Source organism: the organism of the source record quoted next, unplaced genomic scaffold (assembly GCF_019419815.1).
Source record: "Pyrus x bretschneideri cultivar Hongxiangsu unplaced genomic scaffold, Pyrus_bretschneideri_v1 Contig31, whole genome shotgun sequence".
Taxonomy (NCBI): Eukaryota; Viridiplantae; Streptophyta; class Magnoliopsida; order Rosales; family Rosaceae; genus Pyrus; species Pyrus x bretschneideri.
In genome coordinates, this window is record NW_025999624.1 from 1,895,903 (window position 1) to 1,967,991 (window position 72,089).

Sequence of the window (72,089 nt, forward strand, 5' to 3'; positions counted from 1 at the left end):
GATCTTCATTAATTTTACTAACTTTGAAGATTAGTAGAATAAATTTCTCAGGAAATAAATATTAAAAAGAGGAAAGGAAATATTACTGTACAACACCTCAAATTCTTTAATTTCTTCACACGAAATTTCGACAAACTAAATAAAGAAATATCTCAGAAAAAGGATACTCAAGAAACGATGAACGCATCCATGACCGCCTTTTATTAGTTAATGTAGAGAAATGCAAAAATAAACATATTTTGGGAATGATGAAATACTTTTCGAAGCTTTAACAATAGTTGTTAATATTCTATAATTTTCAATGGTGTTAGAAACAAAACAAAACAAAAAAAAGAAAAATCATAGAGAGTTTGGAAAATTGAGATTAGGTAACAATGGAGATCCATGGAAAGCAAAACAAGGGTGTTTAATTATGGAAGGAAAGAGAAATTAAAAAATAAAATAAAAATAAAAAAAAGGAAGGAAGGTGGTGCTTACTTAGAAAATCTCCCAAGCTGAATGTTTTGGCGTCAGCCCATTTCTGATAGTTAACAGCTGCGTACCAACCGGAAGAGTCCCCCACTGTGTAATTCTTGTAACCTTCAACAACTGATATTCCTGAAAACGAAAACACAAGAAGAAGAAGAAGAAAACAAAAGCTGCTGCTGCTGGACTTTCTTTGTAGGAATATTAATAACTCCATTATCCTTATTGGAGTTTGTGACAACTAACAGAGAGAGAACCCAACTGATGGATTGATTGGAAGATTGGAAGCCAAGTGATAACTGACGATCGAGAGAGAGAGAGAGAGAGAGAGAGGCTAAGGTTATATTGAAGAATAAAGGGTATCGTTTGTATGTAGTGTTTGTAATGCTGCCAGCTAGCTACGGCCAGCAGCTGCTGCGTATAATTGTACGTATATGACCTTAACCTTTCTTGGAACTACCAAAAGGTCTCACTCTCTTGTCTTTCTGTCGGTTCCAAATTCCAATCTCAAGTCTCAAGTAATGTATAGTGCGATCTTGTTTTTGTTTATTTGGATTCCAAGTGAAAAATTATTGCATAATTAACATATAATTATATTTGACTTGTATTTGTGTGGTTTTCAAAAGGATCCTTCTCGGATCATTTTCTTGGGCTCTGGAGAATCTCATGATCATGATCGTTTATCGAATATCGTGCGATCAATTTTCGTTAAGTACTATTTAAAATGATTTTTGACCATACAATGTACGATAAACGGTCATAATCATGGGATCCCCAGATCTTCAGGAAAAGGATGCTCGCCAGATCCTTTTCCTTTACTGAATCATGATAAAACTAGGGGTGTGCTATCCACACATCCGTTTTTACTTCTCACACCCCTTTTGTTAATTTATATCTTTTGATTTTTTTCAACTCATCCAATCTGACAATCGAAAATTAAAAAGGTGTGTAAGAAATAAAAAATAATGTGTGTATAACATATTGCTAAAATGATCGACAGTTATTGTTGAGTTCATGTAGTAAAATACAAGTTGAAAGACTATGATGTATTGACAAAAAGTAACTCATTTTTTTCCCTCAAATTGTATATAATCGTGCGTGATTAAATAATAATGAGTTTTTATCACAGATGGTTTTTGAAATTGAAATCAATCAATGTAATCCCTGAAAATAGGTGTCGCAAATCAATGTGGTCGTTCCGTCACAATTCTGTCAAAAATTCTATTATGTACTAATGTGGCACATAAATGGGTTCCAAAAATCCTTTTTCTTTTTATCACAGACAGTCCTTGAAATTGACTCACACATGGTCCCTAAAATTGACCCACACCATCAAAATGATCCCTAAAATTGAAAATCAGTCAATGTAATTCCTGAAAATAGATATCTCAAATCAATGTGGTCATTCCATCGTAATTATGTCAAAAAAATTTGTTATGTGCTGATGTGGAACATAAATGGGTCCACAAGTCTAACTAAATAAAAAATAAATTAGAAATATGTCTAACAATTTAATAATTAATTAAAAAAGTTGTCAACCCGGAAACTCAATCCTGCAATCACCTCCGATCCCAACCCACACTCTTCTACCTCCATCTATGGTAGCCTTTGTCGTCTTTTCTCTAGAAAAGGAAAAAGAAGAAATAAAAATAAAAATCTTAAGACGCTCATTTCCACACCCTTCATCGAATTGGACCCAGATCGAGACTACCTTTGGTGACAACTTGGATTGGTGACGACTTTTGTGACTCTACGGTCAATATTTGGGTGATCGACAACCTCACAACCTTAACCTTGGAGAGCTTGTTAGGCGCTCCCTCGGTGATCTTGGTGATGCAGAGAATGGCGAGCTCTTCCTTAAGATAATCTCATTGTGCAAAGAAATTTTTTGACAACTTTTTTAATTAATTATTAAACCCACATCAGCACATGATAGAATTTTTTACTGAATTGTAAAAGGATGACACATCTATTTGTAACACCTATTTTTAAGGACTACTTTGATTGATTTTCAAGTTCAGGGACCATCTTGATGGTGTGAGTTAATTTCAGGGACTATTTGTGATAAAAACTCTTATATCTTGTGGGTTCCATTTATGTGCCAAGTCAGCACGTAACAAAACTTTTGACGGAATTGTGATAGAATGACCACATTAATTTGCGACACCTATTTTCAATGACTAGATTGATTCATTTTTAATTTCAGAGACCATCTGGATGGTATATGTCAATTTCAAAGACCATTTGTGACATAAACCCTAAATGAAAATGCAAATTTTGTAGTTTGATTGCTTGCATTATTTTAAAAAAAATAGCTCATGTATATCTGGTCTCGATTCGAATTTATATACTACTATGATTAGCTAGTGACTCTTATTTTTCTTTTCCATTAAACAATTAACAAAGTACTATTGGTAATCATATCTAACTTAAATATTTAAGAGTATTTAGTCTTTTAAAATGCGAATATGTCTTTAATCTGTTGTCCATACTTGAATTTTACAGTTGTTAGTCCATATCATATGTCATCGATAATAAATAAATAAATAAATGAAATTGAAAGAGTGGGTGGGAGGAGGCTAGAATGGTTAAGTTCAGAGTGGAGATGTCGACAATGAGTAACTTTTAATATTTGATGGATCTAAATAGGTGGAGGGTGGAAGGGTTGGGCTGGTGTAGATTATAGGTGGACAGGTTTTCGATCGTGCAGGTCCGAATTGTGGAAACAAATGGGTTGAGTTCAAGATAGGGTTAAAAAATTACTCTCAAATAGGTATAGGGTAGAAGGTAAACACTTGAGGTTAGATTATTTTGGAGACTGTTGGGACCTGAAATCTTGGATTGGGCCGAGTTGGTTAACAACCTGGAAAGGACACTGTGAGTCTCAAACCAATGGTGAAGTGGTCAGTCCAGTAATGAGATGTTTATGGTTCTATCAAGTCCTAGGTGAATTGGGATTGCTTAAAAAATAAACATTGGATTATGGCTCAGTCGAGTCCTAAACAAAGTAGGATTGTTGGAGGATCAAGATAGGTTTTGATAAGGTTTGATTAAATTGCTTAATGATCAAAACGTATGTCTAGATAAATGAATGAATTAATCACATAAGATTACTAGGTTCATAACCTTAGTTCAGGTCGAAGATGGCGGGACTCAGTGGTGATAGAGTTTGGGTGGAAGAATGATTTGTGAAGATAATTCTAAGTGTTTTTATATAATGTTGAAGAATTGCAATACTATATGGATTCTGCAACTTGGCACTCTTGGGCATCAAGTAATTTGTCCCTATAAAATACAAGGGGATTTGCAATGTAGAACACAACACAAAAATCAACACTCTACGGGAAACAATTTCACACCCTTTTGTGAAAACTAACCGTTAGCTTAAATTCTGACTGAATAGACGAGTTTGGGTTGGCAATAGACGGACGAAGACTGACTGGATAAAAAAAGGTTTTCCAAAAGCAACCATATTATTGGACATGTATGCCACATCGGCACACTAATAGAAAACTTAATGGATTTTATGGTAGGGATTAAAGTGATGTGCGGTAGTCAATTTCAGGGACCACATTGATCAATTTTGAGATTAAGGGAAAAAATGATGAGTTTAGACTTGAAATTTGCTTTAGACTTGAAAATTTAGGATGGAAAATAGTTTTCCCTTGTTTGGCAAACATTCAGCAAGAGAAAAGGCAAATTCTACAAGGAAAAAATGTGGAAATTGGGGATGAAGTTTCCTGAATTTAATTTCTGTGTAAATAGGTGTAATTTCACAGTTCCAACTATGACAAGAATCACAAATTTTGGGGGTGTAGTCAAATTAGGATTTGATAAAATTTGATAGGATTTTAATAGACTTTAAAATCAAAGTGTAGTCAATTAGGATTTTAAAAGACTTTGAAATCATTGTCTAGTCAAATTAGGATTTGAGAGGATTTTAAAAATACATTCAAATCCATAGGTAGTTAACTGAGATTTTAATGGATATTTTTAGAGTGATTATAATCTAGGTGTATTAAAAAAATCAAAGATTTGACAGAGTTGTGAATTTTGTTAGATTTGTGAGCACAAATATATATAAGCAAGACAAAACAGAATCCCACCTCACCCCTAAGATATCATTTCAACCTCTAACCTTCTCTCTTCCTCCATAATTATTTTTTTATTCCCAATTCTCTCTTTTTTTTTACGAAATGAAACCTCCGGAGTTTCAAGCAAAGTTTTAATAAAATAAGGACATTTGTCGAAACTGGGTTCCTAACCTCATTTATCAAAACAAAGTGTTCTCTATGGCTATCAAATTTTCCTTGACCTCTCTTCCTCTGTTAGGAAGATAAGGACTAGACCATGACTTGCCTTCATACGTGGCAAATTCATAATGTGTAAAAAATTACATAGTTTCACAAGCGATGAAACAAACTTAATTACAACTTCAGCATACATGAAAATAATTAAACATCCAAATATTCCTAGATCAGAGCATTTGTAAAGCAAGAGAAAGGATTTCATTCCGTGAAGTATTTGCATATTTAGCCTGATTAAATATCTCAAAGAAATTCATTTTATGTTGAATTGGTGTGTCTCTATTGGTTTGGTGATGTTTAGAAATCGTAAGAAATCCAAAAAAAAAAAGGAAAAAAATCTTACAAATTCATAGAAATCTGTAATAGAATCCATATTAATCTAACAAAATTCATATTGTTGTAGGCATAATTTATTGAACAATTATGGAGGCCAGTGATAGGGGATGCGGCAGCATAGAGAGAGATGTATAATTGTGAGGTGTGTGTTATCTCACCCATTATGCCTTTATTTATAGTAGTAGAGAAGGTAAATTCCTTACCCCAATGAGATTACAACTCTAATAAGATAATATCTAGTCTAAGAGATAATGTAGAATCCCACAAGGATATCTTAGATATGTTAGGATTTACACAATCACATTCCAAAGCTAATAGGACTGCAACACATATAGAATTGTAGAGTCTATTAAAATCCTTTGAAATTTTCACTTAGAAGAATCTATAAAAATCCTCTTAAATCCAAATTGACTACACCCCTACGTGGGCAAATCTCGCGCATGCCAAATTTCATGATCAGGGCGCCACATTTCATAATAAAACATGATAAGGGTTTAGGATTGCATCGTTCGCTCTGTTAACTCTCCAATCTTCGACGAGATTTTTGGCTCATGCATCATCTTCTTGATTTGTTCTAGGCCAACACCTCTATTCTCTTGTTTCCTAAATTATTTTAGCTTTTCGCGTGAGATGCATCATGATAATCATAGATCATAAATCTGACCGGGATATGGATGATAAGTGAACCAAATTTTATTGTACTACAATCAAGGTTGAAAAAGTGTCATGATTAGTTTATTTATACTTCTACTAATACGGGTAGCCATGATATGTTGATAGGTGTCACTTATCATTTATGAAATTAGATTAATTCATTAATTAATTTCTCTGACCACTTTAGTTAGAACCTAATAGGTCAAACACCTATGATAAGTTCTAGTAACGTCATACGGATGATGATAAGATATAATTAATTGTTAATTATATTGGATTAATTATATGGGTCTATAGCTTTATTTAATTAAAGGGGTCAAAGTCACAAGTCCAAGAAGGCAAGTGAAAGTGGGCTTGATGCAAGTCACAAGGCCTTAGGCACCAAACCCTAAAGAGGTGTAGCTAAAGGTGTCTATGAATATACCTTGTGTTTCTCTCATATGTACTAATGCAATCACTTTTGTCCCTCAGAGAAAAGAGAGAACATTTTTAGGCCGAAAACACCTATTTGTCACCCAAACCCTATAATTCCAAGTTAGAGATATTGCTATCACATTTAAATCAAGCACTCCATCATCTGCTAGTAGTTTTATCATTGTGGTTGCTCTTAAAGTCTTAACACTTCAAGGGTTTTGTCACATCCCGGCCTCGGACGGATCACTCCCCAAGCCCGCTCCACCACTGTAGCACGATATTGTCCACTTTGGGCTTATCATTCCCTCATGGTTTTGTTTTTGGGAACTCACGAGCAACTTCCCAGTGGGTCACCCATTATGGGATTGCTCTAGCCCCATTCTCGCTTAACTTCGGAGTTCCTACGGAACCCGAAGCCAATAAGCTCCCAAAAGGCCTCGTGCTAGGTAAGGATGAGAATATACATATAAGGATCACTCCCCTGGGCGATGTGGGATGTCATAATCCACCCCTCTTAGGGGCCCGACGTCCTCGTCGGCACACTCGCGACCAGGGTTAGGCTCTGATACCAAATTGTCACATCCCGGCCCGGGACGGATCACTTCCCAAGCCCGCTCCACCACCGTAGCACGATATTGTCCGCTTTGGGCTTACCATTCCCTCACGGTTTTGTTTTTGGGAACTCACGAGCAACTTCCCAGTGGGTCACCTATCATGGGATTGCTTTAGCCTCATTCTCGCTTAACTTCGAAGTTCCTACCAAACCCGAAGCCAGTGAGCTCCCAAAAGGCCTTGTGCTAGGTAAGGATGAGAATATACATATAAGAATCACTCCCCTGGGCGATGTGGGATGTCACAGGTTTCACGTGATCAATCATGAAGAGGAAGATCGAAAGAACGAGGATGATCCTATAAAGCAGCACATGCTTGGCTAAGATTCATGTAACTAAATCTCTTTTCATTTGTTCTTTGTTAATTATCAATTACAACCATCCATATACATAATTGGGACAATATATTATGTGTTATTTACTACTTTCTGCCGCGTATTAATTTTTTTTTCAATTACATTTGTCCACTGCTCTAAAAATCCCCGCCTAGGCGCTAGGTGGTTGGTTACCGTCTTGATTAATGCCTAGGCGTTTGAAAATTAAGAAAGGGCACCTAGAGTTGCTGAGGTGCCCGCCTAAACCGCCTAGCCCGTCTAGACCCGCCAAGGTTGCGACTCACTTAGACAGAAAATAGATAACTTTCACTTTCCATTTTATTTTTTTCAATAAATTGTAAGAGACTTGTTGAATGCTTAAATGAATACACATTGTATGTATGTTCCCCATGTTTTAATTATGTTCCAATACTTCATAATATATATGTCATTCTATTTTGTAGTTTAGAATGAAATTATATATATATATATTAAGTATGAACACACTTATTTACACAAAATATAATAGATTTACTTAAATCCGCCTAGGTGGGCAGGCCCCAGCTCGCCGCCTGACTAGCGCCTAGCATCTTTTAGAACCTTGCATTTGTCCCTTTAATATGCTCGAAAACCCCAACAATTCGATTCTAATTTCCCTCTTAATTTGTTATTGTGTTTAAGGATTATTTCTTGTTATGTTAATATAGTTTTGATTTGTGGCTTAATGTCTCAATTAAAATATATTTTTTTATGTTAGGAGCAATGAACAGATCCCAAAGAAAATAAGTATGTGAACAAAAATGCGAACAAAAGCTAAAGAGAAAGAAAGAGAACCCCCAGAAATTCAAAATGAAAGGAGAAGAAAATGATTATTTTAGATGGAAAATAGATATGAAACGTGCTTTGGCTGACATACTTCGCTAAGAACGAAGATCGGGAAACAAAGGAAATAATGTTTATAATAACCTGAAAATTAAAAATATAGGAATATATGGAGTAAATCGAGACTAAATAGATTTATGGTTATGAAAATTTGTTTACGTCGAAAAATTTATTGATAAGTGGAAAAGGTGAAAATGCCCCTAGTTGACTAAATGTAATTTTACAAGGATGTATTTTATCCTCATATATTTTATCTTATTTCTTGATATAATTGGATAAAGCTCAACCCTATGAAAGCGTGGGCGAAAACTATTTGTGAATCAAAGTTGAAACGAAGAAATTGGAGCCTTTGAAAAGAAAAAAGGAAAAAAAAAAGTCTAAAAGATGCCAGATGGTAGCATGAGAGAGGAGAAAAATGAGAGATGCAGGAGAGAAGAAGGGGGAGGGGGACCAATCGGGAGAAGAAGGAAAACGAGAGGAAATGAGGGGAAAGGAGGGAGAAGGGGATGAGGGAACCGAATGCCCTTTGACCCGTCGACCCGACCTGACCCGGCCATATCTTCCGATTCCGATCACCGTTGGCGACGGGACCGATGCCAAAATGATCCTTACTTTGAACTCAGTCGTTTTCTCTCCTATTTCCACCCTAAAAACTGATGAACATGGATTGATTTTAAGAGAAACGGCATAATGGGTGCGACGAGTTTAGCTTCGATTCGTCAAAATCTGAAGCTAACTCCGACCATCACCAGCACCAATAGTCTCACCTCAATGTCAGGAGCAAAGCCCAAGCAATGGTTGGGGCGTTGGAGTTTGTTTTGAGGTCGAATCGTGAACACTTATATCTAGGGTTTCCAGCAGTCCAAGGCTGATTTCATGTGTTTCCTAGCCGAATTGGACTTCAGCCCAGGTATAAAAATTATTCTTCTCATTGAACTCTACTTACTTGTAAAATTTAGTAATTTTTAAAGTTAGTCGGAAAATTTGGTTTCCGTTTGTCGGAAACCGCCACCTGCGGCAGGCACATGGCCAGTGGACTAACACTGCCTTTTTGTGTAAATTTTGATATTTTAAATTCGTAATTGGTACCCATTTGAGGTGATTTGTCTGTGAAAGCTAATGTTGAATATTTCCAATACTATAATATTTTCGGAAATGGATAAAAGAATGAATGGTGAACTACGAAAGACTTGATCCCGCATCAAGGGTACGTAGGTAGTCTAACAGGGTTAGATGCAGCCTTAAATAATTGAGATTAATCTTTTGTTGGGAATTTGATTGAAGAAGAGAAATTTTGGTGAATTATTTGAAAATTTAATCTTATGTGTTGGTCATGTGTTGGCCGATATCTAAGGGTGGCACAAGCCATCCTATCATTTTAGTATGTTGCTGATGAGGTATATTCCCACCACGGCTATTCATAATTTTGATAAAAGACAAAACAAGATTCAGAGAGATGAGATTGCATAATTGTGCTTGATAGGAGCATATTTATGTGACTTTGTTATCTTATTTCTTTGTATGTACTTAGTTAATTTCCATTTATTGTAGTAATTTAAGCTATTTTCGTATTATTGAAGGTCCGGTTGGTAAAGATGATAATAAATGGCAAAATGGAGCAATTTAGAGCAGTTTTGGATTTGGATTGGATAACATATGTGGATAGCATATGGGTTGGACATTTTTGGTGTTTAAATGATGTTAGACATGCGTTAAAATTTGGAGAAATTAAAGTTGAGGCTTGGAAGGCAATGAATTATACAAGAAAGAGGAATCTTAGTTGGAGAGGAACCTTATCTTATCTTATCTTATCTTATCTTATATTATCCTACATTATCTTATCTTATCTCCAGCTGCAAAGAGGAATCCTAATCACATTCAAACATTTTCTACCTGATTCTTAGAGTCCTAAAATAACTTAAAACACCTAATCCTTTTTCTACTTGGATTCAGCTGTTCTCCCCCTATAAATATGAAATTCCTGCAGCGATTTAGGGTGTGTCGCGCCTACCATTCATCCATTGAAGTTGCTGGAGTTTTCAAAGTTCTCTCTCTTTGTTTTAAGTTTCAATGTTTATTTTAGATTGCTTTTCAGTTGTGATGAACATGTGTGGCTAAGTTTCTTTTTAGCTAGAGGTGAATTCGAAGCCACGATCATATGTTTTATATAAATTGATTACATCCAGTTATTATTTCATAAAACATGAATGCAATTTGCTTATTTGCTTTATAGAAAACTGATTCTTGTATGTTTATTAAGGGTGCACACTTAGTTTGCATGCAGAGATTTGATGCTAGAATATAAGGGAATTTCACCTAATCGTTATGAATGTACATTTGCAAGTAGTAAAAGTCACTAGTCATGATTGAGTTAAGTAAATTCTTGGCATGACTATCATGCTTTTCATAGTTACGAATGCTTTGTCAATGCTTATGATTTTCATAGAGCTTAATGATCTTTGAGATGTATCTTTATCATGCTTTTCATAGTTAGGGAACTCGAGAAGAATAATTTGGTTGTGTAGTTGAGTCCAATTCAATGAACTTAGGAAAATCTGAGAATTAATTAGTGCTGTTCACGATTAATTTGGGGTATTGTCATTCGTGGTTTATAGAAAGAATAACTGGAAATCGATTTGTATGCATATGATTCATGTGTGGAGAAGAATCTTTTAGCTATCCTTTCATTCATATTTCATTCACAACTTAATTTACTTATTGCCATTTATTTTTTTTTAGTTAAATTCGTCCAAAATCCCCCTCAGTCATTGTTTTGATGTTAGTTTAACTTACTTTTCAGTTTTATAAGTTTAGTTTGTGTTGATTAGCATCCCTTCTAATCCCCAGAATATAACGATCCCTACTTACTCGTACTACGATTGCATAATTTATAGGGTTTAATTTGTGTGTTAGTTTCTACCACATCAGTGTTGACGGACATGTCTACTCGAAAGCCCAGACATCCTAATGATATCACAATCAACACATTAATAGAGCAGAAGAAAATCCCAAGTATGCATAGATACCAATATGACATAAATAGCTTGAAGAGAGGCAATTTGTTCATTGAATTTCCAACAAAGAGTATCAACCACAACATTTACCTAACCAGGATGAATCATTAAAGCCTTCAAACTCACTGCCATCGTCGAGGAAGAGAAAAGACGAGTGCGTTCGTATATCGATGTTCCAACTCCTAAAAACTTTGTTCACAATCTTCATCCCACATAAAATTCACTCTTTTTTAGGTCAACTTTGTGAGAGGTAAGGCAATATCTAAGAGATCCTGCATAAAATATCGGTAATAACTAGTTGGACTGAGAAAACTCATTATTCTGAAATGTTCTTGGGTTGCTCCCAAGCTACAACTGTTGAAATCTCCCAAGAAAACTGATCTGGTCCTGCCAAAATTGACACTTACTCAATTTCGCATACAACTGGTGCTTCTTTAACTTCTCCAACATGAACCTCAGATGTTTCGCATGCTCAGCCTCACCCATACAAAGTTTGTCAAGATCAACGACCTTATGGTTGCGAGCAATCTCCATGTAGGTCCGACTTTCCCTTTCTACACTAGTCTTAGCTAGTGAAGCTGTGCAATACCAGGTGTCTGCCAGTACGTGGTCATTCCAATATCTAGGACACTAGGATCGGGACAACACTAGGTTGCGCCAATGAAGAAACATAGAACAAATTTTTGCAATGGTACCTTAACTTTAACTCAATTGGAGCAATGGTCCCTCAACTAAAAATCCATTATCATTGGTCCCTCAACTCATCAAAACGTGCACCTATAATCCCTCAACTAAAAGTCAATTACCATTGGTCCCTCAACTTTAATCCAACTAGAGAAATGGTCCCTCAACTTTAACCCAATTGGATCAATGGTCCCTCAATTTTAACCTATTTGTAGCAATGGTCCTTCCAACATAACTCATTTTGGCAAAATTCTAACGAAGTTGACGAAAATGACTATGGCTACACATTTTGATGAGTTAAGGGACCAATGGTAATGAAATTTTTTTTAGGGACCATTGCTCCAATTTGATTAAAGTTGAGGGACCATTACTACAATTTACTTAGAAACATATCACACCGACACTAACCTTGGCTAGTGGAGCTGTTTGACATTGGTTTCGCCACTAAAGTTGGGAGTATCTGGTATATGAATTAGATTTTCCTTTGAGAATGAGTTCGCCATGTTTTCTTCATTAAAGCAATCCAGTCTTGTACTGGTTTGCCTTTGAGAATGAGTCTTCTTATACTATCATATCACTAATAAGTGCACTGATATATGCTATACGAATTAGATATAGCATTTGTGTCGTGTTTTCCATTTTCGTGACATGCTCGATATTCTAACGAGTCGTGTCGTGTAACACCCGTTAAAACGAACAAGTATGACCCGACCGAACTCGACTTGTTAATATTGCCAGGTAGTATGACCCAACCCATTATTCGTTAAACAAAATATATTTTAAATCAATAAATAATCAAATAAAAAAATAATATTAAAAATGTAAGTGTGATCAAAGAATTTAACAGTATGGAGTTAATTTCACATAAGTGAGATTAACTCCTATGGTATTGTTGTAGTAAGGTTTTTTAATAGTTCTTAATTAATGTAGAAGTATGAAAAATAAAAGAAATATATACAAACTCTCGTAATGACTGATGCGAGATTTATACGCGCACAAATTAAACCCTCTTTTTGACAATTGTAGTATAAGTATAAGTAGGGATCGTTCTTAACCGGGGATTAGGAGGGATTGTTAATCACTTGGATTTTTGACTCAAAAACGTAAAAACAATATAAAGCACTAAACTAAATTGATTTCTAACTAATTTGACAATAAAGTAAAGGGGGGATTGTGTTTGGACAATATTAAATTAAATGGAAAAATTGTAATTAAAGGCAAAACGTAAATATGAATGAGATGAAAATATGGATGATGGAATAGCCAAGGGGTTCATCTCCACACATGTTATACTTGCATACAAAATTGATTCTCAGTTGGTCTTTCGATAAATTATGAAACTCGACACTCCAAGTTAATTAGGTCCGCTTAAATTAACCTTCAAATTTCCCTAGAATCATTGAATTGGATGAATATGCATCGCAAACAAATTATTCCTAACAAGTTCTCTATATGAACAGCATGATAAAGATACAAGTTAGAATCATTACGTTCTTTGGAAATTATAAGCATCGACAAAGCATTTGTAACTATGAAAAGCATGATACTCTTGCCAGGAATTCAATTAACGCAATTGTTTATAAGCAACCTCCACTACTTGTGAATATAAGTTCATAACTATTAGGTGAAATTCACTTATATTCTAGCATCATATTCATGCATGAAAATTAAGCGTGCACTCTCAATCAACATACATAAATAAGTTATCGATCAAGCAGTTAAACAAATTGAATCCACAACTTATGAAATTCCAACCAAATATAATCAATTCATATTGCAAGTATAACCATGGTTTCGAATCACCCCCTAGCTAACTAGGGGGATTTAGCCTCTCATGTTCACAAAAAGAGAATTACAAATGAATTTAAACATAAAGCACAAAGGATTGATTACACCTAGAACGCCCAACGAATCCACGTGAATTGGTGCGCGTCGAAGCTCCTCTTTCCTCTTCTCCTTCTGTGGCAGATTGGTTAAATGGATGATTTGGATGTTGTTTTGGGTTGGGGACGGATTTTAGGGAGGTTGGTGGTGCACAAGGTGGTGGGATGATTTGCGGGTTTAGGGATGGATCTATGGTGATAAGGTGGTGCGGCAAGGGTGTGTGGAGGTGTGTAGAGGTGTGGAATGGAAGGAGAATGGATGGTAGGCTGCGGATATGGGAGAAAATTGGGAGATAATACACGGCTTATTGTGAAAATATGTGGAAGATCAGAATTATGGAATATGGTTAGAATGGCAGCGTCCTTGGATGGTAAGGCTACGGGAATGGTTTATGCACGGATGATGGGGGGAATATGGTTTATTAGTCTAGCCTCTTGAAATGCACGGTTTAGGGTAAATATATGGGATAATGGGAAGTGGATGATTATAAATGGAATAATGGGCTAGTGCGGATGGTGGGATGGTGGGTATAATAATTAGAGTGGTGGGTGATGGTGCTACGGATGAAATAATAGGTTGAATGTGCTGCAAAGAATAATGGTTTAATGGATAATTAGTGGGATATGGCACGGCAATATGGAAGGAAAATGGGAAGTGGTGGATTTAAAAATGGGAAGTGGACGGTTTGTGAATGGGATATAGTGGTGTAGGTGGAATGGTGGGGGGATATTAGATTAGAAAAAAGGCATGGTGGAGGTAATGCACGGATTGGTATAGGATAATGGGAAGTGGTGGTTAGGTGATAATGGGTGGAAGGTTTAAAGTGGATGTAGTTTAAATGGGAAATGGTTTGCACGGGTTTTGGGATTTAAATTAGGTTATGGTGGTGGAATTAATGGGGTTAGTGGAATGTACATTTTGAATGGAAAATGGGATATTAGCTTATGGTGGCTACGGCACTTTGTGAATTAGGTTATGGTGGTGGTAAATGTATGAATGAATCAGAGGAATATATGTATGTAGGGCTACGGTTTGTGAATAAATAATTGGAGAGAAAGATCCACCAGTTTTAAGAATGAATGGGGAATAAAGAAAATGGTAGATGGTGACTGAAAAATAATGGAATGAATGGTGGGATGCACGGCTTAGGAGGAAGATTGTGTGATGCATTGTTTTGGACGTCCATTCCTCGTGCTCTATTTGCATACACCACATTCCAGCTCAGTTTTGCTCCAAAAGCTCCAAATTGCATCATTTTATGTAATATGTCCTTTAAACCTGAAAACACATGAAAGTAGCTTAAAATACTACTTTAACGAAGAAAACATAACAAAAATGCATAAGAACTAGCTAACTAAGGCGCATAAATATGCTCCTATCAAATTCCCCCACACTTAGCTTTTGCTAGTCCTCTAGCAAAACAAACAAAAGAAAGAAAACAAAACGAAACAAACTAACCAAAACCAAAAACTAAACCTTCCAACGTTCGCCTCAGGGATTTCCAATGAAACATGACATGTCAAAATTCATTACTCACATGGCTTTTAGTCTTCCTTTCCCTCAAGCACATACTTAATCATAGTCACCATTCACTAGTTCGCATTTAATCAATTAAAACATATTTTGAATGTAGTAACATGCCTTAGAGAATTCCCTCAATTCCTCACTCGTTATGCACTCAATTTTCACTCAAATTTTCTGACTACACACCCTACACTAGTTATATGTGAGAAGATTGATGTAAACATGAAAGACTAATACTCACATACGTTATACAAAGAAAGCAATTTCGGGAGTAATTAAACGTGTATGGATATGATCTCATGAATGGGATGCTACTACTTAGATGCGAGAACCAGTGACACCATATGCTCATACCAAATTCAAACTCCACATTTGAAATGCACAACACTCAAGATAGAAGTCAAGGGTTGTAACGGGGCTTGGGGTTTTGGCTAACAAGGGAAGGTAAGGAATAACAAACGTTCTTTAAGCAATAATAAGTAAAGTAATTAAGACCTAGAATTCCCTTAGAATGCAGAAATCAACTTTTAAACAAATAGGGGAGATTCAAACAACTCTTAGGGCCTAATTCATTGTTTTGGGCCCTTACTTCAACAACCAATACTTTTCAACTATTTTCAACTCTTTTTCCATTTTTTTCTTTTCTTTTTTTTTTTTTTTTTTTTTTTTTTTTTTTTTTTTTTTTTTTTTTTTCTTACCGTGCCTATGGCACAAAAACTCACATGAATACACTTTCCCCCACACTTATTTTCTGCACACATTAATCAAAGGGAATTCATTCATGCTTACTATGCTTCAAGAACAAGGGTACGGATGGTCCTAATCTAGGCTAGGTGAAGATAATGTGGGTTAACAAAGAAAGTAGGCTACACAAGGCTCAACGGGGTTAAATCCTATAAAACAAATGAAAAGGGAAATATGGCAATTTGGCTATGGTGGTCACTACACAACTTCATCTTGAATACGTGTTATGCAAATCAATGACATGCTTTGAATGAAATGGGCATGAGTTCTAGCATTTGGAACTAAGTGATGAAACGCCTTCTAAGTAGCAACCAAGCAAAGAATAATGAGATCATGCAACGACTTTAGAAAACAAAGAATGCACAGATTTTAACTCTCCAAATAAACGTTTAAGCTCAAGTCTCACAGGGATGTAGTGTTAGTTTGAGCTCATTCCTTCAAGCATGTTATAAAAACTAATTTTTTTTCTTTGTGATTGCATGTGAATTCGTAAACTATAACGACAACCAAGCATAAACCAAAGAGTATATCAAACGTCCTTCCATGTTTGTAACTTTCTTTAACCATCATGCAATTAAAAACCAAATCCTCATCATTGCGTTGGAAGGTGACCTACGACACAAACACACAAAAACAACTTTAAAACAACTCTTTTTGGGTTTTTCAAAACAATTTTTCAAATTTTTATGGGATTTTCGGATTTTTAAGTCAACACACATTAAAACAGTTTAAAAACATTTTAAAACAGCAAGGAACAACACTTGAAGTTATGGGTGATAAAATCCAACAAATTTGCATCAACATACTTAGTTACCCCCCCACACTTAAATCAAACATTGTCCTCAATGTTTTAAGCTTAAAACACACCAAACAAAAGAAAACATATAAAACAACAACTAAACATACTAAACATGGCAGAATGTATCTATCAAAGAGAAGAGTTTTAGAGATGCAAATCTGGTTATGGAGTGTAAATTCCATCTTCTCCTTGGTGATTGCAGTGAGGCTCCATCTTGAGTGATTCCACAGGCTTACTCTTGAAATGTGCTGCTCCCATCGTTGATTTTCCTTTGTGCTACTCGTGAACTGGGTAGCAGGCTTCCTTTGGTCTCCCCCGAAGGTCTGAGCTTCCTCCTTTTATCTGTTTCTTTGTTCAATCTCTCCAATTCGTATTGAAGAGGGTTAGAGGATAGCTCAGCAAAGCTAGGTAAGCAACCAGGGAATAGAGTCCAGATAGACTCCAAGTGCCGGCTGATTGCTTCTTTCACTTTGCCATGCAAGTAATATCAAGGACAAAGGAAAAGACAGGGAAAGAGCATGATATGATATACCTTTGCTTTTGCCCTTGATGATATGAGATACCTTTGCTTTTGAAGAAGCGGTGAATGAATCAGCACATGTATTTGTGGTGCTGTTTCCTCCTGGGTCATCAGTACTCCAGGCATCTGGTATCATCTTTGGGGAAGAAGAAAGAATGGAGTATTTTGAAAGGCTTTGCTGGGAGTGCACCCTCAGAGGTGAGAAAGAGTTGGGCATTTTCTTCAGTTCTGTCTTGCCAAAAAAAAATGAAGGTCGACATATATAGGGAATTCAATAGCAAGTGGTGATACTGTTCTTTTACCGTTGTCGACAAACATTTTGATCCCGCAAATCCGGCTTTTTGGAATAGTGACGACTCTTCGATCTTTGAAGACGCCTCTTCGATAAAGCTGCACGCGTTTTCTGAAAAGCAGATAAAGCGTCGCCGAACTTTGCGCTTGTCGGCTAAAGACGTGTAGTTGCGATGATGGCCTCCACGTGTTGAACGCGATTTCTGAAAAGCCGAGGCTTTTCGAATTGGTGGACGCGTTGCCTTGGCTTTTTATAGAGCTATCGATCACCGCCAACTTACACACTCTAAAGATTTTCCATTCTTGAAACTCGTCTCCGGCCCTTTTTGAAAATCTACTCCGTCCACCCCTTTTCTTTTAACTTCGTGAACAATGGCTAGCTCATCCAACCCATCGAACCTTTGCTTAGATTTGAGTCTAAGCAGTGATCCGGTCGCGTCTCGTCAGGGTAAGGTATGGTGCCCGTCTTTCTTATCTTCCCATGGCCCTCTTACAGATGAGGACTCTGTGATGACGGATCCCACAACGGCTACGATAGTGGCTCGGAACCTCCTCACTCCCAAAGACAGTCAGCTGCTTTCAGGACGGTCCGATGAGTTGGCCGTTCAAGAGTCCCTGGCTCTCAGCGTTCAGTGCGCTGGTTCTGTGTCAAACATGGGCCAACGCCTCATTGCTCGCTCCCGTCAGGTTGAATCTTTGATGGCGGAGGTGGAGAACCTGAAACAAGAGATCAAACAACTTAAGTATGAGAATAGAACTTTGCATGTGCTTGCCAATAACTATTCGTCGGGCATGAAGAGGAAGCTTGATGAGATGCAAGAATCTCAAGGTCGGATGCAAAGTGACCGTCAACGGCTTGCGTCTTTCTTCCAGGGGCACCTTTTTCCTGGGTCATCCAGCGTTCCGCCAAGTATTGGGGCCTGGAATGCTCTATCTCCGATACCTATCGCTCCCATGCCTCTCGCTCCGATGCCTTCCGCTTCTATGCCTTCCGCTTCTAGAGTTTTGCCTCGTAGTGGGTCTTCACGCAAACAAAAACAAAAACAACCTTTGTGAAGCTCTATTTGTTAGATACATTTGTAATTTCTCGAAAATTAATGAAAAAACTTTGTTTTATTCACTGTATTGGGTTGCCTCCCAAGTAGCGCTTTCTTTTACGTCTTGCAGCCGGACGAAGAACTTCTTTTCTCACTTAGGACCCCCGGCATGGAATTTATCGTTGAATGGGGGGTGATACTTGAGATGATCCGGTAATGGTTCAAATTCTAAAGTGGGCGCCTGGATCATTAACAACATATTAGTATAAAAGAAAATTGAAATTCGGGGAGGCGGCTTACCTGTATGCTCCAATAAGAACTTAAGTACATCCTCCACGAAATGCTTCTCAAAACATTCAAGAATTGGATCTTTGTATGGAGTGGAATAGAGATCTGTCCTAAGATCCATGTAAACTCTTTCACCAAATTGGATTTGAGTAGGTGGCTTACATATGGGCTGCAATATTGGCTCTAAAGTCGCAGCACATTCAACAAATGCACAAGGGTTGTTTTCATTCAGATTGGACATTTTGAAGGTTGTGGCTGTGTGATCCACTCCAATTTCCTCCTTGATGAATTCAAGATGCTCCTCAACCACTTTTTCCTCGTGAATTGTTGGAAAGGTGTCCAAGATGTCTTTCTTCCCCTCATCTTTCATGGATTGTATGAACCTGCCAGGGAAGGGTGCATTTGGGGGAACAAAGTTAGAAATAATTAAATTTGGAACAACCTTACTTGAATGGGGTGGTGTAGGAATATTGGGAGGTTGCGGCAAGGGTTGTTCTTCCCTTGCCGTGCCTTGTGCATCCTCCTCCTCTTCGAGCAGTAGCAATTCATCCATGGGCTCATCTTCAACCATTTGTTCTTGAATTTGTTCCATGCATTCTGCATTCTGCCTAAATTGACTGTTCCACTCAGCCAACTTTTTTGCTTGATAGAAATCCTCAATTGGTCGCCAAAATGCGTCTTGTTGAAATGGTTGAGCTTCCCTGCCCTGCTCCACAGAATTCAGTTGTTGAATAACTTCCTTATAATAATTTGATATACCTGAATTTGGATGTGAAGATTGAGGGGAAGGCTGTGGTGGTGCATATGAATCCTCATATGGTTGCCAATATGTTTCTTGGTGAGTCTCCTTAGCTTGATTTTGTGAACCCTGCACCAAAGAGTTTAATTCATTAAGAATTTGATTATAATCTATTGACGAACCTGAGTTTGATTGAGCATATTGCATATAAGGTTGTGGCGGCTGCATAGGTCTTAAACAGAACTCCTCATATGGCTGCCAATATGCTTCATGTTGAACTTGTTGAGCTTCCCACCACATAGAGTTTGAATGATCACTCCAATCGCTTTGTGGATATTGATTGGCTTGGTATCCTTGCCTATAAGACGCACTAAATGTAGGGACATTTTGTATTGTGGTCCTTTCAGCAATCTGCGACAATTGAGAAGTAAGATTTGCCAATTGAGCTTGAATGCTAGCAAAATCCATGTCTTACTTCTCAAGCACCTAAAATCAAAGAAAAAGAACTAAAGCAAATATCAAAAGTAACATCAAACAAAGAAAATAAAACTAAGTTAGAAACTAAAACGAAAACAAACTAAACCAAAATAAAAGAACCAAGGGATTAACAAAGTTGCTAATCCCCGGCAACGGCGCCAAAATTTGATGCGAGATTTATACGCGCACAAATTAAACCCTCTTTTTGACAATTGTAGTATAAGTATAAGTAGGGATCGTTCTTAACCGGGGATTAGGAGGGATTGTTAATCACTTGGATTTTTGACTCAAAAACGTAAAAACAATATAAAGCACTAAACTAAATTGATTTCTAACTAATTTGACAATAAAGTAAAGGGGGGATTGTGTTTGGACAATATTAAATTAAATGGAAAAATTGTAATTAAAGGCAAAACGTAAATATGAATGAGATGAAAATATGGATGATGGAATAGCCAAGGGGTTCATCTCCACACATGTTATACTTGCATACAAAATTGATTCTCAGTTGGTCTTTCGATAAATTATGAAACTCGACACTCCAAGTTAATTAGGTCCGCTTAAATTAACCTTCAAATTTCCCTAGAATCATTGAATTGGATGAATATGCATCGCAAACAAATTATTCCTAACAAGTTCTCTATATGAACAGCATGATAAAGATACAAGTTAGAATCATTACGTTCTTTGGAAATTATAAGCATCGACAAAGCATTTGTAACTATGAAAAGCATGATACTCTTGCCAGGAATTCAATTAACGCAATTGTTTATAAGCAACCTCCACTACTTGTGAATATAAGTTCATAACTATTAGGTGAAATTCACTTATATTCTAGCATCATATTCATGCATGAAAATTAAGCGTGCACTCTCAATCAACATACATAAATAAGTTATCGATCAAGCAGTTAAACAAATTGAATCCACAACTTATGAAATTCCAACCAAATATAATCAATTCATATTGCAAGTATAACCATGGTTTCGAATCACCCCCTAGCTAACTAGGGGGATTTAGCCTCTCATGTTCACAAAAAGAGAATTACAAATGAATTTAAACATAAAGCACAAAGGATTGATTACACCTAGAACGCCCAACGAATCCACGTGAATTGGTGCGCGTCGAAGCTCCTCTTTCCTCTTCTCCTTCTGTGGCAGATTGGTTAAATGGATGATTTGGATGTTGTTTTGGGTTGGGGACGGATTTTAGGGAGGTTGGTGGTGCACAAGGTGGTGGGATGATTTGCGGGTTTAGGGATGGATCTATGGTGATAAGGTGGTGCGGCAAGGGTGTGTGGAGGTGTGTAGAGGTGTGGAATGGAAGGAGAATGGATGGTAGGCTGCGGATATGGGAGAAAATTGGGAGATAATACACGGCTTATTGTGAAAATATGTGGAAGATCAGAATTATGGAATATGGTTAGAATGGCAGCGTCCTTGGATGGTAAGGCTACGGGAATGGTTTATGCACGGATGATGGGGGGAATATGGTTTATTAGTCTAGCCTCTTGAAATGCACGGTTTAGGGTAAATATATGGGATAATGGGAAGTGGATGATTATAAATGGAATAATGGGCTAGTGCGGATGGTGGGATGGTGGGTATAATAATTAGAGTGGTGGGTGATGGTGCTACGGATGAAATAATAGGTTGAATGTGCTGCAAAGAATAATGGTTTAATGGATAATTAGTGGGATATGGCACGGCAATATGGAAGGAAAATGGGAAGTGGTGGATTTAAAAATGGGAAGTGGACGGTTTGTGAATGGGATATAGTGGTGTAGGTGGAATGGTGGGGGGATATTAGATTAGAAAAAAGGCATGGTGGAGGTAATGCACGGATTGGTATAGGATAATGGGAAGTGGTGGTTAGGTGATAATGGGTGGAAGGTTTAAAGTGGATGTAGTTTAAATGGGAAATGGTTTGCACGGGTTTTGGGATTTAAATTAGGTTATGGTGGTGGAATTAATGGGGTTAGTGGAATGTACATTTTGAATGGAAAATGGGATATTAGCTTATGGTGGCTACGGCACTTTGTGAATTAGGTTATGGTGGTGGTAAATGTATGAATGAATCAGAGGAATATATGTATGTAGGGCTACGGTTTGTGAATAAATAATTGGAGAGAAAGATCCACCAGTTTTAAGAATGAATGGGGAATAAAGAAAATGGTAGATGGTGACTGAAAAATAATGGAATGAATGGTGGGATGCACGGCTTAGGAGGAAGATTGTGTGATGCATTGTTTTGGACGTCCATTCCTCGTGCTCTATTTGCATACACCACATTCCAGCTCAGTTTTGCTCCAAAAGCTCCAAATTGCATCATTTTATGTAATATGTCCTTTAAACCTGAAAACACATGAAAGTAGCTTAAAATACTACTTTAACGAAGAAAACATAACAAAAATGCATAAGAACTAGCTAACTAAGGCGCATAAATATGCTCCTATCAATGACAAGCTTTATAACTTTTGTAAAGAGACCAACTCCAAAATACGCCACCATAATCCCATAAATATAGATTTCAATTTAATTGTTGATTGTTGTTTACGTTTACACTCCATTCTTCTCATCAAATTTCATTTTTTCAAATTTTCTTTTTTGAAAACATGATCTTTTAGCGGATGCAGAATGATGAATGGGTCAGATTGTTGATATTACATTCAAATTTTTACGGTTAGTGAAAATACTGTTCAAAGTGTATAAAGTCTCTAGAAACTATATAAGACAACTTATATTTCAGTTAACAGTAAACATCGGAATATGATATCAATGATTTGAATTATTCATTTTTTTGCAACTGCTAAAAGGTTAGGTTTTCAAAAAAATAAAATCCGGTAAAAAAATAAAGCGTAAACGACAATTGACAGTTAAATATAAAGTTATGGATTATGATATCAAATTTTGGAGTTGACCATTTCACAAAAGTTGTAAAACTTGTCATTATGAGTGATTGTATATTTTCTTTTACATTAGTTATATGAATTTTTATTAATTTTGTACTCAAACAATTAACACTATTCATGATGGTTTGGAGGGTTTTAAAAATCCAACAGATGATGTAACGATCGTCTAAGTGTAAAGGATGCAATCACGAGTGTTTATAATATTTTCTTTCACATTTTTCACTTTTTACATTAATTAATATGAACTTTTATTATTTTGAACTCCCCTAAAAACACTTTGCACGAGGGTTTGTAGGGTTTTACAAATCGAAATGACTATGTACCCACCATCAAAGAATAGAAGATGTGTGACAACCCGTCCCTAATTTTTGGTTTTTATAAATTTTAAAAGCATGATTTTACGAAAATTCCCTTAGAGGCGAGGGTATTGACTTTCGTTGACCAACGTATAATGAGACGTACAAAATATTCTTTTGGTGTATTCCTGAAGTACTCGACTATACAAACGCGAAGGTGCAATCGGAATTGAAATCAGAGCTGCAATTAAAATTTAACGAAACATCAAATACCGAAGACAAATTGATGAATTTCATAATTAATAGATATTTTTTTGTGACTTGTTTTAGGGAGCAACATGTGTGGCTTGGATGGAAACAAGATGAAGGGAATGAGAGTGTTGGACAGAAGAGAAGAAATAAGGATAAGAGTTTCAGGAGGGGTTGGTGGTGAATCGGATGAGGAGACAGGAAGAAGCTGCTGTCACATCCCCTGGGACCCATCATGGAAAGTTCTCGTGTGAGTTCCCAGAAACAAAACCGTGAGGGCGTGGTCAGGGCTCAAAGCAGACTATCGTGCTACGGTGGGGTCGAGCCTGGGATGTGATGGGGGCCTGGGTCGAGATGTGACAGCTTCCTAATAGAAATAGAAGGAAATGAGGGGAAAGGAGAGAGGTGAGTGGCACCCAACCCAGACCTTTATCCCCTTCACCCATATACCCACGTACTCGACCGGCAGTGCCACTGGGTTCGAAGCAATTTCCGGCGATTTTGACCAATTTTTCGATGATTTTCACCCATTCACCACCACCAAATCTCATCACCATATCCCAACATCTAATTTTAGCCAAAATTGACATGAAATGGTGAAGATTGCACGAAGAATACCCCGTGGGTGCAACGGAAGACTTGTCCGAAATCCACCAATTCCGAAATGTTTTCCTTAAATTACCACCACTAAAACACTCCTCAAGAGGTTAGGAACAATGCCCAATCAGTGGTTGGAGCGTCAGAGTTTATTTGAGGACGAATCAAGAACACTCAAATTCTAGGGTTCCGGCGAGTTCATGGCGATTTGAGGCTTGTCCCAGCCAAATTAGACTTGGCCACAAGTATAAAACTTGTTCTAATTACTGAGATCTTCATTTCTGTTAAGTTTGAGAATTTTTAGAAATAGTTGAATTTGCAGCGGCGCATGGGCAGAGACCCCACTTGACCTTCCTAGGCTAAATTTGATACCCCAATTCCATATGTGAAGTCCGATTGATGAAATCTCATCGTTTGAACATAGTTGTGATAAAGACCACCACTTGACCCCTATATGAATCGATGATCCGATCGTTGGATCGTCACCAAACCTTAATACATTATAGTACATAATATTTAAGGAAATTAGGAACTAACGGATCGTGAATCTGATTTACGGATCTTTCCGAATTGGATTTGTAAGTTTGTAAAATAAAACTTCGGCCGCCACTTAATTTTACCAATTGGTGGAGATCTGACCATCAGATCGTTCCAAAACTTTAGGATGTTGTTCTAGAAGCATTATGTGGATCTCTGGAAATTACGAATCGGAAATCTGAGGAGCAGATTTTCCGGATCGAGTTACGTAGGGTTGTGGACCCTACTGTCGACCTTTGACCGACGGTTGACTTTTGGTCAATAGGTTACCAATCATTTTAGAACGTCCTTGGGGGATATATTTTATGTAAGCTATGTGTTCTATCGATAAGAATTTTGAGACGTGATTTGATAATTGTTCTAGGCGACGATTGTTCGTGGTGCCTTGATATTCGTGCTAGGGAGTTGTAGCGCGGACTCCAGGTGAGGGGCATTTGTTTTCCAGAAATGTTTTTATATGGAATTATGCTTTGCTTGCCATGTCGTAAATAAGTTACATTTTAAATATGGCATTGTTACACTTGTGAATTGTATTGTGTGATGTTGCAGAGATTCAGGTAAGTTTTAGGTGAGTATTATGTGATTGAATGGGTTGTATTGCATTGCTATGCACACATTTATTTAGAGCTTATCATGGATGCACCCCGGTATTAGTACTCCCGTCCGGGGCTAAGGCTAACCTTCACGTGATTGTTCACCTTCCACACCATACGCTCACCTTGGATCCAAATCTGGTACCAACCTGTTGTACAGACCACAATATGTGGTTCGGATTCGTAGGTGACCTGCGATTTATCACACAGCCTTCACGTGATCGTAGCACTTGTTCGTACATATTTTTACCCAACCTGTTGTACAGGTCACCCTAAGTGACTTTGAGTCGTGTACTAGCCTAGATTGATGAGCTATAATTCCAGTCGTACAAGTCACGTTAGGTGACTCCGATTGGCATACTATTTTATATTGGTTTCACATCTGGTTTACAACTTTTAGTGCTGAAATGTTCTGACATGGCATACTTCAGTTTTCACTGCTCTTGTGGTTTCATACCTACGCAGTATTATTTTTTGGAAACTATACAGGTTTTACAGCAAGAGGTTATAACGTTTTCAAAAGGTTTTTATTAAAACTTTATTTTCAAGCCCACTCACCCTTGTTTTTCGCCCATCCAAGTTTTAGCTGCTGAACGTTTGTATCGACGAGGATTCTTGATGAATCTCAGTATAGGTGGCTACCTCTGAGGGTATAATCCTTATCCACTCTACTGTACTTTACTTATGCTCTGACGTCACAGGTGAAATGGGTTCATTCCCACTCACCAGTGCACTCTTATACTTAGGCACTTTTAGGTTTAAATTTATTCACATTTTCCACATCACTTCACTTTAGGGCTTCGTCACCTTCCAGGTGTTTACCAGCACAGCTCGATTCAGAGTCCTAATGGACATACGGGTCGGGGTGTGTCAGGATGCAATCACGAGCGTTTGCACCATATATATATATATATATTATTTTTTTGTTTTACACTTGTAAAATTGAAGTATTATGAATTTTTTAATGTGCTTTGATATTTTTTTACTATGGCTATTGTAGTAAGTTTCTTTAGTAGTTTAAAATTATCAAAATAACTTTTTCTTATCGAGTTGAAATGGGTCACCAGTGGGTAAACCTGTTAAGAACATGTTATTAACGAGTTCTTAATGTGTAGTCAGGTAACGATTTGATTAGTTAACGTGTTGACACGAAACCTGTCATTTTCGTGTCGTTCTAAGTTGGGTTAACATGTACAAGAATGCCTCGACGCCAGGAGTCGTACACCTTGTTTCTATGCAGCACAAAGCAAAGGTGTGGACCAGAGTTCAAAACTATGTGAAGTCTTGGAAAAAAATTTATGTAGTAGTGAGGGGTATGCTAAGTCAAAGTGGATTTAGTTGGGATGCAAACAAAAAGATGATAAGTGAAGACCATGTTTGGCAAGAGTGTGAAAATATCATAAATTCATTTTTTATTTATTTTGTGTGCGTGTGATGTCCTTTTAATTTTTCTTATACTTATGATTTGGTTGTTAATTTTCATTTTTTATTGGTAGTCCCATAGTGGTGCTAAAAGTTTTTGTTGGAAGGTCATTCCAAATTAGGACGATATAGTGGATTTGTGTGGCAAAAATAGAGCCACAGTTGAGGGTGCTAAATCAGGTATAATAGTCGTTGAGATTATGACTCATCGCTTAATAAACCTAATCATATTGATTTGGTTGGTGATACATAAGGTTTAAAAGATATTGATTATTAATGAGGTTTCACTTAATTAGCTAACGGTCAAGACTCTAAACAAGAAAAAGTCAGCATGTTCTGTTGATGTGCCTCATGTAAAAAGAAAACTAGCAACCCCTTAAGATGTCATTGCAAATCACTTGCTAAGATGGCTTCATCCTTTCAATACTATATTCGTGCAGACACAAAGAAGCTTGACTACAGAGGTATATGATGAAGTAAATGCGATACCAAATCTCAGCGAAAAAGAACAAATAAAAGCACATGCTTGGTTGATAAAAAATGACAAGCAATTTCTCTGGGGAAAAAACAAACAACCAAATCCATCAAACAGTCGACGGGAAATTATGCATTGTAACACATCAACACCTTAACAAATTTCAAATAAGTAATGTTGCCATCTGTACAAGCAAAAACATATTGCAAATGGAAGCCAATTTTTAGGATGTGTAAAGTAGGAGTGGGCACGGTCCGGGCCGGCCCTAAATTTGGGTAGATTGGACCAAACTTGTTTAAAAATGAAATTGGGCGGGACATGGTGGATTCTAATTTAAAAAAAAACTGAGCCGACTTAACCCGACTCGTTTAAAACGGGTTGGGGACAGAGCTATATGATGCAGAAGTCTCACATACGGTTCCCTAAGAAGGGAGTGGCTACCTACGTTCTTTACTCTAGTGTTGTCATTTTTCTGAGAGCAAGCCTGAGCTTTCTTATTCCTTCATTCATAGCTCCCTAATAGTCCTACGGGTCCACTGGTCATTTTTTTTTTTGTTAATTTTACGATGAGTCCTTCTTTTCTTTTTGCTTCACCGCTACTTTCTCATGAACTTTCTTACGCGCTTTCTTTCTTTTATTCGTCCTCATGAGCTTAAAAAATAAATAAAATTAAAAAAATCTATGCATATCAATAGCCAAATGGACAAATTGCAAAAGGAAATACAAACAAATTTAAGAAACCAAACAAAACCAAAATAAAATAAAATGAAAAATAGCAGCAAAATAAGTAAAAAATAAATTCAATTTCAGCCATAAACAAGACAAAAAACAAACACCCAAAGGAAAAACAACTTACCACGATGATGAGGTTTTTTGGACGGCGACAAACTTCGGTAGCGAGGAACAATGGACAAGAGCGGATAATGAGAATATAGCTTAAACTTTCCAGTGAAACGAAAAGGAAAAGGAGGCCCTTGGGTCTGGAGTTGGAAGTAAGGGTTATAAGCCAAAAGAGGTCATTTCACAATGAGCTTGAATTTCAAAAGAGGAAAAATGAAAAAGAAATAATGTAGGTTTCAACTAGTAGGAATTTGGGTTTACAGTCTGCTAATTCGCATTCTCAATATAGCCCAAGCATAACAACTAGTTACCAACAATCACAACACTGGATGAACTTGAGACACAATAATAAATTCTCCTATAGTTAAGGCCATGCCCTGTTGTCTCAATTTTTTGGAGCCGTCCCGTCTCGCCAATTTTGCCAACCCGCCCCAAACCGCGTTGACCTGCCCTGTCCCACATGTACCGTATATAGAAATTAGTAGTTTAAATGATAGCAAATTTTGTTTCGGTGTTCTACTTTGCACTTTGACTTAAAAAAAAAATCTATTATTTTGAAAAACACAAATTCTACAAGTTATTCGAACAATACAATTTGTAAAAGCAACCAAAGTCAATAATAACTCTCTCCACTGAGAGCAATTCTCTCTACTTGAGAGCCCTTCTCACCATCTTGTGTGAGTAGTTACAATTTTCGTTGTTGCCGACCCTAACTCTGGCTGGGGTCGATGGCATTTTCTTCTTTTTATGCTATGTTTTTTATTTTGTATTTCTTTGTTGTGTTTTCCCTTTCCTCTCAAACCTATTCTAGTTTGTTCTCAACAATCCTTTGGCATACCTTTTTCTAGGTCATTTCCAATTTGACCTATAGCCCCTTTTCATCGCGATTCGTTGAGATCAATCGATTAGGTGTATCGAATTTTGGTGGTCTCACCGGTTTGGTGTTATCCACACCATCACCTTTTCTCTTTCTCTGCTTTTAGCAGCGTTGCATGTGGACTTTCACAGGCTTCATGGTTTTGTTTTTTCCAGCATGTCTTGGGCTCAACTTTTGTTTGGGCTTCTTCTGTCATTTTGTTTGATCTACTTTTGCTTGTATATATTTTGTCTTTGGCTAGTGATTTGTAAGTTTGTGTTGTTCGTTTAATAAAAGTTTCTACCTTTAGTTGATAAAAAAAAAAAAAAAAAATGAAACTTGTAATTTCCGTCATTTCCTAATTTCTGTGAAATTCTCAGTCGAAGAAATTTTGAATCATGCAGTTTCAAGAATTTCTGAATCCAAACAGTAATTTTATTTTGAGCAAATCAATCCAAACAGTGTTGACTAAAATTTTTCTTAAAATTGGCTTAAACTAGATTTACAAAAGGTGTATAAAACTTGTAGGCCTAAATTGTAATATAAAAGGTAAATCACAACCGAAGGCGAAGGAGGAGGTCCAAGGTTGTTCCCAATTGCTTCTACACATTTCGTGCTGTGAAAGAAATGGCGGAAGCATCATCGGCGTCTGCGACGAAGTCGGATGAAGAGAAAGTAGAGATGCTGGACCGGTTGCTAACTCGGCTAGCTCTCTGCGATGACTCCAACCTCCAACCCTTACTCTCCAAGCTTCTCCCCTATACGATTTCTTCACTTTCTTCTCAATCCTCCGCCGTCCGCAACAAGGTCAGAGTCAAACTCTCTCTCTCTCTCTCTCTCTCTCTCCATTCGCTTTGCTACTTTTTCCTCTCGATGGTGGTCTTCAATTTCTGAACAATAGTTGCCACAAATATTGGTTTACTTGTATGTTTAACTGAATTTGGTAATTGGGTTTTAAATCTATGGAAATTTTAATCTGGAATTGGATTTTGTTGTTTGGGGGCAGGTTCTTGAGATATTGAGTCACGTAAACAAGAGGGTGAAGCACCAACCTGAGATTGGTTTACCCTTGTTGGAGTTATGGAATATATATTCGGAAGCTAATGCTGCTTCAATGGTCAGGAATTTCTGCATTCTGTATATCGAGATGGCAATGGACCGTGCAGATACAAAGGTATCTCCATGTTCCTTCTTCCTCTCATATCTTTGTATGTACAGCATATGATCGTACAACATTGTATCTTCTTTTACAGCAAAAGGAAGATTTGTCAGCTATACTTCTGTCGGGCGTTTCCAGGCTTCCTCTTCAGCACCAAGAAATTATACTCAGACTCGCTACTAAGGTAACCGGCAGTCTTATTAGAGTGGGTATGGCCAGAAAAAGGTGTACATTTTGTATAGTAAAAATGGATATGCTTTGAGCTTATTGAACTATGATTTTGTACTAAAATATGGTATCCAGTTCATTTGAGGATCATAAAAGAGTATAGCACAGAATAAGAACTTAGTATTCTGACTTGATTACAGGTCATTGGTGAATGTCACTCAAAAGGAATTAACGATGAAGTTGCTGCAAAGTATAGAATGATAAGTGATTCCCAGGACAGGAACGTGTTTCTTGAATTTTGCCTTCATACAATGTTGTATCAACAGTCATCTCAAAGGTCTGGAAGTGGGTTTTAGTATAAAATGTTCGAAAGTTTCTTTAGTCATACATACTAAAGTACTCATGCTTCACAACAGAGAATGCCCACCTGGACTTTCGATTGCTCAAACCAACCGTGTGACAGGGAAACAACCATTGAAAAATGATATACTTCTAACAAGAAAGGTAAATTTGGTACAAGTTGGAAGTTCTTCTGTGTATAATATATTGTACATGTTTTTTCCTATAGGTAGTGATATGTTACTTTTTATGATGGCCTTTTACTAAGGGTATAATTCTGCTGGTGTTCGGGTTGTGGGGAGAGGAAATATAATAGGTTTTGTTCTTATTTCCTATTGTTTGTTTGGAGGGGGAAGGGATGATTTAATAAAGTGTTTTCCCTTTACTTGAAGTAGGAGGACAAAAGTATTTGGGTAACATGTTTGATTTATTTCCTATATTCTTTTTCTTTCATTACACATATTTTGCTCCATTTGCAATCCTTAAATGACTATGATGGAAAACTTAAGTGTCAAAACCTTTTTGTTCCTTCCATTTCTGAAAGGATTAATTTTTTTTTTTTTTTAATTTTTTGGGATGACGGGGAAGGTTACCCCCTCCCATTTTGTCTTGTATATCCTTCGTCATACTTCAAAAATATATGAATTATTCTTGTCCTGCCATCACCCTTATTTGTTTTCCATCCTCCACCTCTCTCCCCTCCCAAACATAGGGTAATTTAAACTAAAACTGTTTATCACAATTAATGCATGTATGTTTATCCATGTGTCTGTGTGCATGGTTTTTTACTACTATCAGTAAATATATATTTATCAATAAACTCCAATATTCCCTTTGATTTTCTGCAAGCAGTTGGGGATCTTGAATGTTATTGACGCTATAGAGCTGGCCCCTGAGCTCGTTTATCCGCTATATGTGGCTTCCTCTGTAGATTGGTACATTTTGATTTCTCCACTATAACTAAAATTTCAGTCTCAACTTATTTGATTTTCTTATTTGATATGTGGATTCATATGTTAATAATTGTGTAATTCTAGTCAAGAGCCTGTTGTTAAGAGAGGGGAGAAGCTTCTAAAGAAGAAGGCTGCTGGTGCTAACTTAGACGATTCAGACCTGATAAACAAACTTTTTTTGTTATTTAACGGTACAAATTCTGAATTCTTTTGTTCATTTTAATTGGTTGGCTGAGTTAGTAATTTTAAATTCAGATGTAGATTTTAACTTGTTCGTATATTGTTCTATTGTATTTGTATTTGTGTAATAGCTTTCTGGGGAGATAACTGTGAACTCATCTTTGAAGAAGAAACAATTTTTTATTGCAAAGAAACAATAAAAATACAAGAGTGGACAAGAAGTCTGCAAGGGCACAAACAAAACAGGACAAATAGCACCATCACCCTGACATTTAGAAACTATAAAACAACACAAAACTAACTAATAGCAGCATTCCAGTTACACCAAATTCTGAAAAAGACAATTATCTAAATTCTGTAGTAACCGATGCCCACAGAGATGACCATAACCGAACTTTATCCCACAAGGATATACTGACTTCGTTGTCCTAAAAAATCAGCTTGTTTCTTACCATCCAAATGACCCAAAAGATAGCTGAAACTATACATCCCCATAAGACCTTCATTTTCTTCCCTTTTCCTGATAATTTATGTTCCTCTACCATAAGAGAATAACAATACCTGGGTAAAACTCAACTCATACCGAACTCCCTAAACAACTTCAACCAGAGATTTAAAGCCACCGGAAAGTGAAGAAACAGATAATCTGCACTCTGAACTTTTCTTGCATAAAATGCACCAATCAGGTTGTAGACATGAACTAGGTCTCTGTTTTTGGAGCATGTCACAAGTGTTAATTTTCCCATGAGCCACTAACCAAAACCTTCACTTTATTAGGAACTTTAGATTTCCAAACCAGGCCACAAGCCTGAAAAACCCTCTGCACAGTTTTTGAGGAGGAAATCGCAATAAGATTTAACAGAGAATCCTGAAGAATCAAATATCCAATTTCTTGCATCAACTCTTGAGGGGTGAATGCGAGCCTGATCCAAACTTGTCCGGAAAGATGGCAACTCGTCCAATTCCACATCATGCAAATTCCTTCGAAACGCAAATTCCCAATTCAAAGAATGTTCGGCGAACTAGCCACACTAGAAATACTCTTGTTATGAAACCTGGATAAGTTGAACAACCTAGGAAATGAGACTTTGTAAAGATCTTTGGCCCAGCCAAATGTCTTCCCAAAATCTAATTTGATCTCCTTTACTAAGAACAAAACTGCAGCACTCCAGAAAAGAACTGTACCCTTGGGAAATATCCTTCCAAGGACTTCTACTTTTTCCAAACCGAACTATCTTGGAATCCCAACCATTGCCACTGAGACCATACTTGCTTCTAATCACTTTATGCCAGATGGAATCACTTTTCATAGTATATCATATAAAGCCTATAATCTGTGGTCTAAATATGAATTGACATATTTGTGGTCAGATTATAGCTGCATTGTGCTGCTTGCTTATCCAGTTGCAGAACTTGAACTCTTTTGTTTGGTCCATTTCCAAGGGTTTTGGACTCTTTTGTTTTATTGACATGAATTAAGTTTGTTTTAGTTTCAATCCATCTTCTGTACATAAGATCCAGTTTATGCAGGTACTGCTGGATCTCAAAGTGTTGCTCCTGAATCTAGAATCACTCCAGCAAATCCTGCTTTGAAAGCAAAACTTATATCTATTTTCTGCCGGTCTATTACAGCAGCCAACAGTTTCCCTGCAACTTTACAGTGCATTTTTGGTTGCATATATGGTATGCAGATTATCTTCTTAAAGTTAGTTACAAATCAATTCCTACTACTTGACCAAAATTTTGATGCCTAAATGTTGGCTATAAACTTTTTTGGTGTTAATGAGTGTTTGAGCATGGTCTAAATGTTATAAATTAAATTGTTCTTTTGAGAGTCAAATCTATTCTATGCATATCTGGAGTGGATGCTTTTGCTCAAATTTCAAGAAAATGTAGTCATATATTATGGTAGCGTTGGTTCTTGACAAAGGAATTTAAATGTAGCAAGATTGTATATTTAAAAAAGTCACATGACCAGTGTACTCTTTCTACATCAGAACCATCACACTAATATAAATTATAATCCTCTAATGTTTATGTGTAACATCTCTCCAATTGGCTTTACCCCTTTCCAACAGAAACATTATTTCCATTTTATATTATGTTGGTGTTGAGTGTGTAATATAATGCTCTGATACAGATTATTTATATTGATGTGTTGTGTTTGGGTAATTGATAGGAAGTGATACCACCTCGAGGTTGAAGCAGTTGGGAATGGAATTCACTGTCTGGGTATTTAAACATGTAAGGACATCGGGAATTTTTTTTTTTTTTTTTTTTTTTTTTTTTTTTGGATTTCTGTTTCACTTGCAAAACTTTTTCTGGACATTTTGAAGAAGGCATTGATTAAAACTTGCAATATGATGTGCTTTTCAGGAGTTGGCCCACTTTAAGGGTTAGGCATATTAACTTTATGGTTGCAGTACATAATTTTCTGTCAATTGTCTTTTCTCTTTATGTGCAGATCACAAGCCTAAGTCTTTTATTTTTATTTTCTCATTTTTTTTTTGAGAAGATCACACAATCTTCTATGCTTTGTATTTTATTGGTTTATAGCAGTGTTTTAAACATTCGCCCCAAGGCGCGCCCAGGCTGCTTTGGAGGTGGGGCGGGAGGAAAAATTGTCTCTGTTTTGTGGAAGTCGGCGAAAAATTCGCCTAGGCTTCGTCAGGGCACACCCAAGGCGTTCGACTGGGTGTCCTTTTTTCTTTTTAAAGTGGCCCAGATCTGAAATTTTTGAGTTGCAGAGCGGTCTGCCCAGCGAAGAAAATGAAGTTGCTAGTTTTTTTTTTTTTTTGGCTGAGTTTTCCTTTTTTATATATTTTTTTCTCCTCAAAGTTTAAAATGACCACTTTGTTGCCCCCTCATTTTCTTTTCTGTTCACTTTTTGTTTTATATATATATATATATATATATATATTTTTCTCATATACAAGATCAATGTTTTAAAAAGCTCACCTCAGGGCACGCCTAGGCGGCCTCTGAGGCTGGGTGTGAGGGTTGCCGCCTCTATTTTGAGGGAGTGGGCGGCAGGCGTCCTGGCGTCTCTATTTGGCTGCTGCTTTTTATTTATTTATTTATTTATTTTTTTTTGCTGTTGTTGTTGTTGTTAACTCCCAAACCCAAATTTTGGGTAGGGTTTTAACTGCCTCATACCTCTTCCTTGCACTATCGTCTCTCTACCTTTTATTTTTATTTTTATTTTTTTATATAATGGCTGTGTGTGTTGTCTGCGTGCATTGTTATATGTGTACTCATTGTGTTTTTCATCCTCTTTTATATATATATATATAAATGTGTGTACATATATTTATAATATATGTGTGTGCTCAGGGTGATTATTGATTAATAATTTTTTTTTAATATAATATATGAGTAGGCTCAGTGTATATATTAAAAAATTGAGGTCCCGTGAGGTTTCGCCTCACAGCTCACGCCTCATGCCTCACGCCTAGGCCGGGCTATCCCTCGGACGCCTCACACTTTTAATACATTGTACAAGATAGATAAGCATTTTTTGTTTTTGTTATTATTATTTTGTAAGATAAAGAAGTATCTTTTAATGGATATTCTCATGACAGGTCAGCAGGAAAAAAAGATAAAACGTCTTTTTTTTTTTTTTTTTTTAACGTTATACTATTTTCTTAAAAGAAACATTATTTTAACCTTATTTCTTTTTTTAAGACTACACATCCCATCCAAATACAACAACAACAAAGCCTATTCCCACTAAGTGGGGTCGGCTATATGAATCCTAGAATGCCATTGCGCTCGGTTCTATGTCACTTCTTCTGTTACATCCAAGTACTCTAAGTCTTTTCTTAAAGTCTCTTCCAAAGTCTTTCTAGGTCTTCCTCTACCCCTTTGGCCCTAAACCTCTATCCCGTAATCACATCTTCTAACCGAAGCTTCAGTAGGCCTTAGTTTCACATGTCCAAACCATCGTAACCGATTTTCTCTCATCTTTCCTTCAATTTTGGCTACTCCTACTTTACCTCAGATATCCTCATTCCTAATCTTATCCTTTCTTGTGTGCCCACACATCTAACGAAGCATTCTCATCTCCACTACACCCATTTTGTGAAGTGTTGATGCTTCACTGCCCAACATTCCATGCCATAAAGCATTGTCGGCCTTATTGCCGTCCTATAAAATTTTCCCTTGAGCTTCAGTGGCATACGACGGTCACACAACACGCCGGATGCACTCTTCCACTTCATTCATCCAACTTGTATTCTATGGTTGAGGTCTTCATCCAACTCTCCATTCTTTTGCAAGATAGATCCTAGGTAGCAAAAGCGGTCGCCCTTTGGCACTTCATGATCTCCAATCCTCACCCCTAACTCATTTGAGCCTTTGTTTGCACTGAACTTGCACTCCACAAATCTCATATACATATAAAGATGCACTTGCATAAGACTAAATGTCTGGATTCCCCTCTATTTGTTTGATTGTTGATTAATTTGATTGCTTGGTTAAACTTGTTTGTGACTTGTGCACTTTTGATTGACAATGAATTTCTGTTTTACAAAGTATTATATTGTTTATACATTATATTTTATATTAAAAATTTTAACGGCCTCATGCCTCAAGGCTTTTCCCTAGGCGGCACTATCTATGAAACGCCTCATCCACGCCTTCACCTTTTAAAACATTGGTTTATAATTTAGGGTGATCATTTTGTTGATCATGTTCATGCTTTTCTATGTGGATATATTGTCCACTTTTGTATTTTTATTGGTGTAAGCTATAAAACTTCATCTCTTGCTTTTAAAACATTGGTTTATGGTTTAGGGTGATAATTTTGTTGATAATGTTCATGCTTTTCTATTTGGATATCTTGTTTGATTTTGTAACTTTATTGGTTTAAGCTATAAAAGAAAGGAAATTAGATTCGTGGACTAGCAGTCATCAAGGATAAGCTACAGTGAGAGACAACTGAAACTAGGATAATGGTTATTGAGGGAACCTTGGACATTTTAAACACTTTGACATTAAATGTGGTCTCCCTAGAAAAGCATGGAGAGTGACCTGGAAGGATGAGGATAATGGTTATTGTTTCATGGACTTTGTTCTAGCTAGAAAAGGTTCTGGGAGATTGAGCCAGCTAACTTTTTTTGTTGTCACTAACGGTATACCTGGGGGTAGATTTAAAGTGTCTACACGGCTTAGATTGTTAGAACTCCCTTTTCCTTTTCTTTAACCTTGGAGGTTGATGTCTTAACTCTTAAGTAGGTTGGTGTCCTCAATTTCCCAGATGACACCATTTATTCAGTTCGGGGGATAAGGCTGGTTTTATTGTTCTTTGGATCAGTGTTACCCATTACGCTCAAACCCGTCAATTTTCGATCTGGGGTCGAGTGATCCTATTCGTAGGCCATCTGCTACCCTATTCCGTCAACTTAGCCTTTGTGTGGAACTCACCATTTTCCGAAATAATCGAACCAAGTTACATTCTCAGACGAATTTTGACTGAAATATTGTATGGACTATGCCTATCACCTCCATACCCGTACCATAGTGACTAGTTGATTCCCTACCTGTTTTTGTACCGCATACCGGAATGAACCACAACCCTTGTGACAGTTCTTTGGATAATCATCTGGAATTGTGTTTTGATGGCTATCAATCATTGTAGGATTATGATTCCTTTCCTATGGGTGTTTGATCTGAAATATGTGAGTGGCGTTCCTTTTTTTTGGGGTTTGCTTTGGGTGGTAAGCTGTGCTGTTTGAGTTTTTGGGATCCCTGTAGTGGGAAATGTCAGGAAACGGCTGGGTGTAGGAAAGCCTATCTCTCTATAGAGGGTTGGGTCGTCTTGATTCAGTCTTAAGCAGTATTCCTACTAAACTTATTTCTTTGAGACTGATCTGCATATTTTTTATTTTGATTAAAAATCAGTGAATAGAAATTGGCCTCAATTTATTTTTTTAGGGAAATAGTATTCCTACTTAACTTATTTCATGGTTTGTACTGTTATTCTATATTTTTCTAACTTCTAGTTTTAAAACCTCTATGCATGCAGTCAACGATTGATCAACTCAAACTCATGGGCCCTGTTATTCTGAGTGGAATTCTGAAGTCACTTGACACTGTTTCAAGTTCAGAATCAGGTTTGCTCTCTATGCAATGGATACCTTTTAACTTATGTTCATTTGTACATTTTACAATTAGATGGAAAGGGCAGAGTTTCAGTCTGATTGATTTAGTACACTGAATTTACCCAGATGCTACTGTTAGGGACTCCAAAACTTTTGCTTATCAAGCAATTGGCTTGCTTGCACAGCGCATGCCTCAACTTTTCAGGTTGAGTACCTTCCTATTTATTCTTATCAAGAAGATAAAAAACCATCCTATTTGTTTCTTCTGTTTCCATTTTCTTTATTCCTTAACTTTGTGCATATGGTTCTTCCGACGTCTCTTGCATGCTTCATATCAAAACTTATAGGGGAAAAATGTTTGGTTGTATTTTCCCTCCTTGCAGAGATAAGATTGACATGGCTGTGCGTCTTTTTGATGCATTGAAGGTGGAGGCCCAGCATTTTCGCCTCAGTATACAAGAAGCAACCAATTCCCTTGCCACTGCTTACAAGGTAATGCCACAGGCTGTGGGGTCTGCTGTCCCCCAAAACGGTCTCCCCTCCATGTCTCCTTCATTTTTTGATATGTCACCACTTAATCCCAACTTAACTCTGTTAACTTTTAATGATTTACAAATTAAAATACTAAATAAAAAAAAAAAAAAAAAAAAAAAAAAAACCAAGAAACCAGTTGCCACTGAAGTCCCACCCACCAAGCCTGACAGTCATCGGCTGCAACCCCCGATTCTAGTTGCCATTGCTAAATTCTTCCCTCGACTCTCTCTCTGAATAATCTCATCCATGGAGACTATTCAATCAACTTTCCCAAATTTTCAAATCAGCCGAGAACTCGTCGAGATAACCCCATCCCCCACTGCTCCTAAATAGTCAAATTGAAAGCCATAGGTATCATCCATTGTCAATTAGAGTACAACAACGTGAAGCAATGATTTTTATCATTGAACGAGTAGGGTTGGGGCCATTGGGCCACTTTGATTAAAAAACGCAATGATCTTTCATAGATCTGAATCTTAAGCCAAGTGAGAGAGGAGGCTTTGGCTGTGGGCCGGTGACGGGTAAGGAATGGGTGGCTGGCTTTTAGGGCTGAGTGGGTGGGGGGTGGGTGGGGATTGGGGAGTTTTGTATCCGCTAGTTTTTTTTCTCACTTTTTATTATTTATTTTTTCAATTTATTAAAAGTTAACAGATTTAAGCTGGAGTTAAGTGGTATGACACATGTAAAAAAAAAATAAAAATGGAGGAGGAGACATGGAGGAGACGCCATTTTGTGGACAGCAGACCCGGCGCCAATGCCAATGTTCTGTATTTGGTTGTATCTTTGATTATAAACATTTACCTACTTTTTATTTGTAAAGATTTTATTTGGCCTCAAAGATTTTGAACAACCAATTTATGCAAGTCATCATGTTAGAGCACAATAAATAACTTCATTGATTTATATATCTGGAAGTTGTTATTTCACTCCAAAAAATGATCTTGTACTCCTTCCTAGTAATAAAGGAGATAGGAGTGCATGATTCTACTTTTGAGTGCATTCTGGTAATGTTTGCATTTCCAGCCCTCTTCCTAGTTAATTTAAAGATGTTCTCATTTTGTCATGGTTCATGGTTAGTGTTGGTTCAAACAGAAATGTTAAGGCCTGGTGTTGGTTCGAAGTTCAAACACATTTTTGCTTGAGTGTTCAAGAAAACAACCAATGTAGCTGCCATCCTTAATAGAAATGCCGATGTTGGTCCAAAACAGTAGAAAAGGGCCATAAAAACTGAGATTTTGGAAATATTCTAGATTAATTTTGGTCGCATTTGCATCAATGTCGCTCAAATATTGCAAATATTTGAGTGATAATTCTCTTCTATTTGTGTTTTTCTTCTGAACTGTTTTGCCTCTAATATAGATATAATACGTTAAGCTTTTCTAGATCTATTCATTTCCCAGTTTTATGTCAGTATCTCTCACAGTTCCAATTTTCTAGTTACCAGTTTTGTATATTCAAAATATTTATACCGATTATTATCTTCTTTCAGGGTGCCCCATCAACAGTGCTAAAGGATCTGGAGATGCTTTTGCTAAAAAATGCTCAAGAGGTGTCTTAACTTTTGAATTTTTAGTATATTGGTGTCAATAACTTTCTTATATTTCTTTCCCTTCTGTTCTCCTGGTATTTGAATGTATTGCTTCATTTTATGTTTCATAAATTACTTTTCATAATGGAGGCCTGATAAAGTGGTGGTCACTGCTTACCAGGAACAAAGTGAAGTACGATTCTGTGTGATAAGATGGGCGACTTCTTTATTTGACTTGCAACATTGCCCTAGCCGATTTATTTGTATGCTTGGGGCAGCTGATACTAAATTGGATATAAGGTAATATAAGCTCCTTTCTTTATTTGTATGCTTGATGCTTATACGTCAGCAACCTCTCCCTCTTTCTTTTGGTCAACAATTCCTAGCCTGGGTGCATTAGGAGTAAAGGTTCCAGTTGAACAATTTGATTTCATATTTGATGGTCAGATGCTAACTGATTTGCTTTGAACAAGCCGTCGATATTTATAAGGGTTCAATTTGGTACTTTCATGGTTAGGGGTTCATTGTGTTTTGGTTGAGAAAGAAACTGAATTTTGTAGAATATAACAATAAAATTACAGGATGGGAAAAGATGGCCACAAGATGGAAAACAAAAGTTCCCCTAAACTCCAAAAACTAAAATTAAAATTTAACACAACGAAACCTAACAAATAGCGGATTTCCAAAGGAGCCAAATATTTGAACAGAGAAATTTATAGTGTATTGAAACTGAGGCCCATAATAAAGACCATAGACGTACTTTTGTTGCATGCAAGTCTTAAAAATCAATCAATTTCTTTCCAGTCTAACACTTCCAAAGTTGAAATGGTTCCCTAAAAACAAATTAAGGAATTTTCGATCATATCCTACTGAAGACAAGTTAGATCTTGTCTCGTTTGTTTGATATGTTTGGGTTGGTCTGGGTGTGCCCTAGAAGCAACTTATTGTTTTTTTAATTTTTATTTTTAATTTTTTTAATATTTGGCGCTAGCAGGGAAGTTTAACTGTTTCAAGATGTTCTGTTGGCTCCCTTGTGGTGCCTTCTTGGAGTGGAACAAGGAAATTATTATTGGCCTTCTTTGTTTAAGCATTTTAAGGACTGCTTTTAGTTTAAGGACCTGCTGGGGATTGCTTCTGGACGAGCTAACAGTACTTTCTGACAACCAAAAGTGCTTCTAACTATGCTTGGCAGAAAGACTTAAAACCCTAAGCACTTCAAATTTTTTTATCTAATCCATAATAAAAGTACTTCTAGAAGTGCTTCCTAGAAAAGCAGTTTCGAACAAGCTTCTGTACTAGAGAGGGTGTATTCTCCCAAGTGTTTCTTGGGTTTTGTATTTCTTTTGTGGTTATGGTTGTTTGGACATCTTACCATCTTATCTGCATATTTTTTCCCTAATAAAGTGTTGTTTCTTACAAATGAACAAGGACCCAATTGAAGGTGTACCTTTATGAACTCTTGAAAATTCTTGACACCCTATTTGCTTACCTATTATATTTATTTAACTGCATTTGCATTTTTTATAGTGTACTAATTTATATGTTTGTAAATTTGGTTAGTCAATTCAGAGTTTTAAATGATTGAGTTTAGAAGTCAGGGTAAACATTTTTGAGGGATCTGAATATATGGTTTTATTATTATGGTTACAATTGAACCTTACATTGGTTAGTACTACTAGTACCCTATTTTCTCTTTGTTTATGTTTCTAAAAATTAGCACAATTTCATGTTGCACCTTATTTGTTCCTTCTCTGTAGGGAGATAGCTCTTGAGGGCCTTTTACTTGTGAAAGATGATGGGCAAATCATGAGTCAGAAGCAAGAGCTACATTACCCAAAACTTGGAGTCATGTTAGATTATATTCTTAGGCAGCAACCGAATTTATTAGATTCATCTGAGATGAGGGAGCAGAAGCTTCATTTTCCCTCAAAAACATATCTAGTTATGATTCAATTTCTGTTGAAGTGCTTTGACTCGGAATTGGAAAAAGACAGTTCTATTAAAGGGTCAACTGATTTTCAGTCTTCTGTAGAGGCACTCTGCTTACTTCTTGAACATGCTATGGCCTTTGAAGGGTCTATCGAGTTGCATGCCCGGGCTTCCAAGGCTTTAATTGCAATTGGATCTTGTATGCCAGAGGTTGTGACTGAAAAACTTTTCTTGTTATTTACTACTATCCTCTTTCCCTTAATGTAAGAGCACATCTGACAAATCTTAGTTCCTTATAGCTGATAGCCTCGACCTATGCCCAAAAAGTTTCATGGCTAAGGCAACTACTCAGTCATGTTGACTTGGATACCCGTGAAGCTGCAGCACGTTTACTTGGGTTTGCTTCCTCTGCTCTTGATCCAGCTGAATCTTCTGCTCTTATCTCTGAACTAATTGCCTCAGTTAGTGGAAGACGTAAGATAAGGTTGGTAGCTTATATATTGCACTATGCCGTTTCTCAGTGAGAGTTTATAAAATCTGCCTTTCAGTTCTGCTGTTTTCTTTGTTATGATAATGTAACTCTCATTCTTGGGTTGCTTAAAATATTTTTCAGGTTTGAAGAACAACATGGAGCACTATGTGCAGTAGGATATGTAACTGCAGACTGTATGTCGCGAACCCCAGCCGTAAGTACTTATATTTTTGAATTGTCCCGGTAATGTGTTGCCTTCTATATGAAACGTCTGTTACCCCCTATTCTCTAATAAAAATCACACTCAGAACATAAATATTCTGGGTTCCATTCATCCGTACTGATTTTTTGCACAATAGTTCCTAGTTTGAATGCACAAGAAAAATTGCAAAGTACACATATCAGACTATAATTTTGAAACAAAACTAGGTTTGACAACAGATTCCACTCATTTGAGTTGAGTTCATAATTATATAAACGATTTACTATTGGGATTTATCTTGAATCTTCTGCTATTCTCATGGATTCTTTGTGCACAACCTCATGGGTTTGAGTTTCCTGGTCAGGATTGGTCAGTTCATGCTATTTTCTGATTGAGGTGCTGTAGTATATTGTTTGTTGTTTATTGGTTTTTCTTTGTTTTTCTGTTTCGTTTTTGTAGACAGCAGTTGTTTAGAGAACAACCTGTCCCCTGTGTTGTAAACAATGTCTTAAAAGGCAAAGGTGAAGCCAAGGTGTTATGCGGATAGCCTCTCCTAGGCGATAGCCTCAAGGCGTGAGGCAATGGCCTCATGGTACCTAAATTAATTATAATACTTAATAAAAGGCAAAGGTGAAGCCAAGGTGTTTTGCGGATAGCCTCTCCTAGGCGATAGCCTCAAGGCATGAGGCAATGGCCTCATGGTACCTAAATTAATTATAATACTTAATATATATATATATATATATATATATATATATATATATCATACATTGTTAGACAAGCATGCCAAGCAATCAAATACTTGACTATTATTGTTATTTTTCTAATCACAAAGTCATAATAAACTAATAGAAACAAAGTTAGAAGCATAAAATTAGCATGAATTTTATGAAAACCCTGCCCAAAAAATGACGTCATTTGGGGTTTGGTTTTTTTTTTAATTTTTTTAGTAAACAGTTCAAACACCTAGGCACCTGAGGCGATAGCTTAGGCACTTGAGGTGATAGCCTAGGCTTTTAGTCTAGTCTATAGCCCACTCCTGCTGGGCAGAGGTGTTCGCCAAAACTGCCTAGGTTAGTCTTAAAACTAGTTTTTCAAGACACTGGTTGTAATCCTTTTTTTTTCAATGAAAATCTACCTTCAGAGAATCAAAGGAGACCCAATTCTTGCCCTTATCCTCAGTGATGCATTCTATGCAAGAGATTTGGAATCTTTTGAGGTTTTTAGGTGTTTTCCCCGCTATTTGTGCTTTGTGTTTTCTTTGTTTTAGGTTTCTAAGTTTTGTTTGTTTTCTGTGTTCTGGTTGCTCTCTTGACCAACCTCTTTTCTATTTTCTTTGATATTAATACGACTGTTCTTTTATTGAATAAAAAATAAAAATTGGAATCTTGTAATCCATGGTTATTTTTTTTTTTTTTGCATTATCCTATGGTTTTGAGTCTTTGATTGGAGCTGTTTTGGGGTGTTTTAAGTTGGGTTATTCCCAGGGACCGTTTCTCTCTTTTTTCTGAGAAGCATAAATTCCCAAGGATGGGGAAGATGGCCAAAGTTTTGTGGGGATGCATAGTATCGTTCATATTTTGGGTAGTCTAGCAGGAGAGAAATACAATGATTTTTGAAGATTTTCCTATTAGCTAAAAAGAGAGGTTATGGGATAGAATTTGGTTATGGAAATCCCAATGGCCCTCGATATCTAAAGAGCTTCAGGGGTATATCTTTTTAGCATAGGAGAACTTTTGTTTCTATGTTTCATTGATGTTTGTGCATTCGATGTTGTGGCTATCTTGTCCACCCCATTTGTAATTTTATTGTTTTATGCAATCAAATTTATTCCTTTCCAAATACAAAAGTGAAATTCTTTGTTTCCTATAACATAAACAAACAAAAAAATTGTCTCAGATGTTGCCGACCACTTGCCAAGTTAGCTTTGGGTATTCTTTATCTTATTGACCTTGCTGGCAATTGAAAGTTATTGGTCACTGGAGTTTGTCTTTCCATTTGAATATTGTCTATAAGTTTGATTTCAGTTTGATATTGTCTTTCCATTTGAATATTGTATATAAATTTCCAATTTAGTGATGTCTTATTTTGATTATGGTGTAATATTCATTTTCTTTTTTGCAATTGATTCATGGCATTGTGTTCAACATTCATACTGTGCAGATTCCAGATGCACTGTTTCAAACTACATTAAAGTGCCTTGTTGATGTTACTAATTCTGAGACTGCACCACTGGCCTCAATAGCAACCCAAGCCTTAGGTCACATTGGGCTGATTATCCCATTGCCTTCGCTTGTTATTGATTCTAGTTCAGGTAATTTGATGGTTTTTGCTCTTTCATTTACTATCTTTTCTCTTCTCCTTGTGTTGAGATGCTTACTAACCGAATGATTAAACTGCAGTTGATATTCTGGTGGTTTTACATGAGAAGTTGAGAAAACTACTCAGTGGCGATGACAATAAAGCAATTCAAAAAGTTGTTATATCCATTGGCCATATGTGTGTAAAGGAAACTTCATCTTCACGTCTAAATATTGCCCTCGATTTAATTTTCAGTCTTTCCCGATCCAAGGTTTGTACGAAACTATTTTCTCATAAAATAATTTCCTTTCATTATTTACAGCAGTGCTTTTAAAGACTAGAAAAACCATATTCATCAGCAATTTTCTTTCCTGTTTAAATGTTGCAGACTAAAGCAATAGTCTGGTTTATGTCAAGGCATTTTGGTCTCAATCCATAATTGGAGTGAAGGGATAATTCCTGTATTCCTAACCCTAAATTAGCCAAATTAAGGCCAAGTTCAACCCACCCAATGATACGTTATGGTTAAAGAATATCTCTTAATTTTTATAATATGGGTAACGGTGTGGGGATGGGTCACTCATAAGTCAAAGCTAGAGAGAGTAAGCAAGCAGCCTCCAAAATTATACCTCTGTAAGCTGTACGTTTACATAGTGATAAGTATTTTCTTTGAAGTGATCAGAATTGGGCATGTCACACAGATTCTTTTCACAAATGTACGCCTGTCAAACTCTGAAGAAAGTCTTGTAATGGACTAAAATGTCACTCCCAAAAATGTTTTGTTTTTTAGAAGAATCACCCGATTTCATTAAAAAGATAAAAACTTTACAAAATACCTGCTCAACTTATAAAAAGAAAAAAAATTAAAATAAAAAAAAGAAGAAAATACAGAATATCCTAGCTGAAATTAACACACAGCTGCCCTCCAACATGCTCTCTGAATTCTGTACTCCAACCTCATAGCAATCTTCAAATAGTCTTTGGTTTCTTTCCAACCACAACCTACATATAACTACTAGCACCATACTCCCCAAATTCTACACTCCAATCCCATAGTAGACTTAAAATATTCTTTGGACGAAAATTAACGAAGGGTATGAGAAAAATCTCTAATTCGTGCAACTCTGGATTCATACAGGTTGAGGACTGTCCTCTTTGCTGCTGGAGAGGCTCTATCATTTTTATGGGGTGGTGTTCCAGTGACTGCAGATTTAATTCTCAAAGCTAATTATTCGCTTTCGATGGCTTCAAACTTTCTTATGGGAGATGTAACCTCATCTCTGTCAAAATATATCTCAATTGAAAAGAATGGAGCTAAAGAAGAACGTAATGCCAAAGTTAGAGATGCAATAACTAAAAAGCTCTTTGACGATCTTCTATACAGTACAAGAAAGGAAGATCGGTGTTCTGGAACTGTTTGGTTATTATCAATTACAATGTATTGTGGCCATGACCCAGCTATCCAGAAAATGCTTCCAGACATTCAGGTTTGGATTTGGTTTCAGCAATTTCCTTTTTCCAGTCATTGAGTTGATTTGTAATTATCAGTCCTTTGTGTTGGGTTTTTCCTGCCCATGATGAGTTGTCCGAAGTCTGTTAGGAATTATAGTCTTAGTAGGATTGAATTGTTTACCCAATTGGAGTTGTTTTCCTAGTTAGAGTGGTTTGCCCAATTGGAGGTGATTTATCAATTGGAGAAGGATTCATAACTAGATTCCAATTAGGAGTAGTAATCCTTATTGAAGAAGACCTTTATTATGTCTATATAAAGAGGCTATTGTACTAGTTTTGAATTGGAGCAAAACAATAAGTTGTATACCACTCAAGGAGTTAGAGTGAGAGTGTATTGTGAGGGCAAAGTGTGTGGGAGAGAAGAAAAGAGATAAGAGTGCATTCTTGTTCTTGTTCTCCCAGGTTTTTTGTCAAGTCTTAATCCTAGAGGCTTGACAAGATTATTCGTTGTAATCATTATTGATATAGTGAAAGATTGTTGTTGATGCCCTGTGTACATAGGCAAATATAGCCGAACCACGTTAATTCTTGGAGTTGATTATCTTGATTAGTTGTTTTTGATTTCCTGAGGTTTGTCTTGTTTTCCCATTCTTAACCGCAATATTCACAACATTTTGAAAATGGATGCATAGTAAATTAATGAGTCTCCGTGCAGTACACTCATACCAGAATTCTGGAACCTTGGAAGCTCTGAGTATTAGTTGAAAATTTATAGGGAATAGATTTTACATTTTCATTTGCATGCAGGAGGCTTTTTCACATCTTCTGGGCGAACAGAATGAACTTACACAGGAGCTGGCCTCACAAGGGATGAGCATTGTGTATGAACTTGGTGATGCAGCAATGAAGGAGAATTTGGTCCATGCACTTGTTAACTCTCTGACTGGTTCAGGGAAGAGGAAAAGAGCTATCAAGGTGAGTCTCTCTCTCTCTCTCTCTCTCTCTCTCTCTCTCCGCATTTCTGCAAATTCTTAGGTTCATAGATTTTTGTTGTTAGCTTCGATGAAGACTCTGAAGTGTTTCAAGAGGGAGTTATTGGTGAAGGCCTGAGTGGAGGGAAACTGAGCACATACAAGGAGCTTTGCAATGTAGCAAATGAGATGGGGCAACCAGATCTAATTTATAAGTTTATGGATCTGGCTAATTATCAAGCCTCTCTAAATTCCAAGAGGGGTGCTGCCTTTGGATTTTCAAAGATAGCTAAGCAAGCAGGAGATGCTCTAAAGCCACACTTGCGTTCATTGATTCCCAGACTAGTTCGGTACCAATACGATCCTGACAAAAATGTGCAGGTATGTATTCATGTACTTCTCTAGCTTAGGTATGAAAGCAACAAATTCTTTAACATTTCCATCTATGTAACTTTTATGTCATCTCTGCTATTTCTTCTGTGCCAAATGTTTTTTCACGTTAGTATTTCCCATCTTTCCTCAAAGCAGTTTTTTCCTTTTTTTTTCTTTCCCCTTTTTCTTTTACAAGTGATAATATCATAATTTGTAAAATACATATTTAAGTATTGACTTTGTCATTATGCTTTTCTTTGATGTGTTAGGATGCTATGTCACACATATGGAAATCACTAGTGGCAGATTCAAAGAAAACCATTGATGAGAACATGGACCTCATTGTTGACTGATTTGTTAATACAATGTGGATCCCGGCTTTGGCGCTCCCGTGAGTCGTCATGTCTTGCTCTTGCGGATATCATCCAGGGTCGAAAGTTTGATCAGGTGATAAGCTTTTAATGGATCTCATGTATTTAATTGGAATGGAAGCTCTCCAGTCTTAGTTGTATGATCCATCACATTTCCCCAGAAGTAAAACTAGCTGTATTTGACTTTTGTAGGTAATAGATTAATCTGAGTTTGTCTCCTGCATAAAGTTGTGCAATTGCGACTTTTCTTTATACCAATTTCCCAGTACCTCCATTATTTTTTCATTATGCAATTGGTTCTGGTTGTTTTGGTGTGGTCTTCTTGACCACCAGGCTCCTTGCTGTTTTTCCCTTTTGATGTGTATTACTATTATCCGAAAACCAAAAACCTCCTTCTACCCCCTGATATGGTGATTCCCTCAATGTCCACCTCCACTTATTGCAAGGGGGTCATTCCTCACTAGATCAATAGATGGAATGAGAAATACCTGCCGGTTTCGCATTATACTAACACTGCATGAATGCAGATACAAATTATGTTGTTTTTTAATTTCAAGCGTCTTTGACTAGTTTCTGTCCTATTATATATATACATATACATACATACATATATATATATATATATATATATATTTACTTTAGGCATATTTTCATTTTTCCCATTCAATTGACCACCAGGTCGTAGCTATTCTGTAGATTGCTTTAAGATTTGGTACACCTTTATATTTCTCTCCATCTCTGCTGTGTCATTGTTTATGTTTAGATCCATAAGCTTGCTTAGAGGTTCAACATAATCTAGCATTCCCATGCTATTATTATTTTGCTTTTTCAGAGTGTAATATTTTTGCTTTTTGTCTGCACGTTTTTCTCCATATTCTGTACTAAGGTGGGGAAGCATTTAAGAAAATTATGGTCAGCATCATTCCGTGCCATGGATGACATAAAAGAGACTGTTCGAAACTCTGGTGACAAGTTATGCCGTGCGTTAACTTCATTGACAGTGAGGCTTTCTGATGTCTCCCTAACTGATGTATCAGAGGCACGCCAGACAATGGATATTGTTCTGCCTTATCTGCTTACAGATGGAATACTAAGTAAAGTTGATAGTATTCGCAAAGCATCTATCGGAGTTGTTATGAAGCTTGCAAAGGTTAGCATTGTTCTTATGATTTTATAGGTCAAGAATAACTATGTACCTCTTATCCTTGTGTTATGATTCATCCAGTTATACATTCAATTAATAGTACCAGAAAGATGAACTTTCTATGGAATGTAATAATTTAATATCCCGCTCTTTGTTGAATCCAAACTGGAAATGTAGAGTGTCCTTCTAATATACAACCAATGTTTTAAAAGGCGAAGGCGAAGCCAATGCTTTTCATGGATAGTCCCTCCTAGGCGAAAGCCTTGAGGTGTGAGGCGATAACATCAAGAGACCTAAAATTATTAATTATAGTCTAGTTGGAGGGTACGTCATATAGTCTAAAATTATTAATTATGGTCTAGTTGAACTTGAACTTGGAGGGAATGTCATATAGTCTAGTTGAACTTGGAGGGTATGTCAATAGTGTAGTTGAACTTGAACTTGGAGGGTATGTCATATAGTCTAGTTGAACTTGAACTTGGGCAGATGTATTTTTTTTTCAAAAAAAAAAAGGCCCAGTCAAATGCCTTAGGTGCACCTCAGCCACCTTGGTGAGTTTAAGCCCACTCCCCCTGGACAGAGGCGTTTTCATCACCACCCCGCCCTCCAAAGCCGCCTAGTCGCCCCTCAGGGCTTGCTTTTTAAAACACTGTATGCAACATAGGGGACAAGACATTCCCCAAACTACATCTAACTAGCAGGACAATACAACAAAGGAAGTAAAGCTAAAGTGTTGTGGGGATATTGCAGGATAGCTCTTTTGTGGGTGATTTGGATGCATAAGAATATAAGAATTTTTGACAATAATAAGGGGGTGGGGGTAGAAGAGTTGTGGGAAAGGGTCAGGTTTTGGTCTTCACTTTGTGTTTCTTTTTTGTTAGAGTTCAGGGATAACTCATTGTTATGTATTTTGCTAAATTGCAAGGCAGCTCTATAAAATATAATAAGTTACTGTTATAATTTCTTTTTGTGGTTATTATAGATTTTGTTAATTTCCTTGCTATTGGTTTCTGGTTGACATTGTCTTCTCTGTCTTGTTTGTTTCTTATCAATTTGTTTAATTTTTGTGTTTCTGGTTGACATTGTGTTCTCTGTCTTGTTTATTTCTTTTCAGTTTGTTTCATTTCAAAAATTTACACGGTAGTTCCGGAATCAGAAAATATTGCATGCAAGGACCAATCCTGAAAATCTGATGAAACTGAAACCTATAAGGATGTTGATAGATATAGTCTGTCCACAAATTCAATCTGGGGTTGGCCAACTCAATCTGGTTTCACTATACAGCCTTATCCACAGAATACACAACTGGTGATGGGGCATTTAATGATGCAAACCTTCAGGCCTCGTTTGGTTGCCAGGATCGGGTAGAACTTGGTATATCAGATAGGATAGGCTAGGATTGGAGCGAATAGGATAGGAGTATTATACAGATGTTTTGGTGTAGAAACTACCTTAGACCGTACAAAACTAATTTGCCCATAAAATAGAACAAAAAAAGAAAACCTCAAAACAGAAACCCAGTAGAGCATCCTCACCCTCAACCTCAACCTCAAGGGACGATCCCTATTGCCCACAACCCTCACAAATCAGAGAGACGAGAAGTTATCAGGTTTCTATTAAAATGGAAATGAAACTTTCGGTCATTAGTTCTACTCTCCATAAAAATGGAACCTTAAGTTCATCTTTCCTAAATCTAATGAGAACCTGTACTGAAATTGATGTGTTCTCACGTGTGTTTAGTAACTACTTTTTCTTCTGATTATATATAGGGTGCAGGGATTGCAATTCGCCCACATTTATCTGATTTAGTTTGTTGCATGCTGGAAAGTTTATCTAGCCTTGAGGACCAAGGGCTTAACTATGTGGAGGTTTGTCAAGATTTTAATGCAGCTCTTGTCTATGTGGCACACACTTTATTGCAATTCTTCTGTTAATTTTACTTTCCTCTTCCAGTTGCATGCAGCAAATGCTGGAATACAGACAGAGAAGCTTGAGAACTTAAGAATTTCAATTGCAAAAGGTTCTCCTATGTGGGAAACTCTTGATCTCTGCATTAAGTTGTGGATGTGGAATCATTAGATCAATTGGTTCCTCGTCTTGCTCAGTTGGTTCGGTCCGGAGTGGGCCTCAATACAAGGTTTGTAGTTGTGCCATTGTAGCACCCGAAATTAAGGCATTATTATTGGGAATGTTAGGATGTGAGCCAACAATTAGTCTTTAGTTGACATTCCCTTTCATGTTTGGGCCTTCCTCCAATGTTGTGGAGTCCGCCATGTGGAATTCAGTTACAGTGGGAGGTTACAAATTGCAATTACAAGTATTTAACGTAGGATCTTTAGCTTCAATTATCATATGAAATGTTATGGTTAACTCTAATAAACTTAGGGCCTGTTGATAACCATTTCGGCTTTTTTTGTTTATACTTTTTACTTTTTGTGCTTTAGATACGAGGAAGGTGTATTAAAGGAAGGGAGTGATGGGAGAGAGGGAACAAATAAGGAAGAAGGAACAAAAACAATTATCTTGAAAGTGAACAACTTAACTAGTTTTTGGTTTTTAGTTTTCATTTGCGTGCTTTTCTCCTTGTACATTTCTTTTACATGTCTGCCACATCCTACATCCAAGCTTCTTTATTCATCCTTTCCCTTACATATTTCCCCTTTATTACTAACACTAAACACAACTAAAACCCAAAATAAAAAAAACGATATGGTTATCAAATGGGCCCTTAAGTTTGTGTGCCAAGAGTTACTTGAGGTGTAACACTGAAAAATAAAATAAAATGAATTGTATATCCAGCTCCCGCTTGTGCTTTTTTTTTTTTTTAATCACCTTGCTCTACTCTGAAGAATATGTGAAATTTTTAATGTGTGATTCAAAACAAAAAGTAGTATTACAATCTAGATTATCTTTGATCACAAGAATGATGAAATAAGAATTGCTCGGTGTCCATGAGATGGACGTAAGAAATTTGAGCAGATTGAATGTTGGTGTGGTGCTTTAGTAGTATTACAAATCTATATTATCTCTCTGTTACTGATGCTACTGTGTGGCCTCTTATATATCCTGTCACAGGGTTGGGGTTGCCAGCTTTATTACATTACTAGTTCAAAAAGTTGGTGTTGAAATCAAACCATATACGAGCAGGCTACTGAGGCTGTTGTTTCCAGTTGTTAAGGATGAAAAAAGTGCTGCATCAAAACGTGCCTTTGCTGGTGCTTGTGCAGCAGTTTTAAAGCATGCAGCACCTACTCAGGCAGAAAAATTGATTGACGATACTGTAGCTTTGCATACCGGTGATAAAAATTATCAAGTTTCATGTGCAATTTTATTGAAAAGCTATTCATCTGTGGCCTCAGATGCCCTGAGTGGATATCTTGCAGCAATTATTCCAGCTATTTTTATCTCAAGGTCTGAATCATGCCCTCAGCTCCTTTTCTTTGTTTCCCTTTTATGAATATATGGAATTATTTGTAGCTTTAGACAACTGTGCAGTTCGTATATTAAGTGCTGAGTTTACCATACAGAGATGAACGCTAAGCTAGTTATTTCATTAAAAGTTCAAGATAACAAACCTGTTCAGTTACAATACAAGTGTTGATATATTGAGTTTTATCTATTTAAACTATGAGTAAAAATTGAATTCGAACCATAACAAGGATTTGATATGATGAATTAAAATTAAGGAAACTCTCCAGCTTGTATATTCTCTACATTACTCGTCTTCCTTAAAACCATTATTCTGGGAAGTTCAAACCAAGCAGTGGGGCTTAAGATGCCAACTTTGTCATCTCTTACTCACTTTACTTTAGATGAGGTCAGGTAAGTTTTTAATTCAGAATAACTCACTAGTGAAAGCCTCATGACAATCATCATTAAACAACAAAAAAAGATAATTATGTAAATGAGCTGCGATAGCTGACCTTGGAATCTGATGGTTCATATGCAGATTTGAGGATGACAAAGTTATTTCTAGCCTGTTTGAAGAGTTGTGGGAAGAGCATACAAGTGGTGAAAGGGTAGCCCTTCAGTTGTACTTGGCAGAAATTGTTTCTTTGATTTGTGAGGGCATTGGATCATCATCATGGGCAAGTAAAAAGAAGGTATGCACCATCTCTTTTCTTCTCCCCTTCAGTAAGTTTCACATTGCACTTTAGTCGTTGTAGGTTTTGTACCTGAGATATTTTTAATGTGTCATCTTTCAACTTGCAGTCAGCACAGGCAATCTCCAAGCTCAGTGATGTTTTGGGTGAATCGTTATCTTCTTACTATCCTGTCTTGCTCCAATCTCTTATGAAAGAGATTCCTGGTCGGTTATGGGAGGTGGGGATTTGTATTCATGGTCTTTGGTGATGAGTGTTAGTCCATCTAAGTAGTTTTTTTAATGTATAGTTATTTCTATGTGACAGGGAAAGGATGCTCTATTAGATGCAATAGCTGCTCTTTCTGTGTCTTGCCACAAAGCAATTTCAAGTGATGATCCCTCCACCCTGAATGAAATTTTGAGCATAGTATCTTCTGCATGCACCAAAAAAGCAAAGAAATACCGTGAAGCAGCTCTCACCTGTCTTGAAAAGGTAAGGTTCCATCATGATTGTATCACAGATAAACTTTCATCAGTTACTTCTGTTTTATTTTGTTTTATTTATTTTTTCTTAAGTATTTCAATCTTAGGGCAATAAAATATTCACTTTTACTTCTTTGTATTCTTAAAACCTAGAGTGGTTCTGGTTGTATCACCTATTGGTTGGTGGATGTTTATTACATGGGCATTGTGAGTAATAAGGTGGTTGGCCTGTTTCTGGTGTTGCATGCAACAGATCCAAAATTTTTGTTATTTGTAACAAGGTGTGGGAGGAGTTGAAGTTTTGAAGGGGAAGGAAAAATGTTTTTATCCTTGTACGCTTCATTGTCAAAACATTATAAACAATGTTTTCTCTTGGTTAATTTCAGAAGAAAATGATGCCTGAGTTTCTGGTGCATTAAATTCTTGTGAATGTGTTCTATTGATCAAACAAATCAAATATGATCATCCTTTGAGTTCAGAGTTTAGAAGCTACCTGATTGGAGTCTAGATGATGAGAGCTCAAATGTCAATCTACTCTGTACTTCCTGCTGAGAAGTGCTTGTCATTGCCTTGCAATCTATGCTCCAATTCATGCTACTCCTTTTAGTGTTTTATTGGGTTCTTGAATTAATCTACTTTTATTTGTACTTCTGTTTAGTCTCCATCATAATGCTCAACTGAAATTTGACTTATTTTGACGCTAGTCTTGTAACAAAGTTTCCTGCTCTGTTTTCAGGTTGTTAGAGCCTTTGGTAACCAAGAGGTCTTTAATGTGGTTTTTCCATTATTATTTGAGATTTTCAGTTCTGCCACTCTCGATCAGTCTGGGAAAGAATCTTTGCCTGGTGATGCTGCCAAAGCAGGTTGGTAGTTAACAGTAATTCTTTCTGTAACTAAGAATTTAAGTTCTAATTTCTAGAGTAAGTCACATAATTTATTGGGTATCGGTTCACTGCCACTGGTGCTATTGATTAACATTGGATGCTTAGAAGTGTGTAAGGATAACAATGAAACTCACTTTATCAACATATCAGTAAACTCTTGTTGCCGTTTTACAAATTTATTTCCTATGAAATATTGACCAGAGCCCAAGAAATCATATTTGACTTGAGATTTCTCTGGATTACATATTTTATTTATCGGTTTCTAAGTTGTTGGTTCTGGTATGCCCGAAGGACTTTTTTTCCTTAGCAAAACCAATACTTTAGTTCGGAAGGGTAAGAAAGCTTGGTTATGTGGGGTTGCATGATTCATTATGTGCTTTGGATGATTTCGATAGAGAGGAACAGAATGATTTTTGAAAATTATGTCGGAGTTGGTCTTGCAGGACAGAATTTGGATGTTCTTAGCCTATGGGCATCAGTATCCCCTTAGTTCAGTGGAGTCTTGTTCACTTCTCCCTTAATTTGGTTTGATTGGATAGCGGTTACCTTTAAGCCAGTTTTAGGCTTATTCAAGCTTTCGGAGCTGGTTGTTTTCTTTTTCGAAGACTCTTTGTTTCAGTTTATTTGATGTGGTCTGCTTGATTCTCCCTCCCTTTCTTGACTCGTATTCGAAAAGATGGGTCGTTAATGTGTTAGGTTGTGTTTCGGGACATAGTTGTTCGCTTATGTTGAACTCTACCAGAAGCAAGCAATCTTGTGGGCCTAACATGCATATAGGCGGTTCTTGTTAATGGGATTGGTTTCCTATCATCTTTTGAATTCTACTAATAATGGTTGGCCTATACTAAAGGCATCTTCAACATTATATAATTATGCTAAGTCAATGGACTCAATAACTTAAGTTTCGGTCTTAAACAAAATTTTCACACTTCAATCAACTAAAACCTTTGCGGGGGTGTTGGACTATTATTTCTACTTTGGATGTTAAGGCATGAAGTTGTGCTGCACTCGACCAGTATGATCATATCTTTAATTTCAGATTGTTAGTGCCATTTTATATATTGCATTTTTAAAGAATTACTAGGGCTGCTAGTGTACAGTTGTTTGCTTGCTTTTGCTGTTTATCCTTGTAGAACCATTTGAATCCCTCTTATTAACGAAGTAGAATATACTAAAATAATCTGAGATGCAACGCTTCGTACCCAGAAGAAGATCAAGTTGAAAAGGTTTCTGTTCCGCACAACAAAATTTTGGACTGCATGACAGCCTGCATCCATGTGGCACATATAAATGATATTCTTGGACAACAGAAGAACTTATTGCATGTGTTGATTACCACGCTGTCATCTGGACTTCCATGGACAGGTACCCTCCAATGACCCCTTTTAACCCCTTCTTTTGCATCATTCTTGTAAGATTTAGTCCCTTGTTGATTGAACCTTTTCTTGGCAGTCAAAGTATCTGCACTTTCGTCAACGAAGGAACTTTGTTCAATGCTTCAGAAGGCTCTGGATGACTCTCAAGAACCTTCTATACATGCCAGCATAATATCTTCAGTTCAGGAGGTAATCAGAGTTTATTTATCATTATACTTTTCTATGGAACGACACATAACCGAGCCCAATGGTGTTCTAGGATTCATATAGCCGACCCCACTTAGTGGGAAAAGGCTTTGTTGTTGTTGTTGTTGTTGTTGTATACTTTTCTCTGGAACTTTGTTTAACCCTTTTATTTTTCTGCCTGTTTTCAGTTGTTTCTCTCAATGCCACCTCAAATAGTTGAATGCATACGAACAATTAACGTTGCCCAGGTATATTCCCTTTTTCCTCGTTTGGTATCCTTTGCACATCACATTTTGTTTGGTCGAATTACACTTTTTTGTTCTAGGGATTGTTCATTGAGTACCTATCTTACTCTTGTGCGTGTCTTTGAAGTATAGTATGATGTATATTGTGTATGGCTTTGAAGTATTAGGAAAACTGAAGTAAATGTTTCCTGATGATCCTGTATACAAAAATTTCCGGATTAAAGATGAGATGTAATCATGTAACAAGCTACCAACAATAACTTTAACTAATCGACTAATCAACTAATCAACTATCTTTTCTTTATAACTTCTACCTTTCGCATTTTATGATTCAAACAGTAATATTTGGTGATTATGAGCCTACTTCATATGTGCCATGTCCAAATTCAACGAAAAAGGGTTATGACTTGTGACCGAGACAATACTTACATTTTAATTCCTTGTTTTGTTTCTTTAATTTTATGTAGACCCTTGTCATACAAGCTCATATCATCTATAAACTATTATTGGAATCAACAGCTGTTTGATCTCCAAATTTAAGTCTTAAACTTCTATTTCTCTTCTCGTAATTGTTCTTGTTCTTCTGTACCGTCTCTATATCCGACTAATCCCACTTTCAACTATTTTCTTCTGTTGACTTTTAGCAACTAGTAATTCCCTCGAGTTTTATCTAATTTGGAACACATGTTTAACAATAATGTAAGAGAACCTTTTTTGGATTAGAAGTTTTTGTCCTTGAGGTACATTTTTATTTATCATGAGTTTGTGTGCACAAATTCAGGTTCACGTCGCTGCTTCAGAGACCTTTCTTGTGATCGTCAAGCTGTGCGAGAAGCTCCAAACGATACATTGTAGGGACGAAAAATTTATGGGCGAGCTTGTTCATCTGTATGAGGTGGAGAAAAACGGTGAAGCAAAGTCCTTGTTAAAAAAATGTATCGACGCTCTTGAATACCTGAAACAAGAGAATGTCGAAGATCACTCGATGTGTTTGGCATAAAACTGTTAGGCCAATAATTGCCAATCCATTGTTGTGAGCATCTTTTTATAGTGAAAGTGGATTTGGAGAAATGCTAGGACGTCCAATGTGTATATTATATTAAAACAAATGTATTACATTAAATTCTGGTGAATGACCCAATATTTCCTTCGATGTACCCAAATTATGTAGTACTGTTTCTAAGTAAATTGGGCAGCATTGAGCACGTGTGACGTGACTTTCGGCTTTGCAAGTGAATTGTCAACCTAGCCGTGTGTGATTGGCACCGACACCATGATGAAAATTGGGTTTGCTTACACTTCAAAACTGCACAATATCAGGAGTAGCCTATGTCTTTACAAGACATTGAGTTACTGTTGACTAGGAGCGTCATGAGACCACGACAGCAAATTGGAGAAATTAAAAAAAAAAAAAATGGTGGTGCTCATTGAAACGGGTTTAACGCACGGTAAAACTGAAAAGAAAACAAAATTATTTTGTTGTTGTAGGTCTATTTTGTTGAGGGATTATACAAAGTGGCGGCCAGAGGCAAGGAGATTGAAAAGAGAGAATTTGGTGAACTTGTGATGATGATTTCTCACCTTATTGTGCCTTTATTATAGTGCTTTCCATACTCCACAAGGAATACAATTACAATCAGGAAACTATCTAGAAAATATTATAGAATCCAACAGTAATATACTAGGATTTACACAATCACATTCCTAATTTAGGACTGCAACACTCCCTCGTAAGTGTAAATACTCAAACAAATATAGCATTGGGTCTTCAATGATGAAGCAAGAACAGTTAATGAAGTCGTTGGCACAATGAGCGAATATGAGTCTCAAAACAAACGGAAGAATGCAAAGGTAGTAAAACTCACAAAACCTCGCAATAGTAAAATCCAAGGTACGATAAAAACTCGTAGTCTAAGGAGAAAAGGGAGAACTTGCATTAAATAAAAACTAAATGTCTTCTTAAGGAGCAAGTAGAACACACACAAGGGTATGACCAACCCAGGATGGGTGCCTCGTTAAAACTTCATCAGGTAACAAATCCCAAAGGGAAAATGCTCCTAATCGTAGGAAAAAAAGTATATCAAAATCAAGTGAGTATACTTCTTGATGCTTCCCATGAATTTTACAAAACATCCAAATGAGAACTGCAAACAATTCAAATCAGATATTTAAGCATACCAATTCTTTGGACAAGCTTCTGGAAAGTAGACTTGAACAGTGACTTTGTAAATCGTAAAGAGGTTGGTAAGGTTGTATTGGGAACATATTTGCTTGACTTCAATCTTCTAATGCTCTTGTTACTGATGTGAAAAGAAAAACTTAGGCATAATATGCTTGGTGTTGTCTCCATTGATGTGTCATTTCTTGATTTGGTCAATACATGTGGCGTTGTACTTCATAAATCATTAAGTCAACGATGAAAGGAAATCCACAAGAATTCAACATGGTTCAAAGAAGTAGCAACTAAGGTCTACTTGATTGATCTCTAAGATATTGCGGTGTCTTCAACGCTAAAGACATAACCTGTTTGAGAACATGCCCCAAATAAACAACCTATGTACTCAAGTATAGAACTTCAGGCTTTAAAACCTCTTCCTCATATTCTTTAGAACGAAAAGAGTCTCGTTTTGCATCTAGCGTCCAAACGACCATAAGAGTACTCAAAGGTTTTGTTTTATCCTCATTAAAGCGTCTCAACACATTCTAGGTGTAGTTCAATTGATGAACCATAATACCATTCAAACAATACTCAAGCTCCAGGCCTAGGTAATATTGAGTTTTCCTAAGATCTTTCATCTTAAATTCTAACTTCATGTGTTATGTAGTTTTCTCAAGCTCTTCGAGAGTCCCAATGAGATTCATGTCATCAATGTAAACTGCAACTCTTACAAATTCAGAATGTGACTTCTTAATAAACACGCATGGGCATAATTCATTATTCACATATCCCTGACTAATCAAATACTCACTCAGACAGTTATACCATAACCACTCGAATTATTTGAATTTGTAGAGTGAACACCTTAATCTAATTAAAAGGGTGTTCTGTGGTCTAGAGCTTTTAATCCACTTATTGTAAGTTCTTCGAGAACTTTCATATAGATTTCCGTATCAAGGTCCCGATAAAGTTACACGGTTACCACGTCCATAAGCTACACATTTAGTTTTTTAGAAACTACCAAATTGATAAGGTAGCAGAATGTTATAATGTCCATTATGGGGGTATACATCTCCTTGTAATGAATCCTCATGGTGTTTAGAGAAATCTTGCACCACGAGGTGTGCCTTATATCACACTATCCCAATCTTGTCATTACGCTTCTTTACAAAAATCCATTTGTAGCTAACTGGCTTCACATGGAAAAGAACCCTTGTGTTTTGTGAGGGAGCCAAGTTAGACATGGATTGCTCATTTCCAAACCTCATCCAAACTAGTATAATGGACCAAAATCTCACGATTCTTGAGAGGCAAATTCGACTCTTCAATGACGCTTCCATAATCTAGAATAACCTCATGTATTGGACTCTTGAGTAAGTGATGGTCAGATTCAAACTAGTTTCTTTAGGTTATGGCATAGGCTTCATCTTCAGGTATTGTGAATCTTTACACCAACAGGTCTTCCATACTTCAGGTTCGAGGCTAGCCGCAAATGTACAAAGCTGTGCAGCATGTGTGGCCAACCATCATTCAGGGCGATGATTCGATGAATATGAGGTACATCTACCATTGCAGGTGCATTTGTAGCTAGTATATGTGGTCTCATCACTTTTCTAGATTAGTAAAAGAATTATGCATGCTTTGAACAACACTCGTTGATCTAAATATGTCGCACTTCAGTTTCAAACTGTGCAGTGTGGGGATCTAGATAAGACATAGTGGGGGTAACCACAAAAAATCGTGAAGTTCTTTAAGAAAGTTAATGTTCTTATCTCCCTAATGACGGGAATACTATGTCATTAAAGTGACAATCCGCAAATTGTGCAGCAAAAAAATTGTCTGTGAAGGGCTCTAAATAGGGAATAATTAATGACGAATCATAACTTAATTTTGATATGCAGTGGCGACACTATGGGCACATAAATGACGAACCCAAACACATGTAAGTGTAAGACGTTAGGCTCGTACCTAGTAACCAACTGTGATGGTGAAAAAGATTGGGTGGTGGTAGACCTCAAACAGATCAACATAGTTGTGTGCAGAATTGCATAACCTCAAGCAGATACCAGAAGTTTGGTATGACCAAGGTCTGAGCAATCAATTGAAGGTGATTAATGAACGCTTCTGCTAGGCCATTTTGGGTGCATATGTGGGTTACTGAATGTTTAACTTCAATCGAAACTTGACATGCAATAATTGTCGAAAGTTGCGACTTAAACCCTCTAGCATTATCTGATTAAATTGACTTAATTAGATAACAGGGTGGTGAGCCCTAAGCTTAATCATTTGTGCTAGGAGTTTCATAAATATAGCATTGAGTGCAGACAACAAACAAACATGTGACCAACGATGCATCAACCAACAACATAAAATATTTAAATGTTCTGGATGTTGGTTGAATAAGTCCACAAATATCCTCTTAAGTTCTCTGAAGAAACATTAGGGGTCATGGGTAATCTTTGTACTTAAGGGTTGCGTTAACAATTTTTCCAAAAAGCAAGCCTTAAATGGCGTATTCCCATGAATGAGTTTCAAACTTTTGGTAAGAAGATGCCCGTGAGATGTTTTGAGGATACGACGCATCATATTTTTCTTGGATGTCCCAAATGATCGTACCAAAGCAAGCAAGTGGTCTGGAGCCTAGACCCTTGGTCGACCACACTGGTGGGCCTCAACAGCTTGTATGGTTGTAATATACAATTCATTTAGGAAACGGTCCATCTTCTCATGTATACGCTTTTAGTCATATTTGTATGAAGTTATACAAAGATATTCCGAACCATTACCTTCAATGGTTTCAGCGTGAATAACGATAGTTATTCTCTCGAATATCCTTAAAGCTTAACAACGTTCTTCTAGAACGAGATAAGAAATGGTCTCTTTAATGGTTAATTCATTACCATTGGACAACATGATATGAGCAATGTCATACCTCTAAATTAGGTTGAATGGGCTTAAAAGGTTGTTAGAGGTGAATTTTATGGTACAAAGTTAGTAAAATAGGGGCACCACACAAGATGGTGTATGTGGTTGCATTATTTGCTAGACAACAACTTCCCCACAAGACATTACCTAGAAATAAATTAATTAAATCAGTCACTTGTATAAGGAAAATTTTGAACTTTATTCATACAAACAAGTATTAGAGAATAATATCCATAAAGTAATTATTCAAAAGTTTAAAACAAAAGACTAAACAAATAATCCAAATACATAAGAAATTGTTCGAAAAATTAAACGATGGAAAATAGGGGGTTCAACCACTCGGGGGAACTGATCAAAAGTCTTCATTGTTAGTACGGTCCCTAATTTCTTGTAATTTTGTCCTAGCTAATGTAAAATACCAAATTCCCTAGAAGGGTGCTTATTACTATTGTTGACTTTATTTTCCGTGACATGTGTGATGTATTAATTACTATATTCAAATAGTACTCGTTGCTACGAATGCTTGGGTGCAAGGAGAACAAAATTTGGACTTAAAACAAAGCTTTTACTGGTCATTAAATGTAAAGGCATTTTCGTGACTTTCTCTCCATTATGGAGAATTCTATTGGTTTGTTTGGGTGCAGTGGGACACACGGAGGATTAAACAAATTCCATGTTTCAATATCCAACTTACGGATTATGATTATGATTTATTTCTACGTCAATTTAAGGAATGCTTATTCCTTTATTATTACTTTATCTTATGGCAGCACCCATACATACTTAGAGTACGGTATCGGTCCACAGTTGTAGAACACAGCTTGAACGTGCATAGAATTTTCAAGTTGTCCATATTATGGATATCTCCTTCCAACTTACACTAGCTACAACTAGTGTCATATTTCCAGCTTACAATCCTTCCAACTTACACTAGCTATAAGTAGTGTATATTTCCAACTTACACTAGCTTCGGCTAGTGTATGATTATATATTTGCTTACATGTGTATTAAGGTACTACATTTAGACTCTCAGCTTGTAGTTGCTTCGAGATTACTCAGTAATGACATGGTTATACATTTATACTCTTAACTTGTCTTTACTTTAAGACTACTTAGTAATGATATGATTATAGTATCTAGCTTCCATTGACTACGGCTAATGGATATATTTTATGCTATGCCGCCAATAAGTATCAGCTCAGTATATATGCATACTTAGGTTTTCAAAAGTATATGTAGCATTACATGTGTTTTCGAAATAGGGATTAGTATGTTCATGCTTTAGAAAAATTTTATTTTTTGTCCACTCACGCTTTTATGCTTTGCTTCCCCTAAGAAATCAATATCAATGGTTGTGAGCATATTCAACGTCGAGGTATCTTCCTAAGCTTTGACAAATTCTTACCGAGTATGATATCTACTCAGCTTTATCGGTGTGACTTGCATTTTGACAACCATGCTTTGAACCTACTATCATGCATGTAATAGAGGGTCAAAGACCTATTGGTTGTGGCCCTTTGGGTTGTGTTGGAATAATTGTTGTCACGTGCAGGTGTTCTGAATTGGTTCTATCTCTATTTTGAGGAAGTTCTGCTAAATTTTTAGTAGATTTTAATAATTGTACACTTTAGTTATATCTTTATGCATATCTTGGCTTCATCACCTATTTCGGTGATGGCCAACAAGCCATGGTTTCGATACCCACTGGACATTGGGGTTGGGGTGTGTCATCCAAGATGGTATCTTTAGGATTATCCACTTGTGCAAAGTTTGTCTCAATCTTCTGACGGTATGTGTGATACTTATTAATAGCTTAAAGGGAAGCTCAGCAAACGCGAGACAATTGTTTTTTGAAACCATATTGGTAACACATATCAAGAACAGTATAAACCTGATTGGTTTGAGCTTTGCCCTTTCTTAAAGTTGGAAGCCTTGAGACCTAGGGATCGAGCTTCAGGGTTGAATTTCTGCCCTTAGACGAGCTTTTGCTCTATCGTCTTTGGGCCCGTGGCTAAAGGTTAAACCCTTTTTTGATTGCCATGGCGCTTCTTGTGTCTCTTTTGGCCTCGAAAAGTGGTGGCATGCACTTCAGGCTCAGTGTTTGAGCCAGTAGGTCTAACTTAATGATTCCTCATTAAAAGTTGATTTTTAACGGTTAAATCCACTTTTCCAAGTGATGGACTTTTCTCCCCTACTTCTCTTAGTACTGAGCCTTTCAGAAACCTATCCAGACTTAGCTACAGTTGGATACATCAGTCTACCTCCAAACCTAGACGTTGGAAATAGCTCAACGTTAACCTCTATTTCTCCAAACCTAGACGTTGGAAATAGCTCAACGTTGGAAATAGCTACAGTTGGATACATCAGTCTACCTCCTATGGCAGATGTAGCTCTTCCTCTTCTCCTAAGGCTGCCGTATACCTCTATTTCTCTCTATTTTTTCTGTCTTTTTTCCCCCCTGAAAGCTGCAGCAATAACTTGTATTTATAGGGCTAGGGCACGGCCTACTTTGTGGTGGAAAAGGATTGAGTTGTTTGCAGTGTTTTAGGACTCCTTAAATTAGATTAGAAGTGGTTGAATGTGATAAGGAATCCCCCTTGCAGCTGGAGATAAGGTAAAGTAGGATTAGGATAAGATAAGATAAGGTTTGTTAAGGATAATGTTGGATAAGATAAGATTGGATAAGGTTTCCCATTTATTTCTGATTCCTTATCTTCCAAGCCTCAATCCTAATTCTTCTAGATTGTAGCACATTCCTAGCCTCATTTAAACACCAAAAACGTCCATCCCAAGTGCTCCCCACGCATGCTATCCAATCCAAGTCCAAAACTGCGCCAAATTGCTCAATTTTGCACTTTTTTTGCACTTTTGCCAATTGGACCTACAATAATACGAAAATAACTTAAATTACCAAAATAAATGGAAATTAACTAAGTAAATGCAAAGAAATAAGATAACAAAATCGCATAAATATGCTCCTATCAATAAATAATCCTAGAAATCCAAGGGACGACATGTAGACTTTTTCTCAAGAAGACAAGATTGCTTTCATTAATGGGCAGGACCCTCAACTGCTCCCACGCGCAACTTAGAATCCTTAAAAGTCCAAGTAGCTAATTACAACTGCTCAAAGCTCCCCTACTCGTGGCATGGAAAAGTCAAAGGTATTATTAGGGATACTTCCACTATTATCCCAAGATATTTTCTCCTAATTAATATCTTGGGAATATTCTTTCCTCACTCATCTAATGGATAACACACCTTGGCCAATAGGATGCTACCATATGTAGGGCAAAACTCTAACCCTATGGTCGGCCATCCCCTCCTCTAAATACCTTCATCTCCAGCAACTTTTGGTAAGCTTTTTGCTACATATACAAGCCCTAAACACTCACTATTTTCAGAGATACTGACTTAGGCATCGGAGCAACATTGGCCAAATCCCCATTCCTTCACTTCGTGGGTGCGAGGCTTTGGTTTTTGATCAAAAGTGTTAACTGTTTTGTAGGTACAAATTCGTCAAGACTAAAGATGGGGGATTTTTACCACAAAAAATACCTCTCTTTCATTCAATGTACACTTTGGTGTATGCATAAAGACATTTCTAATGACAATTTTATCCCTAGCTAACACAACTAATTACAATCAAATCACTAACACAACTAACTTGATACAATTGTTCCAAACTATTTTATAGCTATACAAGAATCACTTAACTCTTTACACCCCCTCATGTTGACGTTAGTTGCAGACAACGTACCAAGAGGAAGCTTGGATTACAAAAAATTGAACTTGTGTTTTAACAGAGACTTTTTATGGATATCAGGTATTTGATCTTCACTACAAACATAGAGAACATTGACAAGATTGGGTAAGACCAACTCTTTAATGTAGTGGCAATCTGTTTCCACATGCTTTGTCATGGCATGAAAAACAAGATTGGAAGCAAGAGAAATGGCTGAGATATTATCACACCAAAGAGTAGGTACTTAGGAACAAAGGAAAGTAAATATTACAAATAATTTTGCATATCCAAGTAGTTTTAGCAGCTGTATGTGTAAAGAACCTATACTCAACCTCTGTAGACGATCTAGCAACTGTGGGTTGCCTTTTAGCACTCCAACTGATGAGATTATTGCCTAAAAATACACAGAAACCACTTGTGGATCTTTTGTCAAAAGTGCATCCATCCTGATTTGCAACTGAATAAGCAAAAATATGTAGAAAACCCTTTTTGAACCATAAACCATGAATAAGAGTTCCTTTAAGAAATCGTAGGAGTCTTTTGGCTGCCTGCAAGTGTTGTTCTTTGGGAGAATGCATAAATTAGCAGACTTGATTGACTGCAAATGAAAGATTAGGTTTGGTCTAAGTAAAATGCAAAAGACCACCAGCAGTAGACCTATACTCAATAGGATTTGCCAGAAAGAGACCACTGTGATCATGCTTTGATGTTCCAAGGAGAGTAGAGCAAGGTTTGGTACCTTCCATATGAGTTTTGGTAAGAAGATCAAGCACTTGCTTTGATGCAGAAAGATATAATCAAAGGTTCTTTAAACTTTTGACAAAGAGAGGCATTTGGTCCTAGGACTAAGATGTCATCCACTTAGACCAAGACAATAACAAGAACTGGTGCTTGTAAAACAAACAAAGATGCATCTGAGGATGACTGTTTAAATCCAAATGTTCATAAAGCTTGAAAAAATCAATCAAACTAAGCTCTTGGAGCTTGTTTTAAGCTATACAGAGACTTTCTTAACTTGCAGACATGATGAGGCTAGTTTGAATCAACAAATCCAAAAGGTTGTTGCATTAGGGCATCCTGCTTTAAGTCCCCATGAAAAAAAAGCATTGCTTATATCTAATTGGTTAACAAACCAATCAAACTGAACATCCAATGTCACTAAAATTCTGACAATGACTGGTTTTGCAACTGGCCTAAAAGTCTCTTGGTAATCAATACCCTCTTGTTAATGAAATTCTTTAGCTAGTAACCTAGCTTTGTACCTATCCACTGTTTCGTCAAGTTTTCTTTTTATCCTAAAAACCCATTTACATCCAACAACATTATGAGAAGAAGAAGAAAATGGAACTAAACACCAAGTTCCTGTAGTTTGAAGAGCATTGAACTCGTCTTGCATAGTGAATCCCCAATGAGCATACTTGGAAGCTTGGAAATAGGTTGTTGGAACATAATCAACTGATGCATGTAATGAATGCTTAGTTGCAGAGTAAGCTTTAGGTTTGAAGATACCTGCCTTACATCTTTTGACCATAGGGTGAGTATTTTCAGCATTAGCAGGAACAATTTTAGGACCAATTTTTGAGGATGAATAGGATGATGGAGGCGAAGTACTAGTATGATCTATAATAGGCAATGAAGTTGATAGAGTGATTGATGGAATGATGTGAAAAGGTGGAGTAGCCTTATGTGTTACTAGAATTGAAAACCAATTGGTTTAGCCAGAGATTGAGTTGATGAAGATATAGAATTATGAAAAGGAAAAGTGGACTCATGAAACTGCACATGCCTGGAAATGTAGATCATTGAGTGGCTTGATTAAGACATCTATAGCCTTTGTGCTGCAAACTATGACCCAAGAAAACACAACTCTTGCTTTTACATTCTAACTTTGATGTAACATATGGCTTTAACTATGGAAAGCAATTGCAGCCAAATATTTTGAGCTTTTTAGGAAAGAGTGAAATAAAAGTTCCCATGAAGATGTAGTCAAGCTAGAGATAAGTAATTGATTTATGAGATAAATGGTGGTGGAGAAGTGCTTCAACCCAATACAAGTGTAGAACATGGGAAGCAACCAATAATGTTTTTACAATTTCAACCTGAATGTCTGTGCTTTCTCTCAGCACAGCCATTCAGGTGTGTGTAGATAACTAAGTTGATTAGAAATGCCATTTGAACTAAGAAATGAAGTAAACAATTTACTTGTGAATTCACCCCATGAGTCTGATCTTAAACACTTATTTATTTCCAAGAGAAGTTTCTACATAGTTTTTTTAATACAACAAATGTAAAATACACATCAAATTTGGCCGTTGAAGGAAAGAACCAAGTGTATTTACTAAAAATGGTGTGATATCCACACACTCCTTTTTACTTCTCACACACCCTTTTAATTTTTGGTCATCAGATATGATGAGTGGAAGAAGATCAAAGGACATAAATTAACAAGGGGTCTGTGATAAGTAAAAAGGGGGGTGTGTGAAGGAAATTTTTTGTCCTAACTAAGAACATGTGAGAATATTGAACATATAAGCATACTTATAACACTTTAAAGTAGGCATGCACTCAAAACAATTATAAAACCCATGACTTTCAAAGCCTAGTGAATGGTGAACCATAAGACTCTTTAAGAAATCAAAGAGAATAAAGAGTTTGAGTTTCATTACCCTTGAAGCTCATCCTTGTTTAAACAAGGGATTCACCCAAGTGGAGTGCCTTTAAGTCACCTCCTTTGCTCCTTGGATCTTTGCTTCTTTTTGTTCTCCTTTGCTCCTTGAGAATTTGAGGAAAGGAACCCCAAAAGCACCAAAGGCTTGGTGCCTCTAAGTCTCTACACCAAAGATGTTGTGTGAAGAGAAGATGGATGACTTAGAGATATTTTTATGATAGTAAAAATCCTCTAAGTGGCCAGCCTCTTTGTAGAGAGAAAGAGAGAAAATGTTTCACTCTTTTGCCTCAAAGAAACCCTAATGAGGGAATGGCTATAAAGTTGCCTTTATACCACCTCATAAGTGAGTGGAAAACTTGTAATAAGGCAACCAACTCACTCTCTTCCTTAGGCTGGTTTTGGTTTTGTGTTTGGGCTAATTTCTCGTTTAATTTTAGTTGTCATACAACTTAAACTCAATGGGCCTTTTAGACCAAAACCCTTTTGGGCCCCGAAACCCTGAAACTAACTTAAAAGCCCAATACAAACCTTTCGTATGATTAACTAACTAATTAATTAATCTTGACCATTATTAATTAAACTATTTAATTGCTTATCCATCTCATTTATATCTTCACATTCATCCTTACTCGGTGTACGATCCATTAGGTTCCGATTAGCGAGACAGTGGGGGATTGTTACTCTTAACGATCAATTATGAATTGAAACAGCATTTCAATTCCCCTTTTGATGGAGATTAGTGTTTGGAGAACCTATCCAAGCAAAGTAGAAGTGGTTGGAGAATCTATTCAGTTACAACTACAATGTAATACGACCTATCTCTAATAAAATACTCATGATCACATTATGCTTTGGCCAAGACTTCCGAATCGTATCTTAGAGTATTCTCCTTCCACCATGGAAGTTTATAGATCCCTTGATGTGCATTCACATGTCTACATGACTAGATAGCTTGACCCCAACAATGCCATGGACACTCTTAATGGAGTGGCTTTGACATAGTCAAAGATCAAAGGCCTAACCATCAGACAACTATGATCCCTCAAGTCAAAGGACTACTTTGCATATTGCAACTCATAAGTTCTTAAATGACATCTATGTTTGAACTCTCTTTTGATCGTTGTTTAGTGTATTCGATTACCCTTTTGAGCACCTATGTGTTTGTCTTAGTGTCCAACACTAAATGACTTGAGACTAGTTATACTCATGCTGAGTCAACTTAACACATATTAACCTTAGCGGATTGTCAATGCCCAATTGACAATCTTATGGCTAGGAACATTTTAGGAATGAACATCAAAAAAAGGTCTTGTTAATCTAACTTACTTAGATCACTTCTTCCATAGATCAAATACATTCTTTAGATTCCCTTATTGCCTAAACATGTGATGCATAATAAGTTTTTCCATTCATTAAACAAACAAGAGTTTAACATAATGAGTATTCCAAAAGCTATTACATCAAATGAGTGGCTTTGTGGGCATACTTCCAACAGTGTGGATAACACACCCCTTACTAAAATCATCCACAATCAACATATAATACTTGTAGCCACAAATAGAAACAACATGAGCTGGCCCCCCAATACATCACTATGTAACAAGTCTAACCTACTAGTAGAAGAAGAACTAAAAATAAGAAATGGGAGCTTGTGATTCTTAGCAATTGCACAGTCTGAGCATAAGAAATGAACATAGTGCTTGCCTTGCATTGCAATTTTATTAGTGGAGGCAATCCTTTTTAATGATAAAGGATGATGGATGTCCCAATTGGCTATGCCAGACCTTGACGAGAGCTTTAACACTAACTGGTCCCCACAAAAACATCCTTAACTAGTCTCTGCAAAAGCATCCTTGTCATGGAACGATCGTTAACAATGGATCCATTGGAATATAAAGTCAAAGAACAGTTATTGTCTTTGAGAAGTTGATAAGTAGGTAATAAATTGTGTTTCATTTAAGAAACATGTAAAACATTGTTCAACTTAAATGAAGTATGAGTAGCGTTTAAAGAAGAAGAACTAGTATGATGGATGGACAGACCTTTACCATCGCCAATGTAAACTTTGTCTTCGCCAGTAGGAGATGGAATATTGGAGATGTGGGAGGTTGCTCCAAAATCAAGAATCCAGGATGGAGTTGTCTTAGATGCATACTGAGTGTACATGGCAGCAAGTTTAGTAGGAGGAACCTTTTTAAAAAAAGTCTGAATTCATGCAGTCATAACAGTTAATAGTCCTATGACTAGTGGATCAAGAGATTTGGCAAGGAATGTGAGATCCAGAAGAATCTTATGAGCGAAACCTTGATTTCTGCAATTATTGAACCAGAGTTGGACTGATTTCCATGATTGTTATCATGAAAGTTCTGATTGCTCTAATTATTGTGAAATTGATTGTTATCGAGGCCACGATTGGAGTTATAGTGAAAAAATTGCTGCAGAGGTTGTGCATAAGCCTGAGATAGATGTGGTGAAGCAAATAATGATGGCTAAGCTTGTACATTAAAGGCTTGAAAGGTTCAGTGGCAGCAGAGGAAATTACTTTCTTGCGATGAGCAATGGAGAGTTCTTTGGTGAGTAAGAGATTGTGGAGTTCATCTAAAGTTGTAGATGAGAGACAAAGGTTGATTAAGTCAATGAAATACTCAAACTCCTCAGGCAAGCCATGTTGTGTTGTAGCAATTAGGTCACAATAAGACACCGAATCTTCAACGGCGGTCAAGGAATCATATATCTCCTTGATTTGCTGCAAATATTCATAGATTGTGAAAGATCATTTCTGACGAGAATGAAGACGAGACCGAAGCTAATGAATGTGAGCATCAGTGACCCCTCCAAACTGTGAGTCCAACTTTAGCCATAGATTTAGACACAAAGAAACTCTAACCGTAAAGGGAATGATTTCTCCAAAGAGAGTGGAGTTTAACCAGATCCAAAGATCTTGATCTTTTACATCCACAATTCAAACTCAAGACTAAGAGATCGATTAGGAAGCACATGCAACAAACATGGCTCAGATCTGCCAATGATTTCAATGAGTTTGTAGCGCCTGAAAATTGAAGCAAAGAGCACATGGCATGGAAGGTAATGGGACCACTTGAGCTTGATCGGAACCGTGCTTCCAATATTTTGAATGATGAGAGAGGTGTATGTGTTCATCAAGTTAGTGTTTGAAACAGAAGGATTTGTGAGTGAAGAAGACGAATCAGACAGAGACTCCATAGATTGAGAAAATCAAGATTCAGGAACACACAACAATTGAGAAATTAAGAATTTAGAGAAAAATTTGAGCAAGAATTTGAAGAAAAATGGAAACGGAAGACGATTGAGATTTCAAGAAGACGTAAGGCAGTTGGCCAGTGATACATAAAGGAAACTTAGCTTGTAAGAAAATCTCAATTGTAAAAGAGACTCTCTTTCATTCAATGTATAATTTCAAGGTACACTTTGGCGTATATATAAAGAAATTTCTAATGACAGTTTTTTCCTAGGTAAAACAACTAATTACAATGAAGCCACTAGCACACACAACTAACTTGATACACTTGTAACAAACTGTTTTATAACTGTACAAAAATTACTTGACTCTTGAAGCATGCCAGTTGAATTGTGTACATCGAGCTCTTTGTCAAACCACTAAAACTAGTTGTGTAAATGTCTTCTTACGTGCACATAAAGGAAAGCAAGAAAACTATGACATTAGTATAGTCCTTCACATTGTTTCCTCTTTACAATCTACTGTCTTGAGTCTTGAGGAGGGATGTTCAACTGAGATGTCTGATTGTTTGATTGATTAATTTCTTCAACGGAGGATTGAAGATGACTAATATTATCTGCCTCTTGATTATACATGGCGTTCAATCTTGACCCTTGAATGTCATTGAAGGAAAAGAAACAGAAAATAAATGAAAAAAGAAATTACAAGGGTATCAGGAATTGAACCCGACGAGAATCGAACACGCAACCTTAATTGGATTAATAATTCATGTGGTAATAGGGTAGTTGTAAGATAGCCTCTGTGGTAGAAAAATTAGGATTTAAGCTCCTATGCCCAAGTCAATTAGGATTTATACACAAAATTAAAAATTTTGTCAACTTTATGTTAATTATTAGCACGTGAGCCAACCTTACGTGCCCACAATTAACGGAGAATTTCGTTTTAGCCTAATATGTGTACCGAGAGTTTTGTTTTAGTCTAATAAATGTGGCTCACGTGCTAATAATTAACAGAAAATGGACATAATTTTTAATTTTGGGCATAAATCCCAACATACTTCACCACATAGGCTTAAATCCTGGCTTTTTACTACATGAACTATCTTCTAACTACCATATCATCACAAGGATTAATAATCCAATTAAGCCTTCTTATTTTTTGCCAAAAGACGAGCATAAAACC

The 72,089-nt window shown here is 36.8% G+C and overlaps 2 protein-coding genes across 2 annotated transcripts in view; one reads left to right on the plus strand and one right to left on the minus strand.

The window, feature by feature from the left end:
• Window positions 1–876, minus strand: part of LOC103935500 (blue copper protein) — a 4,420-nt gene extending 3,544 nt beyond the window's left edge. The window contains exon 1 of the mRNA XM_009345276.3: window positions 478–876. Within this exon, the coding sequence (XP_009343551.2) occupies window positions 478–682 (205 nt within the window). The 5' untranslated portion in view covers window positions 683–876. The remainder of the gene's footprint in view (window positions 1–477) is intronic.
• Window positions 877–29,123: 28,247 nt separating this feature from the next.
• On the plus strand, window positions 29,124–57,327 carry LOC103935501 (proteasome adapter and scaffold protein ECM29). The gene is given in 38 exon segments (XM_048590352.1): window positions 29,124–29,567; window positions 29,767–29,934; window positions 30,014–30,103; window positions 30,288–30,424; window positions 30,504–30,591; window positions 31,279–31,361; window positions 31,464–31,570; window positions 33,090–33,242; window positions 33,739–33,803; window positions 37,585–37,672; window positions 37,787–37,865; window positions 38,044–38,152; window positions 39,684–39,743; window positions 39,904–40,022; window positions 41,480–41,861; window positions 41,951–42,135; window positions 42,265–42,337; window positions 44,489–44,639; window positions 44,728–44,897; window positions 45,119–45,123; window positions 45,771–46,113; window positions 46,886–47,053; window positions 47,137–47,430; window positions 47,691–47,771; window positions 47,773–47,868; window positions 48,679–48,942; window positions 50,706–50,804; window positions 50,890–50,989; window positions 50,992–51,073; window positions 52,012–52,347; window positions 52,886–53,039; window positions 53,149–53,259; window positions 53,346–53,513; window positions 54,240–54,366; window positions 55,594–55,752; window positions 55,840–55,952; window positions 56,138–56,197; window positions 56,976–57,327. Coding segments are annotated over 38 exon segments (5,466 nt in total). The 5' UTR covers window positions 29,124–29,387; the 3' UTR covers window positions 57,195–57,327.
• The last annotated feature ends 14,762 nt before the right edge of the window (window positions 57,328–72,089 follow it).